This window comes from Rutidosis leptorrhynchoides, chromosome 7 (assembly GCF_046630445.1).
Source record: "Rutidosis leptorrhynchoides isolate AG116_Rl617_1_P2 chromosome 7, CSIRO_AGI_Rlap_v1, whole genome shotgun sequence".
Classification (NCBI taxonomy): Eukaryota; Viridiplantae; Streptophyta; class Magnoliopsida; order Asterales; family Asteraceae; genus Rutidosis; species Rutidosis leptorrhynchoides.
This window is the reverse complement of record NC_092339.1, coordinates 5,978,852-6,050,940: the sequence shown is the minus strand read 5'-3', so window position 1 is coordinate 6,050,940 and position 72,089 is coordinate 5,978,852. Positions and strand designations below refer to the sequence as shown.

General features: G+C 35.5%; 2 protein-coding genes and 1 long non-coding RNA gene across 5 annotated transcripts; all 3 read right to left on the bottom strand.

Annotated features, from left to right (window-relative positions):
- Nucleotides 1-30,512: 30,512 nt before the first annotated feature.
- On the bottom strand, nucleotides 30,513-31,615 carry LOC139857916 (uncharacterized). Its single transcript, XM_071846765.1, has 2 exons — nucleotides 31,415-31,615; nucleotides 30,513-30,986 (listed from the first exon to the last, which is right to left on the bottom strand). The coding sequence occupies exons 1-2, from the start codon at nucleotides 31,613-31,615 to the stop codon at nucleotides 30,513-30,515; spliced, it is 675 nt and encodes a 224-aa protein (XP_071702866.1).
- Nucleotides 31,616-31,987: 372 nt separating this feature from the next.
- LOC139857915 (uncharacterized) lies at nucleotides 31,988-35,132 on the bottom strand. Its single transcript, XM_071846764.1, has 5 exons — nucleotides 34,814-35,132; nucleotides 33,715-34,431; nucleotides 33,471-33,617; nucleotides 32,513-33,037; nucleotides 31,988-32,245 (listed from the first exon to the last, which is right to left on the bottom strand). The coding sequence occupies exons 1-5, from the start codon at nucleotides 34,826-34,828 to the stop codon at nucleotides 31,988-31,990; spliced, it is 1,662 nt and encodes a 553-aa protein (XP_071702865.1). The 5' UTR covers nucleotides 34,829-35,132.
- Nucleotides 35,133-44,672: 9,540 nt separating this feature from the next.
- LOC139858526 (uncharacterized) lies at nucleotides 44,673-47,185 on the bottom strand. 3 transcript variants are annotated; one of them, XR_011762987.1, is made up of 5 exons: nucleotides 46,877-47,185; nucleotides 46,748-46,804; nucleotides 46,457-46,659; nucleotides 46,029-46,317; nucleotides 44,673-45,492 (listed from the first exon to the last, which is right to left on the bottom strand). It is a non-coding gene; the product is annotated as an uncharacterized lncRNA (long non-coding RNA). The 3 variants fall into 3 exon arrangements; XR_011762988.1 differs by having other exon boundaries at nucleotides 46,546-46,659; XR_011762986.1 differs by having other exon boundaries at nucleotides 46,029-46,659.
- Between the last annotated feature and the right edge of the window lie 24,904 nt (nucleotides 47,186-72,089).

Below are 72,089 nucleotides of genomic sequence, written 5' to 3'. Positions count from 1 at the left end.
GGTACTAATTTAGTTGCTGTTGCGATGGATGGCAATAATGGAATTTTGCCATTGGCTTATGGAATTGGTGAAGGCGAGACAAACAGTGTTTGGTCATGGTTTTTTGGTAACCTAAGAGATCATTTATTGAGTTATGGTATGGTTGATCGTATGTCAGAGATTACTTTTATTTCTGATCGTGCTGCTTCAATAGCACACGGCATTGCAAACGTGTTTCCGGAAGCGTTTCACGCTCATTGTGCACGTCATTTATTCATGAACATCAAAACTAAATCCAACAAGATGAAATTCTTCGAATGGCACTTTTGGAAAATGGTTAAGGCGTACCGTGCGTCGGATTTTCATGATCATCTGGATGTATTTCGAAGGAGATTGAAAGCGTCTTATAAAGTTCTATGTGAGGATGGTATCAGTAGATGGTCCAGAAGTCAATCTACTCATATTAGGTATTCATACCTTACAAGCAACAGTGTAGAGTCTATAAACTCTCTATCAAGACATGCTCGTAAACTACCCGTTTGCATGTTGTTCGAATTTTTTCGTTGTTCAATACAGGATTGGTATTTCAAACATCGCAACAAATCAGTTAGTCTTACTTCACCGGTTACTCCATATGTTGAACGTAAGCTAGCTAAGAGGACGGACAAATCAAGAAGATGGCGAGCATTTCCATCGACAAATGATCTAATAGAGGTACATGATGGACGAAAAAATGGGTTGGTTAATCTACAAGATAGAACTTGTTCATGTGGTCAATGGCAATTATCAGGCATACCCTGCGGTCATGTGATTGCATCAGCACGACACTTCGGAGTGGAGGATATTAGTTGTTATGTATCACATTGGTTCAGCACTCAAACATACATAAATACGTATTCCGAACACATTCTTCCTCTCCCCCATCGGTCTGAATGGTCGGATCCGGTTCCCGGGATTTTGCAACTTGTACACCCCCCAGTTCTAAAGAAAAGACAACCTGGACGTCCTAAAGGTAAAAAACGCATTCCTTCAAAAGGTGAAGAAACTTCAAAAAAAGTAAGAACTTGTAGTCGTTGCAAAGAACCAGGTCATTCTCGATCAACATGCCCAGCTGCTTATGACCGAACAGGTGAATCAACTTCTCAACGGGCAAGAAACACAACCTCGAAGGCGAAAGAGACAGTCGAACCATCTCAAGCTTATCAATCTCAGTTTTATCCAACGTACAATTTAGGTAGTAATTAGTTCCTAGAATACGTTTATTTTCAGGAACAAATTAAGGTGTGATGTCTTCCATTGTTGTAATATTTTTTAATTAGTATTTTATGATGTGGTTTCGTGTGTTACTTCATATGTTATAATATTGAATGCACAAGCTAGTGTTACAAGAATAATAAAAATTTTGTGGCGCAAGGTCGCAAGATGAACCTTGCGTATGTTTCAAAAATAGGCGCAAGGACGCAAGAAGAACCTTGCGCCTGCTTAATAAAAAGGCGCAAAGACGCAAGAATCACCTTGTGTCTGCTTCTAAATACGAGGCGCAAGGCCGCAAGAAGTGAAATGTCCCGTTCTTATTGATTAAAAACGTTCCATATTAATTGATTTCGTTGCGAGGTTTTGACCTCTATATGAGACGTTTTTCAAAGACTGCATTCATTTTTAAAACAAACCATAACCTTTATTTCATAAATAAAGGTTTAAAAAGCTTTACGTAGATTATCAAATAATGATAATCTAAAATATCCTGTTTACACACGACCATTACATAATGGTTTACAATACAAATATGTTACATCGAAATCAGTTTCTTGAATGCAGTTTTTACACAATATCATACAAACATGGACTCCAAATCTTGTCCTTATTTTAGTATGCAACAGCGGAAGCTCTTAATGTTCACCTGAGAATAAACATGCTTTAAACGTCAACAAAAATGTTGGTGAGTTATAGGTTTAACCTATATATATCAAATCGTAACAATAGACCACAAGATTTCATATTTCAATACACATCCCATACATAGAGATAAAAATCATTCATATGGTGAACACCTGGTAACCGACAATAACAAGATGCATATATAAGAATATCCCCATCATTCCGGGACACCCTTCGGATATGATATAAATTTTGAAGTACTAAAGCATCCGGTACTTTGGATGGGGTTTGTTAGGCCCAATAGATCTATCTTTAGGATTCGCGTCAATTAGGGTGTCTGTTCCCTAATTCTTAGATTACCAGACTTAATAAAAAGGGGCATATTCGATTTTGATAATTCAACCATAGAATGTAATTTCACGTACTTGTGTCTATTTTGTAAATCATTTATAAAACCTGCATGTATTCTCATCCCAAAAATATTAGATTTTAAAAGTGGGACTATAACTCACTTTCACAGATTTTTACTTCGTCGGGAAGTAAGACTTGGCCACTGTTGATTCACGAACCTATAACAATATATACATATATATTAAAGTATGTTCAAAATATATTTACAACACTTTTAATATATTTTGATGTTTTAAGTTTATTAAGTCAGCTGTCCTCGTTAGTAACCTATAACTAGTTGTCCACAGTTAGATGTACAGAAATAAATCGATAAATATTATCTTGAATCAATCCACGACCCAGTGTATACGTATCTCAGTATTGATCACAACTCAAACTATATATATTTTGGAATCAACCTCAACCCTGTATAGCTAACTCCAACATTCACATATAGAGTGTCTATGGTTGTTCCGAAATATATATAGATGTGTCGACATGATAGGTCGAAACATTGTATACGTGTCTATGGTATCTCAAGATTACATAATATACAATACAAGTTGATTAAGTTATGGTTGGAATAGATTTGTTACCAATTTTCACGTAGCTAAAATGAGAAAAATTATCCAATCTTGTTTTACCCATAACTTCTTCATTTTAAATCCGTTTTGAGTGAATCAAATTGCTATGATTTCATATTGAACTCTATTTTATGAATCTAAACAGAAAAAGTATAGGTTTATAGTCGGAAAAATAAGTTACAAGTCGTTTTTGTAAAGGTAGTCATTTCAGTCGAAAGAACGACGTCTAGATGACCATTTTAGAAAACATACTTCCACTTTGAGTTTAACCATAATTTTTGGATATAGTTTCATGTTCATAATAAAAATCATTTTCTCAGAATAACAACTTTTAAATCAAAGTTTATCATAGTTTTTAATTAACTAACCCAAAACAGCCCGCGGTGTTACTACGACGGCGTAAATCCGGTTTTACGGTGTTTTTCGTGTTTCCAGGTTTTAAATCATTAAGTTAGCATATAATATAGATATAGAACATGTGTTTAGTTGATTTTAAAAGTCAAGTTAGAAGGATTAACTTTTGTTTGCGAACAAGTTTAGAATTAACTAAACTATGTTCTAGTGATTACAAGTTTAAACCTTCGAATAAGATAGCTTTATATGTATGAATCGAATGATGTTATGAACATCATTACTACCTTAATTTCCTTGGATAAACCTACTGGAAAAGAGAAAAATGGATCTAGCTTCAATGGATCCTTGGATGGCTCGAAGTTCTTGAAGCAGAATCATGACACGAAAACAAGTTCAAGTAAGATCATCACTTGAAATAAGATTGTTATAGTTATAGAAATTGAACCAAAGTTTGAATATGATTATTACCTTGTATTAGAATGATAACCTACTGTAAGAAACAAAGATTTCTTGAGGTTGGATGATCACCTTACAAGATTGGAAGTGAGCTAGCAAACTTGAAAGTATTCTTGATTTTATGAAACTAGAACTTTTGGAATTTATGAAGAACACTTAGAACTTGAAGATAGAACTTGAGAGAGATCAATTAGATGAAGAAAATTGAAGAATGAAAGTGTTTGTAGGTGTTTTTGGTCGTTGGTGTATGGATTAGATATAAAGGATATGTAATTTTGTTTTCATGTAAATAAGTCATGAATGATTACTCATATTTTTGTAATTTTATGAGATATTTCATGCTAGTTGCCAAATGATGGTTCCCACATGTGTTAGGTGACTCACATGGGCTGCTAAGAGCTGATCATTGGAGTGTATATACCAATAGTACATACATCTAAAAGCTGTGTATTGTACGAGTACGAATACGGGTGCATACGAGTAGAATTGTTGATGAAACTGAACGAGGATGTAATTGTAAGCATTTTTGTTAAGTAGAAGTATTTTGATAAGTGTATTGAAGTCTTTCAAAAGTGTATAAATACATATTAAAACACTACATGTATATACATTTTAACTGAGTCGTTAAGTCATCGTTAGTCGTTACATGTAAGTGTTGTTTTGAAACCTTTAGGTTAACGATCTTGTTAAATGTTGTTAACTCAATGTTTATAATATCAAATGAGATTTTAAATTATTATATTATCATGATATTATCATGTATGAATATCTCTTAATATGATATATATACATTAAATGTCTTTACAACGATAATCGTTACATATATGTCTCGTTTAAAAATCATTAAGTTAGTAGTCTTGTTTTTACATACGTAGTTCATTGTTAATATACTTTATGATATGTTTTCTTATCATAGTATCATGTTAACTATATATATATATCCATATATATGTCATCATATAGTTTTTACAAGTTTTAACGTTCGTGAATCACCGATCAACTTGGGTGGTCAATTGTCTATATGAAACATATTTCAATTAATCAAGTCTTAACAAGTTTGATTGCTTAACATGTTGGAAACATTTAATCATGTAAATATCAATCTCAATTAATATATATAAACATGGAAAAGTTCGGGTCACTACAGTACCTACCCGTTAAATAAATTTCGTCCCGAAATTTTAAGCTGTTGAAGGTGTTGACGAATCTTCTGGAAATAGATGCGGGTATTTCTTCTTCATCTGATCTTCACGCTCCCAGGTGAACTCGGGTCCTCTACGAGCATTCCATCGAACCTTAACAATTGGTATCTTGTTTTGCTTAAGTCTTTTAACCTCACGATCCATTATTTCGACGGGTTCTTCGATGAATTGAAGTTTTTCGTTGATTTGGATTTCATCTAACGGAATAGTGAGATCTTCTTTAGCAAAACATTTCTTTAAATTCGAGACGTGGAAAGTGTTATGTACAGCCGTGAGTTGTTGAGGTAACTCTAGTCGGTAAGCTACTGGTCCGACACGATCAATAATCTTGAATGGTCCAATATACCTTGGATTTAATTTCCCTCGTTTACCAAATCGAACAACGCCTTTCCAAGGTGCAACTTTAAGCATGACCATCTCTCCAATTTCAAATTCTATATCTTTTCTTTTAATGTCAGCGTAGCTCTTTTGTCGACTTTGGGCGGTTTTCAACCGTTGTTGAATTTGGATGATCTTCTCGGTAGTTTCTTGTATAATCTTCGGACCCGTAATCTGTCTATCCCCCACTTCACTCCAAAAAATCGGAGACCTGCACTTTCTACCATAAAGTGCTTCAAACGGCGCCATCTCAATGCTTGAATGGTAGCTGTTGTTGTAGGAAAATTCTGCTAACGGTAGATGTCGATCCCAACTGTTTCCGAAATCAATAACACATGCTCGTAGCATGTCTTCAAGCGTTTGTATCGTCCTTTCGCTCTGCCCATCAGTTTGTGGATGATAGGCAGTACTCATGTCTAGACGAGTTCCTAATGCTTGCTGTAATGTCTGCCAGAATCTTGAAATAAATCTGCCATCCCTATCAGAGATAATAGAGATTGGTATTCCATGTCTGGAGACGACTTCCTTCAAATACAGTCGTGCTAACTTCTCCATCTTGTCATCTTCTCTTATTGGTAGGAAGTGTGCTGATTTGGTGAGACGATCAACTATTACCCAAATAGTATCAAAACCACTTGCAGTCCTTGGCAATTTAGTGATGAAATCCATGGTAATGTTTTCCCATTTCCATTCCGGGATTTCGGGTTGTTGAAGTAGACCTGATGGTTTCTGATGCTCAGCTTTGACCTTAGAACACGTCAAACATTCTCCTACGTATTTAGCAACATCGGCTTTCATACCCAGCCACCAAAAATGTTTCTTGAGATCCTTGTACATCTTCCCCGTTCCAGGATGTATTGAGTATCTGGTTTTATGAGCTTCTCTAAGTACCATTTCTCTCATATCTCCAAATTTTGGTACCCAAATCCTTTCAGCCCTATACCGGGTTCCGTCTTCCCGAATATTAAGATGCTTCTCCGATCCTTTGGGTATTTCATCCTTTAAATTTTCCTCTTTTAAAACTCCTTGTTGCGCCTCCTTTATTTGAGTAGTAATGTTATTATGAATCATTATATTCATAGATTTTACTCGAATGGGTTCTCTGTCCTTCCTGCTCAAGGCATCGGCTACCACATTTGCCTTCCCCGGGTGGTAACGAATCTCAAAGTCGTAATCATTCAATAATTCAATCCACCTACGCTGCCTCATATTCAGTTGTTTCTGATTAAATATGTGTTGAAGACTTTTGTGGTCGGTATATATAATACTTTTGACCCCATATAAGTAGTGCCTCCAAGTCTTTAATGCAAAAACAACCGCGCCTAATTCCAAATCATGCGTCGTATAATTTTGTTCGTGAATCTTCAATTGTCTAGACGCATAAGCAATCACCTTCGTTCGTTGCATTAATACACAACCGAGACCTTGCTTTGATGCATCACAATAAATCACAAAATCATCATTCCCTTCAGGCAATGACAATATAGGTGCCGTAGTTAGCTTTTTCTTCAATAACTGAAACGCTTTCTCTTGTTCATCATTCCATTCAAATTTCTTCCCTTTATGCGTTAATGCAGTCAAGGGTTTTGCTATTCTGGAAAAGTCTTGGATGAACCTTCTGTAGTAACCAGCTAGTCCTAAAAACTGGCGTATGTGTTTCGGAGTTTTCGGGGTTTCCCACTTTTCAACAGTTTCTATCTTTGCCGGATCCACCTTAATACCTTCTTTGTTCACTATGTGACCGAGGAATTGAACTTCTTCCAACCAAAATGCACACTTTGAAAACTTAGCGTACAATTCTTCCTTCCTCAATACTTCTAACACCTTTCTCAAATGTTCACCGTGTTCTTGGTCATTCTTTGAGTAAATAAGTATGTCATCAATGAAAACAATGACAAACTTGTCAAGGTATGGTCCACACACTCGGTTCATAAGGTCCATGAACACAGCTGGTGCATTAGTTAAACCAAATGGCATGACCATAAACTCGTAATGACCGTAACGTGTTCTGAAAGCAGTCTTTGGAATATCATCTCCTTTCACCCGCATTTGATGATACCCGGAACGTAAGTCAATCTTTGAATAAACAGACGAGCCTTGTAGTTGATCAAATAAGTCGTCGATTCTCGGTAGTGGGTAGCGGTTCTTGATGGTAAGTTTGTTCAACTCTCGGTAGTCGATACACAACCTGAATATACCATCTTTCTTCTTGACAAACAAAACAGGAGCTCCCCACGGTGATGTGATTGGTCGAATGAAACCACGCTCTAAAAGTTCTTGTAATTGCCTTTGCAGTTCTTTCATCTCGCTGGGTGCGAGTCTGTAAGGAGCACGAGCTATTGGTGCAGCTCCTGGAACAAGATCTATTTGAAATTCAACGGATCGATGTGGGGGTAATCCCGGTAATTCTTTCGGAAATACATCGGGAAATTCTTTTGCAATGGGAACATCATTGATGCTCTTTTCTTCAGTTTGTACTTTCTCGACGTGTGCTAGAACAGCATAGCAACCTTTTCTTATTAGTTTTTGTGCCTTCAAATTACTAATAAGATGTAGCTTCGTGTTGCCCTTTTCTCCGTACACCATTAAGGGTTTTCCTTTTTCTCGTATAATGCGAATTGCATTTTTGTAACAAACGATCTCCGCTTTCACTTCTTTCAACCAGTCCATACCGATTATCACATCAAAACTCCCTAACTCTACTGGTATCAAATCAATCTTAAATGTTTCGCTAACCAGTTTAATTTCTCGATTCCGACATATATTATCTGCTGAAATTAATTTACCATTTGCTAATTCGAGTAAAAATTTACTATCCAAAGGCGTCAATGGACAACTTAATTTAGCACAAAAATCTCTACTCATATAGCTTCTATCCGCACCCGAATCAAATAAAACGTAAGCAGATTTATTGTCAATAAGAAACGTACCCGTAACAAGCTCCGGGTCTTCCTGTGCCTCTATCGCATTAATATTGAAAACTCTTCCACGGCCTTGTCCATTCGTGTTCTCCTGGTTCGGGCAATTTCTAATAATGTGGCCTGGTTTTCCACATTTATAACAAACTACATTGGCATAACTTGCTCCGACACTACTTGCTCCGCCATTACTCGTTCCGACACCATTTGTTCCTTTCGTTCTATTAGCCCCTGGTCCGTAGACCTCACACTTCGCCGCGCTATGACCATTTCTTTTACACTTGTTGCAAAATTTGGTGCAGAACCCCGAGTGATTCTTTTCACACCTTTGGCATAGCTGCTTCTGATTGTTGTTGTTGTTGCGGTTATTATTGTTGTTGGGATGATTGTTGTAGTTGCTGTTGTTGTTGTTGTTGTTGTTGTTATTGTTGGGCCGTTTGTTGTAGTTGCGATTGATGTTGCGATTGTTGGGATAATTGTTGCGATTATTGTTGTAATTACTGTTGTTGTTGTATTGGTGATTCTTATCACCGTTTTCCTCCCACTTTCTTTTGACTTGCTTCACATTGGCCTCTTCAGCAGTCTGTTCTTTAATTCTTTCTTCAATCTGGTTCACTAGTTTGTGAGCCATTCTACATGCCTGTTGTATGGAGGCGGGCTCGTGTGAACTTATATCTTCTTGGATTCTTTCCGGTAATCCTTTCACAAACGCGTCGATCTTCTCTTCCTCATCTTCGAATGCTCCCGGACACAATAGGCACAATTCTGTGAATCGTCTTTCGTACGTGGTAATATCAAATCCTTGGGTTCGTAACCCTCTAAGTTCTGTCTTGAGCTTATTGACCTCGGTTCTGGGACGGTACTTCTCGTTCATCAAGTGCTTGAATGCTGACCACGGTAGTGCGTACGCATCATCTTGTCCCACTTGCTCTAGATAGGTATTCCACCATGTTAACGCAGAACCTGTGAAGGTATGTGTAGCGTACTTCACTTTGTCCTCTTCAGTACACTTACTTATGGCAAACACCGATTCAACCTTCTCGGTCCACCGTTTCAATCCGATCGGTCCTTCGGTTCCATCAAATTCCAAAGGTTTGCAGGCAGTGAATTCTTTGTAGGTGCATCCTACACGATTTCCTGTACTGCTAGATCCAAGGTTATTGTTGGTATGTAGCGCAGCCTGTACTGCGGCTATGTTTGAAGCTAGAAAAGTACGGAATTCCTCTTCATTCATATTCACGGTGTGTCGAGTAGTCGGTGCCATTTCCTTCAAAATAGTTAAATGGAACAAGTTAATCATACAGAATATTAAGAGTAGTTAATAGTATTTCGTAGCATAATATGAACTCATTTATAAAAGCTTTTTCTTCATATTAGCGTTCTATAAGTTTAAATTCGGGTAGTACCTACCCGTTAAGTTCATACTTAGTAGCTAATATACAATTCAACTACTACAATTCTATATGAAAAACTGATTGTAATAATATTTCGCGTTCAAACTTTTATACAATATTTTACAAACTTACAATACCGCTTATTTTACATAAAGCATGAAATATAGCACACAATAACTTTGATACAAGATAGTTGTGAAGACAATTCTAGCTAGTACACAAGTCGTTCGGCAAAGGCAATAAAGACACGTAATTCATACGTCCAGAAACAAGTCATGCATTCTGGTTTTACTAGGACTACTTCCCATCCTTGGTCTTGTGCAACATAATCGTTATGGCCGTTGATAAGACAGCGTGTTGTAACGTCATCAAAGGGACGAGGGTTACGTAATGTCCAACAGTCCCGTAATAATCTAAAAACCTCATTTCTTACCCCAATTACCGACTCCGTCACTTGTGGAAACGTTTTGTTTAATAGTTGTAGCCCGATGTTCTTGTTCTCACTTTGGTGAGAAGCGAACATTACTAATCCGTAAGCATAACATGCTTCTTTATGTTGCATGTTAGCCGCTTTTTCTAAATCACGAAGTCCAATATTCGGATATATTGAGTCAAAATAATTTCTTAACCCGTTGCGTAAAATAGCATTTGGGTTCCCCGCAATATATGCGTCAAAGTAAACACATCGTAACTTATGGGTTTCCCAATGTGATATCCCCCATCTTTCAAACGAAAGTCTCTTATAAACCAAGACATTCTTGGAACGTTCTTCGAATGTCTTACAAACTGATCTCGCCTTAAATAGTTGTGCCGAAGAATTCTGGCCGACTCTAGACAAGATTTCATCAATCATGTCTCCGGGTAGGTCTCTTAAAATATTGGGTTGTCTATCCATTTTGTGTTTTTAAACTGTAAAATAGACAAGAGTTAGTTTCATAAAAAAATACTTATTAATACAAGCAATTTTTACATATATCATAAAGCATAAGAACACTATATTACATATATTACACCACACGAATACAACTATCTTATTCCGACTCGCTCGTTTCTTCTTCTTCGGTTTTGGTTCGTTTTGCCAAGTTTCTAGGGATATATGATGTTCCCCTAATACGAGCCGTCGTTGTCCACATTGGTTTAGAAAAACCTGGTGGTTTAGAGGTTCCCGGGTCATTGTTACAACTTAAGGACTTCGGGGGTTGACGATACATATAAAGTTCATCGGGGTTGGAATTAGTTTTCTCTATTTTTATGCCCTTTACCTTATTATTTTCTTTTGCCTTTTTAAATTCAGTTGGGGTAATTTCTATAACATCATCGGAATTCTCGTCGGAATCCGATTAATCGGAGAATTGGTAATCCTCCCAATATTTTGCTTCCTTGGCGGAAACACCATTGACCATAATTAACTTTGGTCGGTTGGTTGAGGATTTTCTTTTACTTAACCATTTTATTATTTCCCCCACCGGTTCTATTTCTTCATCCGGTTCCGATTCTTCTTCCGGTTCCGATTCTTCTTCCGGTTCCGACTCTTCTTCCGGTTCCTCTTCGGGAACTTGTGAATCAGTCCACAAATCATTCCAATTTACATTTGACTCTTCATTATTATTAGGTGAGTCAATGGGACTTGTTCTAGAGGTAGACATCTATCACATAATATCAAACACGTTAAGAGATTAATATATCACATAATATTCATATGTTAAAAATATATAGTTTCCAACAAAAATGTTAAGCAATCATTTTTAAAGAAAACACGGTCGAAGTCCAGACTCACTAATGCATCCTAACAAACTCGATAAGACACACTAATGCAAATTTTCTGGTTCTCTAAGACCAACGCTCTGATACCAACTGAAATGTCCCGTTCTTATTGATTAAAAACGTTCCATATTAATTGATTTCGTTGCGAGGTTTTGACCTCTATATGAGACGTTTTTCAAAGACTGCATTCATTTTTAAAACAAACCATAACCTTTATTTCATAAATAAAGGTTTAAAAAGCTTTACGTAGATTATCAAATAATGATAATCTAAAATATCCTGTTTACACACGACCATTACATAATGGTTTACAATACAAATATGTTACATCGAAATCAGTTTCTTGAATGCAGTTTTTACACAATATCATACAAACATGGACTCCAAATCTTGTCCTTATTTTAGTATGCAACAGCGGAAGCTCTTAATATTCACCTGAGAATAAACATGCTTTAAACGTCAACAAAAATGTTGGTGAGTTATAGGTTTAACCTATATATATCAAATCGTAACAATAGACCACAAGATTTCATATTTCAATACACATCCCATACATAGAGATAAAAATCATTCATATGGTGAACACCTGGTAACCGACAATAACAAGATGCATATATAAGAATATCCCCATCATTCCGGGACACCCTTCGGATATGATATAAATTTCGAAGTACTAAAGCATCCGGTACTTTGGATGGGGTTTGTTAGGCCCAATAGATCTATCTTTAGGATTCGCGTCAATTAGGGTGTCTGTTCCCTAATTCTTAGATTACCAGACTTAATAAAAAGGGGCATATTCGATTTTGATAATTCAACCATAGAATGTAATTTCACGTACTTGTGTCTATTTTGTAAATCATTTATAAAACCTGCATGTATTCTCATCCCAAAAATATTAGATTTTAAAAGTGGGACTATAACTCACTTTTACAGATTTTTACTTCGTCGGGAAGTAAGACTTGGCCACTGTTGATTCACGAACCTATAACAATATATACATATATATTAAAGTATGTTCAAAATATATTTACAACACTTTTAATATATTTTGAAGTTTTAAGTTTATTAAGTCAGCTGTCCTCGTTAGTAACCTATAACTAGTTGTCCACAGTTAGATGTACAGAAATAAATCGATAAATATTATCTTGAATCAATCCACGACCCAGTGTATACGTATCTCAGTATTGATCACAACTCAAACTATATATATTTTGGAATCAACCTCAACCCTGTATAGCTAACTCCAACATTCACATATAGAGTGTCTATGGTTGTTCCGAAATATATATAGATGTGTCGACATGATAGGTCGAAACATTGTATACGTGTCTATGGTATCTCAAGATTACATAATATACAATACAAGTTGATTAAGTTATGGTTGGAATAGATTTGTTACTAATTTTCACGTAGCTAAAATGAGAAAAATTATCCAATCTTGTTTTACCCATAACTTCTTCATTTTAAATCCGTTTTGAGTGAATCAAATTGCTATGATTTCATATTGAACTCTATTTTATGAATCTAAACAGAAAAAGTATAGGTTTATAGTCAGAAAAATAAGTTACAAGTCGTTTTTGTAAAGGTAGTCATTTCAGTCGAAAGAACGACGTCTAGATGACCATTTTAGAAAACATACTTCCACTTTGAGTTTAACCATAATTTTTGGATATAGTTTCATGTTCATAATAAAAATAATTTTCTCAGAATAACAACTTTTAAATCAAAGTTTATCATAGTTTTTAATTAACTAACCCAAAACAGCCCGCGGTGTTACTACGACGGCGTAAATCCGGTTTTACGGTGTTTTTCGTGTTTCCAGGTTTTAAATCATTAAGTTAGCATATCATATAGATATAGAACATGTGTTTAGTTGATTTTAAAAGTCAAGTTATGTGATGACCCGGAAATTTCTGACCAAATTTAAACTTAATCTTTGTATGATTAACATTTCCGACACGATAAGCAAAGTCTGTAAAACTGAATCTCAAAATTTTTTGAATTACTTTTATATATTTAAATACCCTTCGGTTGTTTTCGACGTTTCGCGAACAATTATATGTAAATAGATACATATATACTATAACATGAAAAGGTAACAATGTATTAATTGTTTGATACCGTACATTAAACTTATTGGTTTAAATATCTATTCGAATGTATATGATAAGTTGAAATATTTATTATTAAAATTTATTTATAAATAACTTCCAATGTGTATTTAAAAACTGATTTATGTATATTAAAAAGATATATACATATATATAATAAACGATAGTAACATTCGTTTATTGATTCAATTGATATTTAGTTAAGTTAACTAAGGCGTTTAAGATGAACCAGTTAAACACTAATTTGTTACAGTGTTTTCAAATTGCCACATTACTCAAAATGCTACAGTGTTTTCGAAAATCACTATTTGCTACAGTGAAATTGACTTTGCTACAGTGAATTGCTACAGTAAAATTTGACTTTGCTGCAGTAACTTTGCTACAGTAAAACACTATTATAAAAATGTGTTTTAACAAATAGCGAGACGATGATTTATAGAAGTAAATGACCAAAACACTCGAAAGTTTAAGATACACTTTGAGTGATATAATTAAGGGATAATTTAAGGCTATATTTTGACAAAGGTACGTGTCACGAAATGTAAAATGCAAGTTTTCTAAGCGTACGAAAATGCGTTCAAGAAACCGAAACCGGGACATAAGTCGAGTGATGACGTACGACTTATCGGACCAAAAATATCTAGTCTACTATGCACAAGAATAAAATATAATATATAAATAATTATATTAATTATTTATATATTTATATTTATTTTATATTATGTCGACAAGCTAGGAGCCAAAACAATGTGAGCTGTCCCTGGTCCTCATGCGAGTCGCATGGTCAGAAGGCCATTTCCATGCGAGTCGCATGACTCCAGATTCCAGGCCAGGTACTATAAATTCAGGTGTTTTGCTCGAATGAAAAATCAAATATATATTACTCCGTATAATATTTATTATTATTATTATTATTATTATTATTATTATTATTATTATTATTATTATTATTATTATTATTATTAAGATTATTATTAATCTTATTAATCTTATTATTAGTATTATTATTTTTGCGATACAAAAATAATAATGTACATCAAATATTACGACGGAGTGCTGTCCAAGTAATTTTCAAAATGAGTTTTCGAGCAAGCTAGAGCTAAGGAAATTATGGGTTATTGCCAAGGAGGTTATGGGTAATGTTCGGGGGTATTTTTTTTCTGAATCAAACCTCGTGTTTATCATCTCCGATGCGTCTACGTGCTTTCCTGCAATATTGTATATCAATATTAAACAGTGAGTTCATTGATCCCTTTTTATACATATTTTTGGGCTGAGAATACATGCGCTGTTTTATAAAATGAATACAAAAACTAAAACTGATTTGAGTGAGTTTCATAAGATCCCTTTTACTCTCTACATTTTTGGGCTGAGAATACATGCAAATGTTTTATTAACCGATATACAATATTTATATGTGTGAGTTCATTTGATCCCTTTTTACATATATTTTTGGGCTGAGAATACATGCAAATGCTTTATTAACCGATATACAATATTTATATGCGTGAGTTTCATTACTCCCTTTTTATATATATTTTTGGGACTGAGAATACATGCGCAGTTTTATAAACTGTTTTACTAAATGGATACAAATACTAAAACTGAGTTGTGGCTTTGGAGAATATGATGCACAATTTGCAGGCATCACAGGCAGCACCGGTAGCACCACCAGAACCAGCAGCACAACCAACAACAGTACCAGTACCACCAATAACAACATCCGCACCGTAAACCTTAACCTCATAATCTGTCCCACGAGTATCAACCTCATACGCACCGTAGGCACCGAAGAATACTAATAACCATAAACGATGAAGTATTAATTCATAACTTCATTGGAGAAATATCCTGCGACGATTATGTAATCTTTAATATAGACGAGATTATTCGTTTCTAGTTCCAACCGAAAATCAAATGAGTTTAATAACTCATTAAATCTATATTACATCTGAAGGAAATATACATACATATATTTTCATAAAGATTGTAATTGAAAATCCTTTTGTACAAACTGTTAATGATGAGAATATTTTAACGGGTAGGTAATACCCTAGAAATATATAAATTCCACATTAATATGTTACACTATACATTCTTCAATTCTGATTCAGCAATCATTAACTATACTGCTCAAACCTATAGATATACGTATCTGTTCATCGCAGAATAACCATTTTCATTCAATTTCATATTCTGATTTCGATAGATCAGAATCCAAGTCAAGATTAAACGAAAAACATCACTCTTAGATTCCTACATCTTTCAAAACCATGCTTCGAAACCCATGCTTTGAATTCAGAACAGTACTAGAACATCATATGATTATATTTTGCATTCAAACCCATCGAAATTCTTGGAAACACTTCAACTAATGAACAAACGAGAAGACAAACCAACTACACGATATCTACGAGAAGAAAGATTTGTACTTATAATCATATATCTGGAAAGCTCTCGAAACCTAAGTAAAACTTTAACACGTATCTGTGATAAATCCTTCGGCATTATTATTACTGAAAGTAACCTTGCAATTCCTTTTTAAAAGTATCCAGTATTATCACCCATTCAACTAGTCAACGACGACCTTTCAAACTTATAACTTTGGCATATACGTTTTTGTTACTGGGGAACCTTTTATGTTCCACCATATTAGCAGTAAATGTACCAGCGACTCCGTCACTCTGCTATTTGAAACTCTCCGGAAATCACTATATATACATTGAAACCCTATCATGTACTCATCCACATCTTGTAACAATAGTTGCCATTCCAACTATCGGGAATTTGCAATCAGTATTTTGAAATCTTGCAGCACGTCTACGCCAACAGTTATATGTGTACATATAACGTCTACCTCCTCGAATTACATACTTCGAATGTGAAGTTTTCGAAAAACACCCCAAACTATGAAACTAGTTCTCTGAAATTGGAACAATGCTGATGAAGCAGCAAAAACTGTAAACGACCTTAACAGTCAAAAGTTTGATGATAAAGAATAGTATGGTGGTAAAGCTGAGAAAAAGAGAAGGTTTGAAACTGGAAAACGGATTGAGCAAAGTATGAAGGAGGGCTGTGGATAAATCACAAAGACTAAACCTGCCTTCAAAGAATACAAATGATTCAGTATCTGCTGAAGTCATTAACGAATACCTTGCTACTAACTCAAAATCCGTTACGAACAAATCTTCTTCATCATTCTTCGATATTAGAAATTCTAAGATATCATCGTATCTTTTATTATAAATATCCTCGATATTTCTGAAGATATTTTCATAAGCATTCTTATCTGAAATCATTCATCTCTTCGCGCTATCTGTATTACATCATAAAGGAAACTATTTTAGTTTCTAAATTCTGAAACCTTTGAGTTTAAAATATGAATATTTTTGAAGCAGTGTTGGGAACTGAAGCATGAGTTAGTATAATATAATGACACTTGATCAACGTGATTATATTACAGTAAGTCATGCTGAGTTTCTAATGGAACGTGATAAAGGTTCACAGATCATATCCTCATTATAAACCATATTACATAACTCTTTCGTTCTATTTAACCTCTAAACTATCAAGAAAATATTTTCTTAATGATTCGGTCTTTTTCGAGGTATTCTGGTAATTTGACAAGTCAGATTGTGCTATTACCGTTTTTTTTTTAAAACATTAATTATGTTCATTCCGAAATTCATACCTACGAATTCTGGACCATTATTCGCTTGATTTAAAGTCGGGAAGATAAAACAAAAGCATGAAGCTTCAAAATATCAATGAGAGTATATATAAGTAAATTGGAGAGAGTATTAACTGTGGATGTCAATAATTATGGAAAGACAGAAGCAGAGACATCGAAATATAAGGGAAGATATAAAACCCAACAACTACCCAGAAATTACAAACCGTGTATATCAATGCGTATAGCAATATAAAGACACGGGAGAATGAAAAATACTATAACCCCAAGGTAATGGTAGAAGAAAATAACTTCCTCCGGTGGTAGATAAAAAAGAAGAATGACAGATATGAAAGTTAGGAGTATATCAAGAATCAGAACTGGATGAAGCATTTTTTTTACAATCTTTTGAAAATAGGAAATGAGGAAGAAGATGTAAGAGTGATGAAAATAATGAAACGGAAGAGGTCAATTTATAGCGAAATATCAAACATAGCAATCGAAGCAAATTACGCATTTAATCAAAAGAAATCTTAATTTCCTTAAATTCCGAAGAATCAAATCTTATTTAGATAATGAAGATTTTCTATTCCTTAAATTCCGGAAATCAATCGTTACTACATCAAGAGATAAGACGCATCTCTATTCTCCATTTCACTCTATTATGATAACTTCTCTTATAAGCTCTGAGTAATTGGATTGTTTTATCCATATTACTCAACGGTAATAAAATTCTATTTATCAACTCATATTCGTCATGAAAACATTTTTATTGTTAGCCATGACGACCTCACTCAAATTTCGGGACGAAATTTCTTTAACGGGTAGGTACTGTGATGACCCGGAAATTTCTGACCAAATTTAAACTTAATCTTTGTATGATTAACATTTCCGACACGATAAGCAAAGTCTGTAAAACTGAATCTCAAAATTTTTTGAATTACTTTTATATATTTAAATACCCTTCGGTTGTTTTCGACGTTTCGCGAACAATTATATGTAAATAGATACATATATACTATAACATGAAAAGGTAACAATGTATTAATTGTTTGATACCGTACATTAAACTTATTGGTTTAAATATCTATTCGAATGTATATGATAAGTTGAAATATTTATTATTAAAATTTATTTATAAATAACTTCCAATGTGTATTTAAAAACTGATTTATGTATATTAAAAAGATATATACATATATATAATAAACGATAGTAACATTCGTTTATTGATTCAATTGATATTTAGTTAAGTTAACTAAGGCGTTTAAGATGAACCAGTTAAACACTAATTTGTTACAGTGTTTTCAAATTGCCACATTACTCAAAATGCTACAGTGTTTTCGAAAATCACTATTTGCTACAGTGAAATTGACTTTGCTACAGTGAATTGCTACAGTAAAATTTGACTTTGCTGCAGTAACTTTGCTACAGTAAAACACTATTATAAAAATGTGTTTTAACAAATAGCGAGACGATGATTTATAGAAGTAAATGACCAAAACACTCGAAAGTTTAAGATACACTTTGAGTGATATAATTAAGGGATAATTTAAGGCTATATTTTGACAAAGGTACGTGTCACGAAATGTAAAATGCAAGTTTTCTAAGCGTACGAAAATGCGTTCGAGAAACCGAAACCGGGACATAAGTCGAGTGATGACGTACGACTTATCGGACCAAAAATATCTAGTCTACTATGCACAAGAATAAAATATAATATATAAATAATTATATTAATTATTTATATATTTATATTTATTTTATATTATGTCGACAAGCTAGGAGCCAAAACAATGTGAGCTGTCCCTGGTCCTCATGCGAGTCGCATGGTCAGAAGGCCATTTCCATGCGAGTCGCATGACTCCAGATTCCAGGCCAGGTACTATAAATTCAGGTGTTTTGCTCGAATGAAAAATCAAATATATATTACTCCGTATAATATTTATTATTATTATTATTATTATTATTATTATTATTATTATTATTATTATTATTATTATTATTATTATTAAGATTATTATTAATCTTATTAATCTTATTATTAGTATTATTATTTTTGCGATACAAAAATAATAATGTACATCAAATATTACGACGGAGTGCTGTCCAAGTAATTTTCAAAATGAGTTTTCGAGCAAGCTAGAGCTAAGGAAATTATGGGTTATTGCCAAGGAGGTTATGGGTAATGTTCGGGGGTATTTTTTTTCTGAATCAAACCTCGTGTTTATCATCTCCGATGCGTCTACGTGCTTTCCTGCAATATTGTATATCAATATTAAACAGTGAGTTCATTGATCCCTTTTTATACATATTTTTGGGCTGAGAATACATGCGCTGTTTTATAAAATGAATACAAAAACTAAAACTGATTTGAGTGAGTTTCATAAGATCCCTTTTACTCTCTACATTTTTGGGCTGAGAATACATGCAAATGTTTTATTAACCGATATACAATATTTATATGTGTGAGTTCATTTGATCCCTTTTTACATATATTTTTGGGCTGAGAATACATGCAAATGCTTTATTAACCGATATACAATATTTATATGCGTGAGTTTCATTACTCCCTTTTTATATATATTTTTGGGACTGAGAATACATGCGCAGTTTTATAAACTGTTTTACTAAATGGATACAAATACTAAAACTGATTTTGTGTGAGTTTCATATGATCCCTTTTACTCAATATATTTTTGGGCTGAGAATACATGCGACTGTTTATAAATACTGAAAATACCAGATTTATATGCGTAAGTTTCATTGATCCCTTTTTAATTGCTTTTGCAATATATATTTTTGGGCAGAGAATACATGCACTTTATTTTAAACACAATGGATACAAGTACATACTAAATTCTACACTGAGTTTGAACCGAAAATCCCTTAGCTTTGGTAACTAGTAACTGCCGGTTATAAGAACTGGTGGGCGCGAGTAGTAGTATATGGATCCATAGGGCTTGATATCCCCGTCCGAGCTAGAGCACTAGCCTTTTAACGGACGTATGCTATTTGAGAAGCGTACACGTTGGTTTGCGTGTATTATTAAGATGATTATACAAAGGGTACAAATTATATAAACGTTAAAGTTTAGTTACCAGGGTGCTCAATTTTGTAGAACCGATTGATAAACGTTTCGGATGAAACAACTGAAATCTTGTGATCCACCTTTTATGTAAAACCTATTGATAAACGTTTTGAATAAAACAACTGAACTTTTGTAATCCACATTGATATACGGATTATGTGTAATATTAAAACTATGAACTCACCAACCTTTGTGTTGACACTTGAAGCATGTTTATTCTCAGGATTCTAGAAGTCTTCCGCTGTTTGCTTATATGTGATACAAGATATGTGCTTGGAGTCATACATGCTATATACAAGAAACTTGCATTCACCAAACCATTACCATGTATCTTATTTTGACTGTATTGTCAACAGATGTATTATTGTAAACCATTAAATGGTGATTGTCTATACGTAGAAATCATCAGATGTTAAAAACCTGGAATTTATATATTCATTTATGAAATACCTTTTCAAACGAATACAATGTTACAAAATGTATCACATAGAGGTCAAATACCTCGCAATGAAATCAATGAATGACGTGTTCGTCCATATGGATTTGGAGCGATCGTCACAGTTGGTATCAGAGCGTTGGTCTTAGCGAACCAGAATTTGCATTAGTGTGTCTAACCGGTTATTGTTAGGATATATTAGTGAGTCTGAACTTCGACCATGTCTGCATGATAAAAGTTGTTGCTTATAATTTTTTTTGTTAGAAATTACCTGCTTATCATTCCTTGTGTGGAAAATTACCTGCTTATCATTTGTAGTCTAGACACACCTTATTGCATGGATTGCATGACTAGTGTATAGACAAAATGAATATCTTAGCATATCTGTTACTGTTACCTTTACTTGACAGTTTCCGAAAGTTTCTCCATAATTTACGGATCCTTTGTACTATATAAAGGTATTCTATGTAATTAAAATATCATCCGATATCCGAAAATCATTTCACATCGAAAATTATTTATCTAACCGTGTAAGATGAATTCTGCAAGTAATTCGAGTTCTTCGGATTCCGATATGAATTTCCACGTGAGTTCCGAAAGCAGTGTAACCGGAATGAATCAACCAATCAGTCATCACCAATTCTGGATGAATTGGGGATGGGTTCGTAATCAACTTAATCAATGGAGACAAGAGGAAGGCGATCCTTTCCACCAACCGAATTCACCTCTTGGTGAGGAACCTGAGGCACTTACCGGCGAACCCGTTCGAAACACTATCTTTACCCTAATTTCCAGGATATTTCGCAACGATTATATGATAACTAGAATTTTAAACTTTATTCATCCTCTCGTACCAACCGCCAATCATCCCGGAATAATAGAAGAAGTTAACGAGCTTCGCGCTCGAGTTGTGGCTTTGGAGAATATGATGCACAATTTGCAGGCATCACAGGCAGCACCGGTAGCACCACCAGAACCAGCAGCACAACCAACAACAGTACCAGTACCACCAACAACAACATCCGCACCGTAAACCTTAACCTCATAATCTGTCCCACGAGTATCAACCTCATACGCACCGTAGGCACCGAAGAATACTAATAACCATAAACGATGAAGTATTAATTCATAACTTCATTGGAGAAATATCCTGCGACGATTATGTAATCTTTAATATAGACGAGATTATTCGTTTCTAGTTCCAACCGAAAATCAAATGAGTTTAATAACTCATTAAATCTATATTACATCTGAAGGAAATATACATACATATATTTTCATAAAGATTGTAATTGAAAATCCTTTTGTACAAACTGTTAATGATGAGAATATTTTAACGGGTAGGTAATACCCTAGAAATATATAAATTCCACATTAATATGTTACACTATACATTCTTCAATTCTGATTCAGCAATCATTAACTATACTGCTCAAACCTATAGATATACGTATCTGTTCATCGCAGAATAACCATTTTCATTCAATTTCATATTCTGATTTCGATAGATCAGAATCCAAGTCAAGATTAAACGAAAAACATCACTCTTAGATTCCTACATCTTTCAAAACCATGCTTCGAAACCCATGCTTTGAATTCAGAACAGTACTAGAACATCATATGATTATATTTTGCATTCAAACCCATCGAAATTCTTGGAAACACTTCAACTAATGAACAAACGAGAAGACAAACCAACTACACGATATCTACGAGAAGAAAGATTTGTACTTATAATCATATATCTGGAAAGCTCTCGAAACCTAAGTAAAACTTTAACACGTATCTGTGATAAATCCTTCGGCATTATTATTACTGAAAGTAACCTTGCAATTCCTTTTTAAAAGTATCCAGTATTATCACCCATTCAACTAGTCAACGACGACCTTTCAAACTTATAACTTTGGCATATACGTTTTTGTTACTGGGGAACCTTTTATGTTCCACCATATTAGCAGTAAATGTACCAGCGACTCCGTCACTCTGCTATTTGAAACTCTCCGGAAATCACTATATATACATTGAAACCCTATCATGTACTCATCCACATCTTGTAACAATAGTTGCCATTCCAACTATCGGGAATTTGCAATCAGTATTTTGAAATCTTGCAGCACGTCTACGCCAACAGTTATATGTGTACATATAACGTCTACCTCCTCGAATTACATACTTCGAATGTGAAGTTTTCGAAAAACACCCCAAACTATGAAACTAGTTCTCTGAAATTGGAACAATGCTGATGAAGCAGCAAAAACTGTAAACGACCTTAACAGTCAAAAGTTTGATGATAAAGAATAGTATGGTGGTAAAGCTGAGAAAAAGAGAAGGTTTGAAACTGGAAAACGGATTGAGCAAAGTATGAAGGAGGGCTGTGGATAAATCACAAAGACTAAACCTGCCTTCAAAGAATACAAATGATTCAGTATCTGCTGAAGTCATTAACGAATACCTTGCTACTAACTCAAAATCCGTTACGAACAAATCTTCTTCATCATTCTTCGATATTAGAAATTCTAAGATATCATCGTATCTTTTATTATAAATATCCTCGATATTTCTGAAGATATTTTCATAAGCATTCTTATCTGAAATCATTCATCTCTTCGCGCTATCTGTATTACATCATAAAGGAAACTATTTTAGTTTCTAAATTCTGAAACCTTTGAGTTTAAAATATGAATATTTTTGAAGCGGTGTTGGGAACTGAAGCATGAGTTAGTATAATATAATGACACTTGATCAACGTGATTATATTACAGTAAGTCATGCTGAGTTTCTAATGGAACGTGATAAAGGTTCACAGATCATATCCTCATTATAAACCATATTACATAACTCTTTCGTTCTATTTAACCTCTAAACTATCAAGAAAATATTTTCTTAATGATTCGGTCTTTTTCGAGGTATTCTGGTAATTTGACAAGTCAGATTGTGCTATTACCGTTTTTTTTTAAAACATTAATTATGTTCATTCCGAAATTCATACCTACGAATTCTGGACCATTATTCGCTTGATTTAAAGTCGGGAAGATAAAACAAAAGCATGAAGCTTCAAAATATCAATGAGAGTATATATAAGTAAATTGGAGAGAGTATTAACTGTGGATGTCAATAATTATGGAAAGACAGAAGCAGAGACATCGAAATATAAGGGAAGATATAAAACCCAACAACTACCCAGAAATTACAAACCGTGTATATCAATGCGTATAGCAATATAAAGACACGGGAGAATGAAAAATACTATAACCCCAAGGTAATGGTAGAAGAAAATAACTTCCTCCGGTGGTAGATAAAAAAGAAGAATGACAGATATGAAAGTTAGGAGTATATCAAGAATCAGAACTGGATGAAGCATTTTTTTTACAATCTTTTGAAAATAGGAAATGAGGAAGAAGATGTAAGAGTGATGAAAATAATGAAACGGAAGAGGTCAATTTATAGCGAAATATCAAACATAGCAATCGAAGCAAATTACGCATTTAATCAAAAGAAATCTTAATTTCCTTAAATTCCGAAGAATCAAATCTTATTTAGATAATGAAGATTTTCTATTCCTTAAATTCCGGAAATCAATCGTTACTACATCAAGAGATAAGACGCATCTCTATTCTCCATTTCACTCTATTATGATAACTTCTCTTATAAGCTCTGAGTAATTGGATTGTTTTATCCATATTACTCAACGGTAATAAAATTCTATTTATCAACTCATATTCGTCATGAAAACATTTTTATTGTTAGCCATGACGACCTCACTCAAATTTCGGGACGAAATTTCTTTAACGGGTAGGTACTGTGATGACCCGGAAATTTCTGACCAAATTTAAACTTAATCTTTGTATGATTAACATTTCCGACACGATAAGCAAAGTCTGTAAAACTGAATCTCAAAATTTTTTGAATTACTTTTATATATTTAAATACCCTTCGGTTATTTTCGACGTTTCGCGAACAATTATATGTAAATAGATACATATATACTATAACATGAAAAGGTAACAATGTATTAATTGTTTGATACCGTACATTAAACTTATTGGTTTAAATATCTATTCGAATGTATATGATAAGTTGAAATATTTATTATTAAAATTTATTTATAAATAACTTCCAATGTGTATTTAAAAACTGATTTATGTATATTAAAAAGATATATACATATATATAATAAACGATAGTAACATTCGTTTATTGATTCAATTGATATTTAGTTAAGTTAACTAAGGCGTTTAAGATGAACCAGTTAAACACTAATTTGTTACAGTGTTTTCAAATTGCCACATTACTCAAAATGCTACAGTGTTTTCGAAAATCACTATTTGCTACAGTGAAATTGACTTTGCTACAGTGAATTGCTACAGTAAAATTTGACTTTGCTGCAGTAACTTTGCTACAGTAAAACACTATTATAAAAATGTGTTTTAACAAATAGCGAGACGATGATTTATAGAAGTAAATGACCAAAACACTCGAAAGTTTAAGATACACTTTGAGTGATATAATTAAGGGATAATTTAAGGCTATATTTTGACAAAGGTACGTGTCACGAAATGTAAAATGCAAGTTTTCTAAGCGTACGAAAATGCGTTCGAGAAACCGAAACCGGGACATAAGTCGAGTGATGACGTACGACTTATCGGACCAAAAATATCTAGTCTACTATGCACAAGAATAAAATATAATATATAAATAATTATATTAATTATTTATATATTTATATTTATTTTATATTATGTCGACAAGCTAGGAGCCAAAACAATGTGAGCTGTCCCTGGTCCTCATGCGAGTCGCATGGTCAGAAGGCCATTTCCATGCGAGTCGCATGACTCCAGATTCCAGGCCAGGTACTATAAATTCAGGTGTTTTGCTCGAATGAAAAATCAAATATATATTACTCCGTATAATATTTATTATTATTATTATTATTATTATTATTATTATTATTATTATTATTATTATTATTATTATTATTATTAAGATTATTATTAATCTTATTAATCTTATTATTAGTATTATTATTTTTGCGATACAAAAATAATAATGTACATCAAATATTACGACGGAGTGCTGTCCAAGTAATTTTCAAAATGAGTTTTCGAGCAAGCTAGAGCTAAGGAAATTATGGGTTATTGCCAAGGAGGTTATGGGTAATGTTCGGGGGTATTTTTTTTCTGAATCAAACCTCGTGTTTATCATCTCCGATGCGTCTACGTGCTTTCCTGCAATATTGTATATCAATATTAAACAGTGAGTTCATTGATCCCTTTTTATACATATTTTTGGGCTGAGAATACATGCGCTGTTTTATAAAATGAATACAAAAACTAAAACTGATTTGAGTGAGTTTCATAAGATCCCTTTTACTCTCTACATTTTTGGGCTGAGAATACATGCAAATGTTTTATTAACCGATATACAATATTTATATGTGTGAGTTCATTTGATCCCTTTTTACATATATTTTTGGGCTGAGAATACATGCAAATGCTTTATTAACCGATATACAATATTTATATGCGTGAGTTTCATTACTCCCTTTTTATATATATTTTTGGGACTGAGAATACATGCGCAGTTTTATAAACTGTTTTACTAAATGGATACAAATACTAAAACTGAGTTGTGGCTTTGGAGAATATGATGCACAATTTGCAGGCATCACAGGCAGCACCGGTAGCACCACCAGAACCAGCAGCACAACCAACAACAGTACCAGTACCACCAACAACAACATCCGCACCGTAAACCTTAACCTCATAATCTGTCCCACGAGTATCAACCTAATACGCACCGTAGGCACCGAAGAATACTAATAACCATAAACGATGAAGTATTAATTCATAACTTCATTGGAGAAATATCCTGCGACGATTATGTAATCTTTAATATAGACGAGATTATTCGTTTCTAGTTCCAACCGAAAATCAAATGAGTTTAATAACTCATTAAATCTATATTACATCTGAAGGAAATATACATACATATATTTTCATAAAGATTGTAATTGAAAATCCTTTTGTACAAACTGTTAATGATGAGAATATTTTAACGGGTAGGTAATACCCTAGAAATATATAAATTCCACATTAATATGTTACACTATACATTCTTCAATTCTGATTCAGCAATCATTAACTATACTGCTCAAACCTATAGATATACGTATCTGTTCATCGCAGAATAACCATTTTCATTCAATTTCATATTCTGATTTCGATAGATCAGAATCCAAGTCAAGATTAAACGAAAAACATCACTCTTAGATTCCTACATCTTTCAAAACCATGCTTCGAAACCCATGCTTTGAATTCAGAACAGTACTAGAACATCATATGATTATATTTTGCATTCAAACCCATCGAAATTCTTGGAAACACTTCAACTAATGAACAAACGAGAAGACAAACCAACTACACGATATCTACGAGAAGAAAGATTTGTACTTATAATCATATATCTGGAAAGCTCTCGAAACCTAAGTAAAACTTTAACACGTATCTGTGATAAATCCTTCGGCATTATTATTACTGAAAGTAACCTTGCAATTCCTTTTTAAAAGTATCCAGTATTATCACCCATTCAACTAGTCAACGACGACCTTTCAAACTTATAACTTTGGCATATACGTTTTTGTTACTGGGGAACCTTTTATGTTCCACCATATTAGCAGTAAATGTACCTGAGAATAACTTTGGCATATACGTTTTTGTTATAACTTTGGCATATTAGCAGTTTCTTGAATGCAGTTTTTACACAATATCATACAAACATGGACTCCAAATCTTGTCCTTATTTTAGTATGCAACAGCGGAAGCTCTTAATGTTCACCTGAGAATAAACATGCTTTAAACGTCAACAAAAATGTTGGTGAGTTATAGGTTTAACCTATATATATCAAATCGTAACAATAGACCACAAGATTTCATATTTCAATACACATCCCATACATAGAGATAAAAATCATTCATATGGTGAACACCTGGTAACCGACAATAACAAGATGCATATATAAGAATATCCCCATCATTCCGGGACACCCTTCGGATATGATATAAATTTCGAAGTACTAAAGCATCCGGTACTTTGGATGGGGTTTGTTAGGCCCAATAGATCTATCTTTAGGATTCGCGTCAATTAGGGTGTCTGTTCCCTAATTCTTAGATTACCAGACTTAATAAAAAGGGGCATATTCGATTTTGATAATTCAACCATAGAATGTAATTTCACGTACTTGTGTCTATTTTGTAAATCATTTATAAAACCTGCATGTATTCTCATCCCAAAAATATTAGATTTTAAAAGTGGGACTATAACTCACTTTCACAGATTTTTACTTCGTCGGGAAGTAAGACTTGGCCACTGTTGATTCACGAACCTATAACAATATATACATATATATTAAAGTATGTTCAAAATATATTTACAACACTTTTAATATATTTTGATGTTTTAAGTTTATTAAGTCAGCTGTCCTCGTTAGTAACCTATAACTAGTTGTCCACAGTTAGATGTACAGAAATAAATCGATAAATATTATCTTGAATCAATCCACGACCCAGTGTATACGTATCTCAGTATTGATCACAACTCAAACTATATATATTTTGGAATCAACCTCAACCCTGTATAGCTAACTCCAACATTCACATATAGAGTGTCTATGGTTGTTCCGAAATATATATAGATGTGTCGACATGATAGGTCGAAACATTGTATACGTGTCTATGGTATCTCAAGATTACATAATATACAATACAAGTTGATTAAGTTATGGTTGGAATAGATTTGTTACCAATTTTCACGTAGCTAAAATGAGAAAAATTATCCAATCTTGTTTTACCCATAACTTCTTCATTTTAAATCCGTTTTGAGTGAATCAAATTGCTATGATTTCATATTGAACTCTATTTTATGAATCTAAACAGAAAAAGTATAGGTTTATAGTCGGAAAAATAAGTTACAAGTCATTTTTGTAAAGGTAGTCATTTCAGTCGAAAGAACGACGTCTAGATGACCATTTTAGAAAACATACTTCCACTTTGAGTTTAACCATAATTTTTGGATATAGTTTCATGTTCATAATAAAAATCATTTTCTCAGAATAACAACTTTTAAATCAAAGTTTATCATAGTTTTTAATTAACTAACCCAAAACAGCCCGCGGTGTTACTACGACGGCGTAAATCCGGTTTTACGGTGTTTTTCGTGTTTCCAGGTTTTAAATCATTAAGTTAGCATATCATATAGATATAGAAAATGTGTTTAGTTGATTTTAAAAGTCAAGTTAGAAGGATTAACTTTTGTTTGCGAACAAGTTTAGAATTAACTAAACTATGTTCTAGTGATTACAAGTTTAAACCTTCGAATAAGATAGCTTTATATGTATGAATCGAATGATGTTATGAACATCATTACTACCTTAATTTCCTTGGATAAACCTACTGGAAAAGAGAAAAATGGATCTAGCTTCAATGGATCCTTGGATGGCTCGAAGTTCTTGAAGCAGAATCATGACACGAAAACAAGTTCAAGTAAGATCATCACTTGAAATAAGATTGTTATAGTTATAGAAATTGAACCAAAGTTTGAATATGATTATTACCTTGTATTAGAATGATAACCTACTGTAAGAAACAAAGATTTCTTGAGGTTGGATGATCACCTTACAAGATTGGAAGTGAGCTAGCAAACTTGAAAGTATTCTTGATTTTATGAAACTAGAACTTTTGGAATTTATGAAGAACACTTAGAACTTGAAGATAGAACTTGAGAGAGATCAATTAGATGAAGAAAATTGAAGAATGAAAGTGTTTGTAGGTGTTTTTGGTCGTTGGTGTATGGATTAGATATAAAGGATATGTAATTTTGTTTTCATGTAAATAAGTCATGAATGATTACTCATATTTTTGTAATTTTATGAGATATTTCATGCTAGTTGCCAAATGATGGTTCCCACATGTGTTAGGTGACTCACATGGGCTGCTAAGAGCTGATCATTGGAGTGTATATACCAATAGTACATACATCTAAAAGCTGTGTATTGTACGAGTACGAATACGGGTGCATACGAGTAGAATTGTTGATGAAACTGAACGAGGATGTAATTGTAAGCATTTTTGTTAAGTAGAAGTATTTTGATAAGTGTATTGAAGTCTTTCAAAAGTGTATAAATACATATTAAAACACTACATGTATATACATTTTAACTGAGTCGTTAAGTCATCGTTAGTCGTTACATGTAAGTGTTGTTTTGAAACCTTTAGGTTAACGATCTTGTTAAATGTTGTTAACTCAATGTTTATAATATCAAATGAGATTTTAAATTATTATATTATCATGATATTATCATGTATGAATATCTCTTAATATGATATATATACATTAAATGTCTTTACAACGATAATCGTTACATATATGTCTCGTTTAAAAATCATTAAGTTAGTAGTCTTGTTTTTACATACGTAGTTCATTGTTAATATACTTTATGATATGTTTTCTTATCATAGTATCATGTTAACTATATATATATATATCCATATATATGTCATCATATAGTTTTTACAAGTTTTAACGTTCGTGAATCACCGATCAACTTGGGTGGTCAATTGTCTATATGAAACATATTTCAATTAATCAAGTCTTAACAAGTTTGATTGCTTAACATGTTGGAAACATTTAATCATGTAAATATCAATCTCAATTAATATATATAAACATGGAAAAGTTCGGGTCACTACAAGAAGGACCTTGCGTCTACGGCTATTACGGGACGCAAGGTCGCAAGGTCTGATTACACACCTTTGCGCCTTCAAAAATACAGTTACGGACCTGTTCACAGTTTACAACATTTACAGTTTTATACACAAATTACATAATTAACTACAGTTTTCAAAATAAAACCTCAGTTACCAACTTTTGCTTTCTCTTTTGGTGGGGGTTCCTGGGTATCAAAGCGTGCATGAAAGAAGGTCTTGGCCATTCTCACTCTGTAGTCTTCTGCGGCCTTTTTAGGATCTCCAATGTTTGGGATTTCATCCCACCCAAAGATCACCCTCTCCATATGGATGCAGACCCAAACACCACAGTCCCCATTACTTCCACCTTGCACCGGCACGACTGGTGCTGCCTCGGTCATGAACTCGATGCTCTCCTTGTTTTCCAAGTAGTCAACAATCTGGGAGTCTTGCTTTTGGTTAAAGTAATCAATTGCTCTTAAGTATACAGGCAATTGATCTCCCAGATCTTTGGTGAGCTTGACAATTTCTTGATCAACATGACCGGGCAAACTATCGTACACCAATATCTTCTGTTCCTCCAAGTTCAACACAATCAGAATAAAGTGTTGAGCATCGTAAAAGTGAACGGGGATCAAAATCTGCAAAAAACATACACAATATTAGCTAAACTGTAATAGGCGCAAGGACGCAAGACCATACCTTGCGCCTGCAGAATGGAAGCAAGGACGCAAGACTAAAGGGCGCAAGGACGCAAGGACAACCTTGCGTCAACCAGAAACAACAGGCGCAAGGACGCAGGGACAACCTTGCGTCAAACCTAAAACACCAGGCGCAAAGACGCAAGTCACACCTTGCGCCTGTGCCAGAACACCTAAAAAGACCAGGCGCAAAGACGCAAGACTGAACCTTGCGCCTGTGCCAGAACACCTCAAAACACCAGACGCAAAGACGCAAGGACAACCTTGCGTCCAACCTAAAACACCAGGCGCAAGAACGCAAGACTTAACCTTGCGCCTGTTCCAGAACACTTCAAAACCTAAAATTTGTATTGGGAATTAAAACATACCTTATCACAATAGGCCCAGGATGGATATAGCTCATCACTACCATCCCCTAATCCAATCAAATACATATAATCAGGTGGATTCTCCCCTGTGATTGCTACTTCTCCTCTTTTCTCCGCTTCTTTCCGTTTCTCTTCCTCCCTTTGTGTATCATCATAATAGGACTGAAACGCTGCAAGGCTAGAAAGGAAACCCAATGGCATGACAGTTCATCGAGAACTACACGCAAACGAGTCGGTCGGGATAATAGGAGTGGAATACTGGCTTGCTCGGGGGAGAACCCTCTGACGATATCTCAACATAAGTGTAGCCCATCCATCAATATGCTACAATTGTGATAAAACAAATAAGCATGAAACTTACTTAGTTTTCCAAGAATGGAAACAAATAAGCGAGCAACTTACTAAGTTTTTCAAGTATCCGGAATATCCAAGACCAAGTAACCTGATCCAAAACTCAGGTGTGAGGTATATAAAATTTTCGTTCTGAAAAATGAACATGCACCGCGTTTCTTGCTTACTATCCACCATACTCTTCGGATCTTTTGCAGGCCCAACGTGCTTTCTACCATCTCTTCAAGCATTGGGTGGTGGTGGTAGTAGAGTTCCTTGATCATTCACTAGCCTGTCTACCATCGACCAAATTTCCTCGTCATTAACCCAATCCTTTTGCGACCGTTTACGCTTTTTCACAATCGGAGCAACAACATCTTCTTCAACAATAGGGTGGGGTTCTTCTTCAACAACACCCTGTTCTTCAGTATCGAGATTAACAACCTCCTCAGCCTCAGACACCCTCAGCCTTTTCACTTTGCGAGCAACATCATCTGACAGCTGTGAATTATAGAAAGTCGGGAAAAAGGCGCAAGGGCGCAAGATAACCCTTGCGACACACGCAAGGACGCAAGGTATGACCTTGCGCCATTTATGTAACATAGGCGCAAGGTCGCAAGACCATACCTTGTGCCTGTTTGTCAAAACAAGCGCAAGGACGCAAGACATGACCTTGCGCCTACTTTTAACAAACACAGCCTGTTTATTCTCGATAATTAATGACAAAACTGCAAGTTTAAGGTAAAAAAAATGTAATTAAAGATATACCTTCTCGATTGGTTTTCTGTATCCCGGTGTTGTGAAAGGGGAGCTTAGTACACGCGTTGGTCGTCGATCTCTCATTCCACGTCTAATCCGTTGAGCTGATTTGTCGTTTTCATTGTCTGAGAAGGATCGACCAAGTAACTCCTCATCTTGATTTTGCTCTTGTTCTGATATTCGTTTCTCTTGTTCAGATATACGTCTCTCGTGATCATTTATTTGCGTTCTACACTCTTGCAGCTCCTTCTCTTGCCTATCCATCCGTTTCACCAAAGACATGTATAATTCCTTTGCATCAGTAGATAAGTTTGATTGAGTCTGAGATTGAGACTGAGATTGAGATTGAGATTGAGACTGTTCTCCACCACCATGTTCCTCATTGACAGGTTCATCTTCAACAGGTTCTTCAACTTCCTCATCCACTTCCGTCCCATCAAAGTATTGGCAACTTTTTAACCACCATTGACATCCACTCTCAACATCAGTGGGATGCAGAGTACGAAAAGGTCGTTTATTCTTCGGACAATCATCCTGTACAACAGCAGCAAAAGTTAAATCCAAAGGCGCAAGGACGCAAGACCAACCTTGCGCCTCGTAAATGATGACGCAAGACTACTCTTGCGTTGACCATAAGACGTTAGCTGAAGGCGCAAGGACCCAAGGACAAACCTTGCGTCCCGGAAACAAACACGCAAGCCGTGAACCTTGCGTGTTACGTCATCAGTAACCAAGCGCAAGGTTGGTCTTGCGTCCTTGCGCCTAATTACTGATGACGCAAGACTACTCTTGCGTTGGCGATATGACGTAAGGTGCAGGCGCAAGGTCGCAAGAACGAACCTTGCGCCTTGGTCACGCAAGGACGCAAGATATATCTTGCGCCCATCACAGAACCCATTTTATCCTAAATCCTTAATCTGTATTCTTCCAGCACCAACAAAACTTTTATGTTAAAAACAACACTTACCATAACGTTTAGTAGATGCAGGTAATCAGTGACTGAAAAAGTCTCAGCCGATGAACGTTTCCAAAATAAGGCCCTCGGTACTCCATTTTTGTCTGTCTTATGGGCAAAACTTTTAATTGTTCGTCGATATGTCTCGAGAATCCAAATCTACAAAATTAGTTAAATAAATAAGGACGCATAAAAAATAATATACGATTCAAATGTAGAGGTATTAACCAAATCTACCAAACTTGTTTATTTTTACCTTAAATGACCACATAAAACCGACCAAAGTATAACCCTTTCCCACCTCTAACTGACTTTCCCGAGCTTGAAATCCATCTTTAACTACGGGGTAAGTGGCATCCCAAATACGATTACCCCACGGGTAGTCATTCAATTTAGCAAAGTCTTCGACTAGCCATAGGTATTTTTTGCTCACCACATGAATCCCTTGCTTACCCATAAACGCTCTCTCCACAATCAAAATAATGGCTAGTCGCACGACATCATCATCACTAACCACAAAATCAGCACCATCATATAAAAGCTTTTGGATATCGGTAATTGTAATGTTTGAATTAACTTTACGATTTGGGAAACAACGCCGTCTAATCGGTGGTGTTTCTACATCATAACTTCTGGGAATGTAATGTGCCATGTCCGTGCGACGACTAAACTTAAACCCCGTGATGAGACAAAATTCCCGCCTACTAAATCTAATTTTGAAATTCGGACGGAAACTAAACCATATTTCCTCATCATCAGCAGGGTACTTTTCATCTATTCCTATCGGTCGCTCACTCTTTCTTTGGAGCATTGCATGTACAAGGCCCGGATCATTGCCGGTGTAAGAAAGATCTAGCCAAGGACCAAAACAAGTTCCCCTAAAATTTTTTTGTTGATTCTCAGTCATTGATGCCTTTAGTTGAGGTATAACATTAAGCATATTCTTCATCGTCAACTTCGCCTCAACATATCCCTGAAACAGACAGTTTTTCAGAAGAAAAATACAGGCGCAAGGACGCAAGTCGCACCTTGCGTCTCGTGTATCACACAGGCGCAAGGACGCAAGACGTGCCTTGCGCCAGCTACTAGGGACAAAACGCAAGGACGCAAGACTTTCCTTGCGCCTATACCAGATTCTAGTTTTAAGCCCTAAAACAATCGTGTTCCAGTTTTTATAAAATGTTAGCTTCCAAATACTGTAACTTTAACAAATCTAGCAACACTATAAGTGAGTTTTGCATCACCAAGCTCGTTGAAGCATTTCATCGAACACTTGGTGTGCAACAAAAATTATATATCATTTTCGACATAGAAATGGAGTAATCGAACGGAGATAGTTGAAAGGAAACACTTACCTGTTCTTGTGACATATTGATCACGTTTTTTGTCGGTTTTTTTTCTCTTCCTTTTTCTCAATCGTGGTGGTGATGGTGATGCTAATGGAGGCGGTGATGGTAATGGTGGTGAGATGTACTGATGGCGGTGGTGCTGGCGATGGTGGTGGTGGTGGTGGTGATGTGGTGAGTCTCAGAAGAAAGGTCGCAAGGGTAGACGGGTCGCAAGGGGGTCGCAAGTGCAAGGTTCTTTGTAATCGCCGTCGGTCGCAAAGTGGTCGCAAGAGCTGAGTGTCGGGGTGTGTGTGTGTATGTGGTGTCTGATTTCTATATTTGACCTAATTTTTTAACACAAGGACGCAAGGCGCAAGGACGCAAGTCGCAAGGTCGCAAGGTCTCTTGCGCCTTGCGCGGGCATTTTGTCAAGGTTTTTTTTTTTTGAGTACCAGCTCAGAAAAGATAAAAAAATGGGTATTTTGGTGATTGACCCTAAAAATTTGCAATTAAAAGACTCAGTGTCATATGTAAAGCCCACTTGCCTTGTGATCAATTTGTGAAGTAGGCCCAATTCCATGTCAAAACTACTTTCTTGAAATGACCATTATTATTATTATTTTATTATTATTTTATACTATATACAATATACTACATCACGTAATTTTCCTTTACTCTCATTGGCTAAAACATCTTAATTCCACTGTTATACTATTCCACCTACCCTTAATATTCTGTACTTCATACCTATCTATCTTCCTCAAACATTATCACACATATTACCTCTTCCAGAACCTACCGTATACCATCCCCAACTTCGCTTATTATCTGACCTAATCTGATACGAATCGGAATATACTGTATTCATCGGTAAACAATTCCCTTCTCTATCTTTTTCTTTGATTTATCAACGGATATGCGATTTTTGTTACTGTATTATGTTTGATTGGTATATCTAGCGAGGCAACATAGATACGTGTAGTATTTAATAAGATTATATAAGTCATAATTGTATACACGCTCTTAATATATTGAGTAGTATATGATTTTAATTGTGTTCATGCCATAACATAATTACATCATGTGGGATGATCTCAAAATTTTATGGGGTTAAACTAAGGGGATTTCATGTTAGTTCATAACAAGTTAGGAAATCTGAACGTTGCACCGGTTCTCTATCTTTGTCTTTGATGTATTAGCATATATTTTCTCCTTTGATATCTTTGATTGATTGATTTACTTACCAACTGTTGTTGTCTTCAATTGCTAACTGAATACGTCTAATACAAAGTGTAAAAGGAAAACATATTTAGAGAGTTAAGCTAACAAATAAAATCAGACTTATCACTGATTATATAAGCCTCTGATTTAAGTTGGTTGACACATTGTTTCTTAACTAATCCTAACAAAGATTTCAGAACATAAATTCAGACACCTTGAACTATTACCTAAATATAATTTATATATTATTTCCAATGATTTTAGGTAAAACGAAATATAGTAGTGCAACAACTAATTGATAACATGTCAAATAACGATTCCGTCTAGTACGTAACATATATGGAATTTTTTCTGCACACTTTGTAACAGACGTAATGTATATAACTGTAATTTTTGTTATATTTACTGTTCATAGTGGCATTATGGTAAATACCATAGTGGTACTATGGTAAATACCTCTAACATTGGGGTATTTTTGTAAACCTATTTTTTGATTAATTACTTTTTAAACGACTATTTTTCCTTTATTTTTATTTCGTTTCCTTTTTTTAACGACTCTTTTTGCTTCGTTTATTTTTCTTTCTTATTTGTATACGTTTAGTTAACCAATGGAAGACACCCGTACACTAACAACATCTTCGCCTATTATCCGATCTACTTACCATCCATCCGATCTACTTAGCATCCGACACAAATCAGAAAACACCGTATCCGGCACCGGTAAACAACTTCCTTTCTCTATCTTTTTCTTTGATGTATCAACAAATATATTCTTCGTTCCGATTACTCTATGTCTCTAATTGATTGATTTATTTTTCGATTACTGTATCCTTGATTTTTTAGATGTAAGATATATATGATTAGGTAGATTCTTCTCTATCTTTGTATTGGCTGTATTAACATATATATTCTTCTTTGATATCTATGATTGATTGATTTACTTAACAACTGTTGTGTTCTTCAATTATTATCCGTATATACTTCTGTTCTGTTGCCAAAAATTCGAATATGTCTAATACAAAGTGTAAAATGAAATCATATTCCCTATATAAATTGTCTTTTGACTCAGTTTTAGAGAAGTTGGTTGACATATTGTTTTGCAATAACATAATTTTGATCTGAATTACAGATTTTTTTAACTAATCCCAACAAAGATTTCACAGTATAAATTGATAAACTTTGTCATCACGACCGCTTCCACCACCATCACCACCAGTCGCACCTTCTTCCCAATCATTGACGTATGCATCTACGAAAAGAGGCCAACCGGAGGCCTGAGACGAAGAAACCACACATATGAAGAAAAAAGGCCAACCGGCGGTGATGAAGGAATCTATCAGTAAAAAGAACAAAGAAGGCGACCAAAACGAGGTTTTGGAACAAAAATAAAAAAATAAAATAAAAAAATAACTTACCTGTGTCAGGACCACAAATGAAGAATAATGGATAACAACAAAACTAGAGGTCAAATTACTGATTTTTATATATGCTCTTTCAAATTTTTTGATATCCGAGATATGTTGTTCTTGAATCTTGATCAAGTGTGTGCTTTAAGTTGATTGTGAAAAAATGGAACTTTATTGTTGCGGTCGATTCAGGGGAGAGTTTTGATCAACTCCATGGCATAAAGTTCCAATTTTTATTGATGGCTTGATGAATTTGATTTTTGTATGAATAGTTTAATAGATTTGAGTTTGGTATATGATGATCAAGTAATCAAAATTTTGGGATTTTGGTATATTAGGTTTCATAATGATGATTAGTACTATCGATAGACATATGATAGATGTTCAACCAAAAAATGGTTCAAAGCAGGGAATAAACATGCCCAAATACGCAACAAGTTCTTTCACACACTAATTTAACTTCTAACCATTGGGTTCGAGATATGATCACACAATGGTGCAATAATCGTGGCGTTCGGTTACTGAGTTCTTTTCAGTATTCGGATGAGGACGTTGACAGAAGCGAATCATAATCTTTTCTTAGTGTTACTTAAACAGAAAGAAGTTGCAGACACGTTACGCTCATTGACTAAAAAAGTACCATCTTTTCAAGCATTTTTTGGTGAATATGATGAATCTCCATTGTCCAGTACTTACTCAAGTTAGGGTCACTTGGTGCTTTAGTCATTCTTCTGTCACTCGCGACAAAGCCTTTGTGATGCAGGTGCAGCTGATCGCCACTATGGTCAGGTTTACAGGAGAAGGAATAAGCAGCTGCAGACTGGGTTGTTAGTTGTTCATGGGCTGCAAGGTGGTCATGGGCTCAATGGGTTTGGTGATCCAGTTTAATTGGAAAAACAGGGAGCTAAAAAGTCATAGCTGGAAGAGTTAGAGTCCTAGTTTATTTATGTTGTGTTTATTTAACAAGGATCCTTCCAGCTAGTATAAAAAGGATACCAAGGTTCTTTGTTTTTTCAGTTTTTGATGTATCCACTTTTTTATTCAGTTTAATAAAAGAAGCAGTGAGTTTCATACCATTCTTCTTATTTTCATTTAAGCCATCAGGTCCTGCACTATTTGGTATCAGATTCAGGGATGGCAGAACATAATTTTCGTGGTGGTTTCGGTAGAGGAGGTAACCGCAGATTCGCTGGACGAGGTGGTGACATCGATCCTTATGCCGAAATTGAACGCTTACAGAGAAGAATTGCTGAATTGGAATTCAACCGTGACCATGATTTTGAAGAAAGTGATTCGGATCAGGCCAGTGATACGACTGATATGAATCCTTTCGCGCCAAGAGGTCATCGTTGGGAACACAGAGAAGATCCGTTGCGTGGTCTAGGGATGAAATTGGAGATTCCTGAGTTTACCGGATCTATGCATCCGGATGATTTCCTAGATTGGATTAGCACGGTGGAGCGTATTTTTGATCTCAAAGACATCCCCGACAACCTCAAAGTGAAATTAGTCGCCATAAAGTTGCGCAAGCACGCATCTTTGTGGTGGGAACACGTGAAGAAAGATAGGGCTGCTGCCCGAAAATCTAAAGTACACACGTGGGAAAAGATGAAAAATTTATTACAACGAAAATTCTTGCCTGCAAATTTTCGGCAGGAGTCGTTCGTTGACTATCAAAATTTTCAACAACGTTCACTAAGTATGGAGGAAACTATTCAAGAATTTGAGAAATTGCGTATGAGATGCGGTGCAAAAGAGGAAGAGGAGCAGGTCATCGCTCGATTCTTGAACATTATTAAACCGGAAGTTTCTGATGTTGTTAGTCTACAACAGTATAATTCGTTTTCGGAGGTGTGTCGCCTTGCGTTACAAGTAGAGAAGCAACAAATGAAAGGAAAAAATAAAATTCCTTTTGTTCGCAATCCGAGTGTTACCCCCACCAAAACTGCACAGTAGGTTGATAAAGGCAAGGGTGAAGCACGTTTCTCAACAGCTCCAGGAAGTAGTAATCGAACACCTAAGTGTTATAAATGTGGCGGAACGGGGCACTACTTTCGTGAATGTCCTAATCATAGGGCTGTTACCATACAGGAGGAAGACAATGAACCCGTTTATGACAGCGATAATGGCGCTGACTAAGAGCAGTTCAATAATGATGGTGACATCATCCTCTATGCCGATCAGGGCGAGGCTTTAGTCATCACTCGGGTACTGAATGCTACTGTAAGCATCGTTGATGATAACACGTGGCTTCGTAATAACATTTTTCGCACCAAGGTAACGTCTAAAGGTAAAGTTTGTTCGATGATAATAGATGGTGGAAGTTGCGTGAATGTCGTGTCTATCGAGATGGTGGAGAAACTTGGCCTCAAAACCAAAGATCACCCAGAACCTTACAAGTTGACGTGGCTTAAACGAGGTAATCATGTCAAAGTCAATAAACGTTGTTTGGTTAGTTTTTCAATTGGGGAAAAATATAGCGATGAAGTTTGGTGCGAGGTCATACCCATGGATGCGTGTCACCTACTATTGGGACGACCCTGGCAATACGATAGAAAAACACGTCACGATGGTTTCTGTAATACTTATAGCTTTTCTAAAGATGGTGTCAATATTGTATTAGCACCTCTGGACACACGTAAGAAGGCCGCCGTTGATCCTAACCTATTCCTTAGTCGCACTGACTTCGAACAGGAAGCACGTAAAACTGATCTGTTGTATGCATTGGTAGTTACAGAAGGCAATGGTGAAACCAATAATTTTCCAAAGGAGGTTCAGCCTTTACTCACCGAGTTTAGTGACATATTGCCCAACGAAATTCCCCCAGGATTGCCACTGATGCGTGATATCCAACATTGTATCGACTTCATGCCTGGTTCAACTATTCCGAATAAGCCCGCATACCGATTGAACCCGAAAGAATTTGAAGAGCTACAAAGACAAGTGTCGGAGTTGTTGGAGAAGGGTTTAATTCGTGAGAGTATGAGTCCTTGTGCGGTACCCGCGTTACTAGTACCAAAACAGGGAGGAACATTTCGTATGTGCATCGATAGTCGAGCCGTCAACAAAATCACGATTAAGTATCGTTTTCCCATTCCCCGGTTTGATGATCTTCTCGATCAGTTGCATGGTGCCACGATTTTTTCGAAGATAGATTTAAGGAGCGGTTATCACCAAATTCGAATGCGCCCGGGTGATGAGTGGAAAACCGCGTTTAAAACACGTGATGGGTTGTACGAATGGATGGTCATGCCTTTTGGGTTATCTAATGCGCCAAGCACGTTTATGAGGTTAATGAATCAAGTCTTTAAACCGTTTATTGGCCGTTTTGTGGTAGTTTATTTCGACGATATACTTGTTTATAGTCTCACCACCACACAACACTTGGAGCATTTGCGAGAGGTTTTTAATGTGTTACGCACTCAGAAGTTATATGCTAATGGAAAGAAGTGTCACTTTCTATCCAAGGAAGTCAGATTCTTGGGATACATTGTTTCAGGAGAGGGGATCAGGATGGATGAGAACAAGATCGAAGCAATAACGAGTTGGCCTCTCCCATCGACTATTCATGACATTCGAAGTTTTCATGGTTTAGCATCTTTTTACCGGCGGTTTATTAAAAACTTTAGTACGGTTATTGCGCCCGTAACGGAATGCATGAAAGGCGATCGCTTTTCGTGGACGGAGGAAGCCACCAAAGCCTTCAACGATCTGAAACAATTGGTAACTCGTGCGCCTATACTCGCTTTACCTAATTTTAATGATGTTTTTCAAGTTGAATGTGATGCGTTCGGGGTGGGTATTGGAGGCGTTTTGAGCCAAAATCAACGACCCGTTGCATACTTTAGTGAAAAGTTGAATGAAACCCGCCGGAAGTACTCAACTTACGATCGTGAATTCTATGCTATAGTCCGTACCCTCGAGACATGGCGACATTATTTACTGCCTAATGAGTTTGTCCTTTACTCGGACCATGAATCGTTAAAATATATTCATGGTCAACACAAGTTGAATCCTCGCCATGCCAAATGGGTTGAGAAGTTGCAAGCTTATTCTTTCGTTATTAGACATAAAGCGGGTTCACTTAATCAAGTAGCTGATGCATTGAGCCGTCGACATTCGTTAGTTTCAGTTATGCAAACTCGTGTCCAGGGGTTTGATTCATGGAAAGAGCTGTTACCTACTGATCCTGATTTCAGTAGTATTTGGTCACAATGCAAACAGGGACCGTATGGTTCTTTCTTCTTGCACGATGGCTACTTATTCAAAGGTAAACGGCTATGTATTCCCACGGGTTCTTTACGCGATGCTATTATTGTTGAAAGTCATGCGGGTGGTCTCGCTGGGCATTTTGGGATGAACAAAACGCTCGGTCTTTTAAAGGATACTTTTTATTGGCCTCGGATGGAAAAGGATGTACACCGAATAGTTGCACGGTGTAGAATATGTCATATTTCCAAGACCCATGGTTCAAACGCAGGCTTATATTCTCCGTTACCAGTACCAAATGCTCCATGGGAAGATGTAAGTCTCGATTTTGTCCTTGGTCTACCTCGTACGCAACGCCAAAAGGATTCGGTAATGGTGGTTGTTGATCGGTTTTCAAAAATGGCTCACTTTATTCCATGTGCGAAGACGTATGATGCAAGTCAAGTGGCGCGTCTTTATTTTGCGGAAGTGGTTAAACTACATGGTATCCCAAAAACTATTACTTCGGATCGAGATGTTAAATTTGTGAGTCATTTTTGGCGAACATTGTGGGCAAAGGTCGGTTCGAAATTGCAATTTAGTAGTTCGCATCATTCACAAACCGATGGGCAAACGGAAGTAGTCAATCGAAGTCTTGGTAATTTACTTCGTAGTTTGGTTGGTGATCATCCAAGACAATGGGATCTCGTGTTGCCACAAGCCGAATTTGCGTTTAATCGCTCGATTAATTGTACAACAGGGAAAAGTCCCTTTGAAGTGGTACATGGTCGCAATCTCCTTACACCACTTGATCTCATTCCCAGGCCTGATCTGCCTGATGCTTCTGCCGAAGAGATTGAACAAGCTGATCACATCAAGGAGTTGCATCAGCAAATACGTGATAATATTATTCGACAAAATACAGTGTATAAAACGAGAGCAGATGGAAAACGTAAGAAGGTGGTTTTTAAAGAAGGAGATCTCGTTTGGATTCATTTACGAAAAGAAAGGTTTCCCAGGGGTCGTTTTGGCAAGTTACAACCGCGGGCAGATGGGCCTTTTCGAGTTCTTCAAAAGATTAACGACAACGCATATAAAATCGAGCTTCCAGGTCATTATAATGTTTCTGGTACCTTTAATGTCGCTGATTTATCGCCTTACGAAGGGGACGAATTTGACTCGAGGTCGAGTCCTTCCGAAGGGGGGAGGATGATGCAGGTGCAGCTGATCGCCACTATGGTCAGGTTTACAGGAGAAGGAATAAGCAGCTGCAGACTGGGTTGTTAGTTGTTCATGGGCTGCAAGGTGGTCATGGGCTCAATGGGTTTGGTGATCCAGTTTAATTGGAAAAACAGGGAGCTAAAAAGTCATAGCTGGAAGAGCTAGAGTCCTAGTTTATTTATGTTGTGTTTATTTAATAAGGATCCTTCCAGCTAGTATAAAAAGGATACCAAGGTTCTTTGTTTTTTCAGTTTTTGATGTATCCACTTTTTTATTCAGTTTAATAAAAGAAGCAGTGAGTTTCATACCATTCTTCTTATTTTCATTTAAGCCATCATACCATTCTTCTTATTTTCATTTAAGCCATCAGGTCCTGCACTACTTTGTATGCAACAGGTAAGTGAATGACAAATTGACAATATATGTTAATATGTGTGTTGTGAATAGCTGATGTTCAGAAATGTACTAGGATGATGTTGTATGTCAATAATTATTTGTTAGTTTGTATATATAACTGTTTTCTAATCTCTGGTATTATTTCAGAATTGGTGAACAACTTCGGTACAATTGTTAAGATAAAGAGTTCATGGAAGCTATTTAGTGTTGATGATAACATGACTGGACACCTTGGTGTTGGTTTCTACTTTCTTTATTTGGTTGCTGACAAGGTTAACACCACCAAGCAAAACACGATGAGGGGAGGCTCAATTTCGGAGGTTATAGTGTGCGAGATTCACATAATGAACCAACCTCTTTCAATTGCTTATATTCATCAACATTAGATTGCACGTAATTATTACTGTACATAGGCGGTTGCTAAGTGTTGCAGGTGGCAAGATGGGCGGTTGCTAAGTGTTGCAGGTGGCAAGATGGGCGGGTTGGATAATGGGTAGTGCTAGTCTGGGTCAAAGTACTAACACTCTTCTATCTTACAAATAATTAGAGCCATACCACTAACGATTACAAAGACAATTTGGGGGTAACTGTCAACATGTTCGACCATGTCGTGTTATTTTCTCACCTAATTTATTCGATGCGACCCATTTGTGTTTTAGTTCTAATTTCAATCAAGTCATTCATATAATGGCCCTGAATTGCCACTTCTACCTTTTGTTTTATATTGTACCACAATGTATCATTACTTTTGTTCTCAGCTCAAACTGTTAGTAACAATGACTTCATGCCTTCTTCTGAATTTTGTGTGGAGTAATGTATTTTATTTACTTATAATAAACAGTTGTTTACTTTGTTGAGTACTAGCCTTTAAGAGCCCGTGCGTTGCACGGCGACTCTTAATCAAATAAACTGGAAACGTTTATGCTATATCAATTAACGGTATGATAAAGAGAGTATCATATATATTATCGTGGATGAAATAAATATAATTTGGTTAAGTTTTTTCCCCTTTACACAAAAAACATAGATTAGTGATAGCAAAACACAAAACACACGACCATACCATTATTCACAAATGAAGTCCTATATTAACAAATTTAGTAAACTAATCACATTCATCAGTCCTTTATCTAATCTAAAGATCAATGATTATTAATCAACTCTAACAATCTTAAATTTAGTAAACATGGACTGATAGAACTTCATAAATACTACTGACCTGAAGGACTTTATGAGCCCGTTCAACGCACGACAGTTGTATAAAGTAGTTTTCAATAAAGTTAGTATTGATACTCATCAACTGTATAATACAATTACAATATCAAGAAGGTCAAAAAAGTTATAAAAAAAAATACCCAAGATAGTTTTATAACTTATGAAATATACAAACATCCTTCATATTTCACATAATTGGGATCTTGAGTTGAAAGCTAATTACATTCATAATGGGTAAGATAAAAATAACCATAAACATATAGAAGATTACCTATTGTTGTTGTTGGACGTGGCACTTATCTTTAAAGTCTCAAGACGGGAATGATATACATTGATTCTCCTCTACCTCTTCAAAATATTTGATACCATCTTTCTTATACCTTATTCCACCTTACAATGCTGCCAACAATCATTTATCCTAATCTTTAGCATAAATTTGTTTGTCAAAATGGTTCAACATACAATTTTTTTTGCCAAATTGGCATACATCTGACGTTTCATTTTTCTTCTTGATAATTATCTAGAAAACTGAAATAATATAATGCACATACTGAACATGGTTGCGGCTCAAGCAGTGCTTCTCCATCTCTTCCTTAATACAGTCAAAGAAAAGAAGAAACTCGGGTACAATTCCGGCAGATAAAAAACAAAGTGATTCAAATTTGAATGTCAATTATAAAAGTAAAATAAGTTTTATAAAATTTCAGTTGAAAAACTCACAAGTGACTAAAAGGCTGTTCGATTTATATTATTACATGGGAACTCATCAATAATAGATTTGTCATTCTAAATTTTCTAATTGCGTTTTTCGACTAATAGTTACTGTCACTTTTAAAGGAACAATTGTTCTTACAAAAATTATGTTCCGAATCATAGTTCTAAAAGGAATCAACAAACTATCAAAGTAAAGGATGCAATTTCAAGATACAAAAGAACAAAAATTACTGACATGGGTACCCGTTAAATCATTTGTTTGTGGTCGGGGTTAGTGCGGGTGCTAATGTCCCAATTCCATGTCATCGCCATGATATTCAATAGAAATTGGGTCAATTTTGCAACCTGCAAAATGCACACATAAAAAAGTTACCATATGATTCTTTTTCAATTCATTAAGCTTTTAATGCATCATGACCCATACTAAGGACATCATAACCGTAAAGCAAACTCATATTAATAATCATAATCATAACCACCATCATATTAATTTTAGTAAATCAACAAACTAAATAGATTAAGTTGATGAATAAAGTTCGGTCAAATAGTTATATATAGAAGTTCAAAAGAAACAGTGCATATCCTAATTTAACAATTTCATTTGCATAAAAAACATTTAACATTAAGAGCTAAGTATGAACGATTCCATCAAATATTCGTTTATATAGAAGTCACAATGACGCTTACATGAGGTTGCAGTGAATACCAAATCCCACAAATTTTAAGGCAACCAAACATGGCGTGTAAACCGAAATAAATCAGTGACGATAATATAAAATGATCAATTCGTATAACTGACAATTATCCGAAGACCAAACTGATACATATCAAGCAAACTAAAGGACTTACAATGCAAAAATGGGTAAGATAATTTAACATACCTGTTGATAGTCATTTTCTTTGTAGCTACTGAATTCGAGGGGAACTCTCTTTTTTCTTGCTATAGATCCATTGTTGCATCCCACTTATATACACTTTTATATCAGTGAATGATAAATAACTACATATCACAACTTTATAACATGTAAAAATAAAAATAACCCAAATTCAGATTGACCTCATCTGAACTGTAATACGAATCAAATTCATGGGCGTGTTTGCATTTTCTTTGCTACAATAGCACCATTCTTGCTCAATATCTATACCATTTAAAAACTAAACATGTAAAACCTACACATCAACAACATCATGATCAAAAAACTTATACATAACAATAAGATAGCTAAAGTAATCAACAAACACCTCCTCTATATTTTAAAAAAGCAAACACGACAACATCAACCACTATATCAAATGCAATGTACACTACCATTTATAGTTTTGAGAGTTGACTACTTCTCAAGGATGATGGCTACATGTGGCAACATCAACCACCAACTTGCTAAATATCATGCTAACCTGTTGTTGTTTTAGATCCATGGCGTTGTCAACATATATGCGGGACTTTAAAACTGTTCGACTTAACATTCACTCGTTTGGTCTTTTTGGTAACATTCACTCGATATTTTAGATCTGAAAAGATCAAGAATCAGCCATTATCAAAATTACAAAATTGAACCGATTCAAAATCAGTCAATGTAAACCCTTTAATCAATCATACCTGGAATAAAATAGATAGATGAAACTGATGCGATGATTTTCTGATGATGATGAAACCCTAAAATTAAGATGGATGAGACGCTGTAGGAGAAATCAAATTAACGGACTATATTATACATAAGAGTGATACCGTTATGTGTATTCCGTGAGATAATGTACAGCGATATGAGAAGCGGTTTCGAAGGCCCGATACAACGAATTGGTGCTCCACACTGATGTACGACATCATCTTCTTGTGAGGTTGTATTCCAGTCACCGGATATTTTTCCGTCGAGTTCGAAGAAACCGTCGTTAATATATAAAATTTATACGGTTATGCGGAGGAAAACGTGACGGATTCATTGGCGGTAGTGGCGTCGGCTAATACAGCGACATGAAGGCATGACTAAAGGTGAAAAGTATTTGGGGGTTTCAATTTTGAAGAGAGAGAGGGGACGGTTTCAGATGGAAGAGAGAGACATGGACTGTTTAATTAATTTGCTGTATTTAGGTTTGTAGGCGAATAGAATTGGGACACTTGTCTAGCTGTCAGATTTTAAAGGCTAATTTATGGATTAATTAGCATAATACACGTGGATATTAAGGCTGAAAACACTGTAGAAGTGACACGTCAACGTTAACCTTCACGCTTTGTAAAAGGTAGAGAAGATACTTTTTTACATAGTTTTGACAGATTGATAGGATAACTGGGTTGATCAACAAAATAAATAATACGGAGTAGTAACATTAACTTCATGCTGTGTGCTGATTTGTGTTAGAAATTGTGTATGAATTGACTGCCGGATTCGTTCTTGAATCGTGTGTTCACTTTCTCTATAAAGTATTTCGACCCTACGATTGCCTCGGTTACACGAAATCTTTACAGGGATAAGACAAGAACGCAATCAGTGTTTTTGGCAATGAAATCACTGATCAAATTGTTAGAGAATATGTGTGTGTTTTCTGTTTGTTAAAAATGAAAGCAAAAACATATTCCTATATTTATAGGAAGCGAAAAGGTGCGAGTGAAAGTACGCAACCTTTCAACCAAATGATGTAACCCTTCAACGAAAAGACGCAACCTTTCTGGAAAAGAAATACGCGATTTTGATTTGGTGGCTGTTTTGTGTATACGGCAAAACAAATAAGAGGTTCATTTTGTTCTTGGTGTTAATAATTTAATTTGGATAATACACGACGGTTAAGTTGTACAGTATCATATAGATAAAGAATATGCATGCGCATGTATTGTATGTGTATGGTGGTAAAGTGGCTATGCTGATTGTTTGTTGAAAAACTTACATTGTTGCATGTATGCCATCTGACTGTGAAAGAGCATGGAATATCTGATGTATTATTCAATTGATGGTTTTACACCATTAACTAACAACTCATTGGTGGTTATCCTTGAGTTATGTCCACAAACCACTTGATGAACTATCAAAATAGTACAAATTAGTAAAACAAATATAGTTTAATATGGAAGGAGGAATAGATGTTGCTTAATTGTTTCAAATACCGATATGCTTTGACAATCGGTGGTAGGATGTATCTGACTACATCAAGTGACCAATATAGCATGACGTTTGAAAGATCAAGCAATGTCTAGGATAATTTATTGTGATGTGATTTAAGTATTTTTATACTTGTAAAAGTAGGCCATTGTTTATGGTTTATTTCACAATGTGAATCCTTAAAGCATATTAAGAATGTATTGAGATTACTTTTGATCAAGAAGGTGATACATCTACTAGTTGTTGGATTTTACAATTGGTTTATATTATAAACTTGTTGTCATTACTTCTTGGTTTTAGAAGTAATGACAACAAGTTTATAATATAAATAATCTCAACTTCAACCTTTTGATCCAAGATACCTCATCTATACCAATTGTAAAATCCAACAACTAGTAGATGTATCACCTTCTTGATCAAAAGTAATCTCAATACATTCTTAATATGCTTTAAGGATTCACATTGTGAAATAAACCATAAACAATGGCCTACTTTTACAAGTATAAAAATACTTAAATCACATCACAATAAATTATCCTAGACATTGCTTGATCTTTCAAACGTCATGCTATATTGGTCACTTGATGTAGTCAGATACATCCTACCACCGATTGTCAAAGCATATCGGTATTTGAAACAATTAAGCAACATCTATTCCTCCTTCCATATTAAACTATATTTGTTTTACTAATTTGTACTATTTTGATAGTTCATCAAGTGGTTTGTGGACATAACTCAAGGATAACCACCAATGAGTTGTTAGTTAATGGTGTAAAACCATCAATTGAATAATACATCAGATATTCCATGCTCTTTCACAGTCAGATGGCATACATGCAACAATGTAAGTTTTTCAACAAACAATCAGCATAGCCACTTTACCACCATACACATACAATACATGCGCATGCATATTCTTTATCTATATGATACTGTACAACTTAACCGTCGTGTATTATCCAAATTAAATTATTAACACCAAGAACAAAATGAACCTCTTATTTGTTTTGCCGTATACACAAAACAACCACCAAATCAAAATCGCGTATTTCTTTTCCAGAAATCAACCGTTATTACCCGCCAATATCAACAATTAGCCACCAATTTTGAATAACGGTTACAACATATGATAATAAAAATTGGTGAATTTGTTTTGACAAATAATCATGAGATCTTTGATAAATTAATCATGGACGCTACGACTTTCAGTTATTCAAATACCAACCGGATGATATAAAGGATTCATTCATGATGGTCAAAATAATTTATATCGTGCTTCAAATCATTTAATTCACTGAAAATCCATGTTTGCAAACGTTTGTTATTGCAACAAAAAATTCCATTCAAGTAATGCTGCCAATTCGATAAAACGTTAAAGTAACGTTTCAAAAGGAATTCTTCCTTTCATATGTTACACGATATATACATCTATAGCATATATACATACGATCAATCGGCCTAACCTTGCATTACTTATAACTTTCTTTGAATTATTATAGTAGCATAACAACTTTCACTGATTGATCCATTGTGATTTTACAAAAGGCCACAACCTCCTTGTAAGCATACATGCATTAGTACACGTGTACACCAAACACACAATATTTTTATTTAATATCCATTCCAACAAATAATTATTTAGTACAGTATATAATTAAATCGGAACATGAATCAGTTACATTAGTCATACTAATATTCATGGAACCAGTGAACCAATGAAAGCACACAATCAAAGAAAAAAAGAAAAAAAAAACTTGTTTAAAGTTAAATCAGAAATATGTACCGTACACCATTGATGTGTGAAGGAAATTTTCAAATATAACCACCAATATCAATTTGGCTGATCATCAATAAAGTATATGTGATCCCACACATGCACATCCAGAACCACGAATCATTATATTTGATTTGCGATCGTTAAGCCTTTGCATGTACTTGATCGATATCCAATCTTGAACCAAAATCCCATATCATTTTCATAAAATATTCCGTGATTATTTTCACCAACATATTCTGTCTTTTCCACGGCTCATCCAAGGATTATCCATCCGTAAATACTTTATAGATTTGTTAGAAATTGTGTATGAATTGACTGCCGGATTCGTTCTTGAATCGTGTGTTCACTTTCTCTATAAAGTATTTCGACCCTACGATTGCCTCGGTTACACGAAATCTTTACAGGGATAAGACAAGAACGCAATCAGTGTTTTTGGCAATGAAATCACTGATCAAATTGTTAGAGAATATGTGTGTGTTTTCTGTTTGTTAAAAATGAAAGCAAAAACATATTCCTATATTTATAGGAAGCGAAAAGGTGCGAGTGAAAGTACGCAACCTTTCAACCAAATGATGTAACCCTTCAACGAAAAGACGCAACCTTTCGTTCACATCATTTAGGAAATGACATCACTCTTCATGAAATGATGTAACTATTCATGATTACCTTTCATCAAAAGATGTAATTTCCAAGACCTTATTGAATTAACTCGAACGAGCGTGCACTCCGCACTCTCCAAACTCGTCATTAAGCTTAATTCGATAAGCCTTTGCTTTCTAGTAAATCCCAATTAACTAAAATGATTGTTGATAACACTAAAATCACCAACAATTTGTATTCAAAGTTACTAATTTTATCTGTTAAGTGAAGTGAACTAAAACAGAAGAAGTGAAGTTTGGTGATGTTTGGTGAAGTTTGTTTTCAGGATGCACATGAATCAAAACTTATACACTAGATATTATAGACAGATCATCATTTGTGGCATGTAATATTGTGTGTATTTGAGGTTTTATTTTGTCTATGGGTTGAAAGATACTATTACTAATATATGAAAAGAAGTCGTATTTTCGGATGTTAGTGTTATGATTGTTCAAAACCCGCAACGCAGTGCGGGCCACCAAACTAGTTATTACTATATATCGTAAAAGATTGTATACCATAATCCGTATTATTAGTTACTCCACATAATTACATAAAATTTCAACATATTACAGAGGGTATACAAAAAATTCTATTTACAATACATATATATGTTTCATAAAGTTTAACACAAATAAATATTTCCAACTCCCATAACTAATAACTAATTATTATTAATTAAAAATTTTGGTAAATCCTCCCAATAAGAACTCAACAGCACTTGAAGTTGGTATACTTTTAAACCTATTAATAGTGGTTGCAAGTTGCTTTCTAGCTATGGGACTAAATTCATTTATTTATTTAGGTATTTATTTTCAAAAAAAAAAAAACTAATAATATCAACATATCAAAAGATCAAAAGTACAACCGATACAAATGAATTCAAAAACGAGTCCTAGTCAACTCAACAAACAACACGAGACTAAACATTGTAATGGATACAATTGAAACTGACTATACTAAACCATTCTCGCGAGAACGCAAATACACCAGTAAGAAAGTTAGACCTCGAACTCGCGAAAATCAGACAAACAAAAATACAAAGAGAAGATCGAGACTGAGATTCTTGATTGACTTTTTGGCATACACATCAAACCTAACCCCATTGTCATATTTTTTTTCTTTTTGTACGGACTTCTTTTTTATACCGTTTTTTCTTTTACAATTAACAGCAAATTAATCACGCCCTTGTTATTAGGTTAGACTTTCCATCAAGACTTTGCATTCGTGAGTCTTGTGAAAGTTAAATTTTTAGTGTTCGTTGACAAGTGTTGTTAGCCATCTAACCATTAATTTGATAGTCATATGTACGCACTGACGGAGCTTGAACAATTCGTAGAGGGAGCCGAACATAACATGTTTTATTGAGAAGTCAAATGATGTCAGTGTAAATAAAGATTTTTAGTTTGTCAGAAAGCCCCAAAGTACTCTTGGCTCAGCGGTATTAATGGAGCTCATCAATCTTGATGTTGTGACTTGAGTCCTGTCATGGACAACTAACTTTTTCATACAGAATTTCAAAAAAAATTTCTAAAAAATATCCTTCCCGGACTATAAAAAATAGAACTATATATATTCACACTCGTCCATTGTGATTAGAAAGAAAAATGTTTATTTACATCTGTACGTTACCACCGTAAAGAATAATAACACTAGTAATAGAATAAAATCTAACTAATATTTTATCACAACTGGATATCAGGGAGAAAGTTCTATTATCATACACAACTACACAAGACTATATATTCTTATCATGACTAGTGTTATTAATAGATTTTTATTAAAATATAACGTATTGTTGAACAAGTAATAAGTATATCCCATATCCTTGTTTAACAAGTCAGGTCCAAAACTATTCTTAATCTGGTCATTATACTTTTAAAAACAGATAAATCTTCAAAAAAATCTTATACTTTTTGATATATTAATTTGTTTAAAATGAAGAATATTAGCATTATTTAATTAACTTGAATACATCGTGAGTGATTTTATCTTAATTTTTTATTTTTATTTCCTCCCTCCAATCATTGACTAAAATACTCGCGCATAAAAAACTATGATCGGTAAAGAAAAAGAATATCTAATGAGGTCATAGTTTTAACTTTTATGATTTTTCTCACTTCAAACAATTTGGAGAGTGAATACTTTATTTTTAATGTACGCAACCTAATCGAAAGTTGAAGTACTCTTTCATGAAAAAAAATACTCTTTCCTGAACAACCTAAAAAAGATGTTGTTGCTAATGAGAATTAAATCGAGATGTTTTATGAAGATATTACGATGCAAACTAATAAGAGCATCTTGTGATGGTTGGGAATGTTATATTTCTTCCATCTCATTAGTGTATGACACATAGTTATAGATTAAGTATATAGATTCTACCCCGCTAATCTCTTAATAATTGCTTTGCTAAACATCTGATCGTCCATATATTTTTCAAGAGGTTAATATGCATGTTCAATACGCTTTAAAGAGGTTTAAGGATCTTAGAACTTAGCTCTCCGGTCCGGCTACCGTAAATAACCCTGGCCGATATGATGATGTCGGCGGGGTGGCTAGGTGATTAAGTCCACCTTCGATGACGGTCGTCGATCGAAGGCCCGAATAAGGTTGTAGGAAACTGTCGAGAGTGACTAACCTGTTAACCTTTGATGAATGATGATAATGATTATGTATTGTGAGCCACGTAAATGTGATCGTCGTGGAATAATAATTAGGGTTAGTATATATAGGAAAACCCTATTTCTAGAACCGTCCAAGATTGTGATAATCCTTTCCATAACAAACTCCCTCGAATCTCGGTTGTAATCATGGAAAAGATATTAGGCTTGATGGCCAAGTAACCGCCATGCCGAGAACAAAGGCATTCAACACGCTTCCGCATACCGCATATAAATTACATGCGTACGCACGCTAGTGATTACCCGCATACGTATAGAATGCGCATGCGGGTTGCGGTATCATTATGTCCCCCCAGTTTGATGTTATGTGACGCGAGCCACATGATATCAAACTATTAAGCGAAAAATTAGAAAGAAAAAAGAAAAACAAGAAAACGGCCAGCATTAAATTTTCCGCGTGCGTCTCGAGGTCAATAAATGCCTGTCACTGTCGCAGAAACCCATTCGGCTGACAAGACATAAAGTGACAGTGAGCAGGCGCATGTGGGCCACGCGCTCAACATTGGGTACAACAAACTGAAGCTCACGCGCGTGCAGAAAACATCGACCGTCGGTTGCGTTACACGTGTATGGCCACGATGAAACCGTTTCACCCCACTACACCCCTTCCTCACTATAAATATACCCAATTCATCCCCATTTCTATTTTTCTGCCTCAAGCTTCTCGGATACGCTGCAAAATCAATTCCGATCAAATCCCATATATTCCGGCCAACTACAAAAGGTTAGTTACTCTTCGATCACTCTTAGAAAATGACTAAGGCAAATGAGACTTATGTAGATAGCGTAGTATCGATAATAGAGCAAAAACATATAGATTCTTTAGTTAAACAATACCCGCCGTTAGCACAGTATAATCCGGTGTCACCCCTTTCTAACCAACGTGCTCATAAACCACCGGATAAGAAGGTAGCGATATACGAGCATGCGTTTAAACATGTGAATTTTAGGGTCCCACCCTCAGACTTCTTCCTAGGCGTACTAGATCATTTCCACGTAGGGTTAGGGCAATTACCCCCATACGCCATAGGGAAAATAGTGCTATTTGAGATGTGGTGCGCCGCGCTAAACAAGGTACCACTAGTGAAGGTGTTCTGCCATCTATACCGCCTACCTACCCACCATAAGTCCTGGTTTACCTTCTTTGCCCGGCAAAACTTCACAAAAACCCCCAAATTGAATGCGGGTCATTGGAAAGAAACTTTCTTCTTTGTTGACCAAACAGTTGTTGGAGCCATCTTTCCGCAAACGCTAATTTGGTGCGAAAGCGTGGCAAAGGACGTAAACAAGACCCCCGTCCTGGATGATGAGGAAACGAAACTGTTAGCGGAGTGCGCTAACGCACAGCTTGTGCACCGGTCATATGGGAATGTTATGCTGCGGTTAGGAAAGATATCTGTGCACTGGCCATGGAAGAACATGCGCCCCGCCATAATCTCGCCGAATGGCAAGGGTAGGAATAGTATAAATGCATGTGAATATATAACCGTTGGTGCATACATATATGTTCTAACTTTGCGCTTATCTTTGCAGAGATGAAGATGAAAAAAGTGCTCACTGCCGAGGAGATTGCGGGTATCTCTTTCCGCAAACAAAAGGTTAACGAGCCGCTGGAGCAAGAGAGGACCGGCGAAAACGAGGTGTCCGCACCTGCGACCTCAGCGAACAAGCGTAAAACAACCGAAACCCCTCAAACTACTCAAAAGAAGAAGAAGCTCACTCCAAAATAAAGGGAGGAATGCGGAATGACAACTTTGTCCCCGTGGAGCAAGCGTCTGCGGATCTGCCTCCCCCCATTACTGGTAAGCGTCTCTTGCTTTGTTTATGTTAGTACCGCACAAGTGGTTTTCTGTGTGCTTATGAATCACTATTTCGCAGAGCATATTGAGGAGACGCATCAGACGCCGCCGCAGGCAAATCCGGACCTTGAAGCTACCGCCACCTCCAGAGACAAGGCGATACATCTTGACTCCGATTCAACACCAACCCCACCACACAGTAGCTTCCGATTGGCGAATCTGGTGCAGCTCACCCAGTCCTCCGCCGAAAATGCTGCAGAGCAGTCCGCTTTTCTGAAACAGATTTTCCCGTCTGAGTTCCGTGATCAACTGGCCGCGCTAACCTTCCATGAAGCGTACAACACCTTTGTTCAAAAAGGCCTTGTGTTCTTTGGAATGTTTGCGGATCAAGTACGTCATGCCACCAATTTGTACCAAGTGGCCGTGCGGAAAGAAACAGAGCCGGGATTGCTGCAGGCAGGTGTTGAATAGGTGAAGAAAGACAGGGATGCCGCAGAAGAGGCGCGAAAAGCGGTGGAGGTGACTGCGGCGGAAACAAAAACCGCATTGATTGAGGAGAGGAAGAAAAACCGCGAGCTAGTGGGGGCGGTGGATCAGGATAAAGGGGAGACCGAACGTGTGCGGTTAGAACTTGAAAATGTACGCAGGGAGAAGGATGACGCGGTGACCTGCCGCGAGCTGGCAGAGGCGGACTTTTTGAAGCTTCGCACCTCCCTTCCCACCATTGCGCAAAAGGTGATGGACTCAGGACCCGTAACTGAAAAGTTCAATGCCTACGTTGATGCGGTGAAGGAGCATGACCGCAATAAGGTGATGCTTGAGGTGATCAAAGGCTGTGACCTCACGCCACCGTACCCTGACATTAAACGGAAATATTTGAAAGAGGGTACAGCTGAAGCGCTCCTAGAAGCTGAGCAGGCCATCCAGTCGATCCCAATCCCCTTAATAAACGATTTCGCTGCGGATCCGAACATGCCGCTTGATGGCTTCCTCAAGGAAGAATTTTAATTTGAACACTTAACCATTTGCGCCGTAAGTCCTATGCTTAGGCAGGCAATTGTAATTATTATTTTTGAGCCCTAAGTCCCGTGTTGGGCAGGCGTATGATTGTAATGGTACATTTGTTAAACGTCTATATTATATTTGTATCTTTTGCATGCGTCTTTGTTATATTGTTTGTATATCGTGAATCAAAACAAAATTTATACCGCATGCCTATGCGCGTAAGTTAACCAAAACTCACGCGCATACGCGGGTACTGCGTAAAATAAACCAATACTTCAACGATTTCACCCTTAGTGGTTTAGACTCAAAAGCTACTGCGTTCTTGCTTTGTCATGTGCTAGAGGTGCACTTTTGCTGTATGGTAAGCAACGCAACTAAAAACAAACCAATGCTTTTATACTTTAGAGTTCCTCAAGCAAACCAATGTGAGAGTAAATACGCACAAGCAAACCAATGCTTGTATTTTTAAGTCGACTTGGCAGCCATCTAGTCTGCGTGGCACTTGGTTAGGGAAAACCAATTCCCTTCACCTGCCGTTAGTGTCTAGCCTTGTAACCAAACAGGCTTCTGCCGCACGGGGGCTAGAGGACACCCCTTAAGTAGGCAGGAACCGCAAACAAAAAAGAAAGATATATACAAAAAGATATGCGCGAGTAAATATTTTGATTGGCATTAAGCATGATTACAACCGCGACACATCCAAACGGACGGAAATTACATAGGAAAAAATAATGTGCTAAAATATTTGGAGTGATCAGGTCCAACCAGCTACATGTAACATTTTTTCAACAACGTCGCGTGCCAAATGCGTTTCACAGGTTTTCCATCTAATGTCGCGAGATGGTATGCCCTGGTGTTGCTTGCTCCCACTACCTTGTATGGACCTTTCCAATGGGGGCCCAACTTCACAGTATCCTCCGCATGACTTGCGTCATTTTGATGCCAAACTAGATCCCCGCACTTATAAGAGCGCGAACGCACACGCTGATTATAGTACTTTGCAATTTTCTGTTTATTATTAGCTTCGCTAACCGCCGCAGACAGTCTGCATTCTTCTAGCAAATTAAGATTCTCCCATAAAGCTTCTGAGTTGTTTTGTTCATCGAAATTTTGTACACGAAACGTTGATACCCCGATCTCTACGGGTACAACAGCTTCTGATCCATAGACCAAACTGAATGGAGTCTCACAAGTGCTTGCTTTGGGTGTTGTTCTATGCACCTATAATACCTTTGGTAATTCGTTCACCCAACCAATGTGACCGTGGCCTAATCTAGCCTTAATTCCAGCTACTGTATCCCGGTTAGTGACTTCGCACTGGCCATTCGCTTGCGGATGCGCCACAGATGTGAAAGTTTTCTTAATATTAAGCTCCGCGCACCAACTGTGAAAAGGATCCCCCGCAAACTGCGTTCCATTATCGCTAAAAATTTTGTTCGGTATGCCAAATCGATAGATAATGTCTTCCCATACAAAATTTCGCACTATTTTCCCTGAAATTGTTGCCAGCAGTCTTGCTTCTACCCACTTTGTGAAATAATCAATTGCAACAATCAAAAACTTGATGTTTCCTGCGTATGCAGAGTATGCGTAAGATACTGATGTAAGTAGCATATGGTAGAAAATAAATGATTATATTACCTCGGCCTTTTGAAAATGGTCCGACTATGTCAATAGCCCACTTGCAGAATGGCCATGGTGAGGAGACTGGAATCATTGGATGCGCAGGTGCTCTCCTGATAGGTGCATGAATTTGGCAGGACTCGCAGTGTTTAACTATGCATGCGGTATCTGCGTACATGGTAGGCCAATAGTAACCCAACCGCATAATCTTTGACACGATAGATCTATGCCCTGAATGAAGAGCGCATGCACCCTCGTGTACTTCGCGTATAACCTCCTCTGCTTCGTTTGGACCAATGCACCTTAAATGTGGTCCTAAATAATTCTTTCGATACAGGATGCCACCCTCGAGGGCATACATTGGTGCCTTGGTGCGAACTTTCTTTGCTTCAACAGAGTCTGCGGGTGTTGTGCCATCTCGCAGGAAAGCAATGATGGGTGTCATCCACGTTGAGCTGGATTCCTCAACAGGTGCCACTAGGGGCATCATAACAATGGATTTCGCGTGTAGTTCTTCTATGAGAACTCTTTTCCCCAGATGATCAAAGGCCAATGCAGCCAATTTGATAAGCACGTCCGCCTTTTTGTTTTGCCCTCGCATTACATGGGAAATTTGAAAAGCCTCGAACTAGTCAGCTAGATTATGAACAAGCGACAGGTATTGCTGCATGGCTATGTCATGTGCTTCGAAATCACCACTAACTTGGCTGCATACCAATTTTGAATCCACATAAGCGTGCAACACTTTAACATTTAATTTATACGCAATCCGCATACCTGCTAACAAGGCTTCGTATTCTGCTTCGTTGTTTGTAACAGCAAAATTAAACCGCAACGCATATGTATGCTCCTCGCCATTCGGGCCAATTAAAATTATGCCTGCACCCGCGCCAGCGGCATTGCAAGCACCATCGGTGTAGAACTCCCATGGTGTTAAAATTGGTGCGGGTATATCCTGATGTTCGGCCGATGCCTCAACGTCCGCGGGTATCTCCGTTAAGTAATCCGCAAGTATCTGGCCTTTAACCGCACTTCACGAAGAAAAATTTATTTCGTGCTCTCCTAATTCAACTGCCCATTTAGCCATTCGGCCAGAAATCTCAGGCTTATATAGCACCTGAAAGAAAAATGGTTGCGTTAGTCAATGCGGTATTCCAGGACATTGCCGCAAAGTAAGTAGTTACCAACCCGTTTGATCGGCTGATCAGTTAGAACTACAACTGGGTGCGCCTGAAAGTACCGACGTAAACGTCGCGCAGTGTGAACTAGCGCATACACTAGCTTCTCAATTGGTGAATAGTTTACTTCACTTGCTGTAAGCGTCTTGCTTACGAAGTAGACCGGCACTTGCGTCTGAGAAAACCTCAGCATTATTTGACCACGAAATAAATAATTCACATGTATAAATAAAATAGAATGCCTTACCTTTCCACGATCTGCCATAAGGACCGAGCTGACAGCTTCTTTGGACACCGCAAGGTACAGCGTAAGCGTTTCGCCTGCTATTGGCGCAGTGAGTGTTGGTAATTCAGCAAGCAACTTCTTCATATCTTGAAAAGCTGATTCCGCTTCCTGAGTCCATACAAAGTCTTTTTTCTTTAAACAATTCTTCAAAGTATTGAAGAACAGTAACTGTCGTTCCGCGGCTTTTGACAAGAACCGCGTGATTGCCGCTAGCTTCCCAGTTAGACTCTGCACATCCTTCTTTGTCTTTGGAGATGGTAAACTGTCAATGGCTTCAATCTTTTTGGGATTCGCCTTGATTCCACGCGCCGTCACAACATGACCTAGAAACTTGCCTTCCTCTTCCCCAAAACTACATTTGAGCGGGTTAAGCTTCATGTTGATCCTGCGTAAAGATGCAAACGTTTCTAGGATATCCGCAAGCATTTTTTCTTCGGTGTTACTTTTAATTACCAAATCGTCAACATACGCTTCAAGGTTTCTCCCAATTTGGTGCTTGAAGGCTGCGTCAATTACGCACTGATAGGTAGGTCCTGCGTTCTTTAATCCGAAAGGCATCTTAGTATAACAATAAATACCCTGCGGCGTATGAAAAGCAGTTTTATCCTCATCTTCTGCAGCCATGAGGATTTGGTGATAACCCTTATACGCATCCAGGAAACACTTATATCGAAAACCTGATAACGATTCCACATTCCAGTCAATCTCTGGGAGGGGGTAGTTATCTTTAGGACACGCCTTGTTAATGTCCTTAAAATCAACGTACATCCGCCAGCTACCATCAGCCTTTTTCACCAACACGGGGTTAGTAACCCATGTCTGGTACCACACTTCCCGCAAAATGTTTGCTCTGACTAGGTTATCAACTTCTGCACATAACCAATCACTGCACCCAAGGGCCATGTGCCGCTTCTTCTGCCTAAAGGGTGTGAGTGACAGATTAACGTTCAACCTATGTTCCGCAATATCCCGCGGGACCCCCGTCATGTCTGATTCCTGCCATGCAAACAATTCTGCATTAGCGGACAATATACCGTGCAACTTAGCCTTAGTTTTGGCTGATAAGCCTGCGCCAATTTTAATTCGCTTGTCCGAATACAAGCGATTAGCTATGACTGCGCTGCTTTTAAGCTGTTCTCCTACACTGGGAGTGCTTACAGGCACAACTAAACCACATAACTCGGTTACTTGATGTGACGCAATCGTGGTAATTCCACCCATGGTAGGAAACTTAATCAAGCCATGCACTACCGAGGGTATAATGTTAAAACGTCGCATGAAATTTCTCCCCAGAAGCGCATTGTAACGTGAAGTCGAACGGACCACATAAAAGTCAATTAACTCGCTTCTAACCAACTGTGGATCCTTGTCATCCGCAAGCTCTATTTCAAGCTCTATACGGCCTAGCGGCCACGAGCTTTCCCCAGAGAATCCTGATAGTGTAATATCGGGTTGGCGTAACTGTGCTTTGACTTCTGCGGGAAGAAAACGATAGCAATGCTCATACATAATGTCGACACCACTGCCGGTATCAACATGCATGCGTTTAATCTGTATTCCGTGATCAGGAATACGGCACTTGATGATGACAAGATCGTTGGCTGTGTCGATCGACATTACGGGAGGGAATGAAATTGGAATGAGCTCCCAATCCTGGTAGTCGTTGTATTTTATTCGCTGACCAACTTTGTCTGCGTCAACCATATTGATGGTTACATCGGCGCTTTTAGATTTATCTGTTTTTTGCCATGCGAACGTTTTGGCTTTTGAACTCTCTTCCACGGCCTTTCCCTTATCTTTCTTTGGCGGCTTGAGATGATCTAATTTTCCTGCTCGTAGCACTTCCAGCACTCGCTCCATTAAATTTTTACACCGATTGGTGTCATGGCCATGATCGTCATGGAACTCGCAGTATTTTGTTTCATCCCGCTTGCCAAATCCTGTCAGCGGAGTTGGAACCGCAAAGGTTGCGCATACTGGTTCGGTTGCCAAAATCTCTTTTGGTGTTTTAGACAAGCTTTTGAGCAGCGCATAATTCTGATTATTAATACCACGCTGATTATTGTTTCGAAAACCACCGCTTTCTCGCCCTTTATCATTTCTTATAAGACCACCACTAGGGTATCTTCCGCGAGAGCTGTTACCGCGATTTTGATCGCGCGAACGATCATCATCGTTGTAGTGACCCGAACTTTTCCATGATTATTCCATGATTATATATTAAATGAAAACTATATTTACATGATTAAGTATTTCCAACATGTTAAGCAATCAAACTTGTTAAGACTTGATTATTTGAAATGAGTTTCATGTAGACAATTGACCACCCAAATTGACCGGCGATTCACGAACGTTAAAACTTGTAAAAACTATATGTTGATATATATATATATATATATATATGGACATATATGTAACGATTATCATTGTAACGACATTTTAAAGTATATATATCATATCAAGATATACTCGTAGTCATTCAGTATTCGTACCCGTATTATACACAGCTGCTAGACGTACTTACTATGAGTATATACCAATAGGAACTAGCATGGGATTCCACTCTTGATTATGTCATGCATGACTAATCAAATTTAACTTCTACCATGAACTAGTCAACTAACTAGAGCTCCTTTTAACCCCACTCACCACTCATCATTCACCACTCACCAATCAATCCATTTCACTTCCAATTCTCTTTCTAATTCTCTCTAAACACACACACACACACACACACACTCTCTTAGGAACGAAATTTCTAGTAAACTAATCATCATCTTCATCAAAAATTACTTCAAGAATCAAGCTCTAATCATCATAGGAAGAACACTTCAAGAACACTTCGAAAATCCTTTCAAGTTTGCTAGTTTACTTTTAATCTTGCAAATCCATTCCAAGTAATCATCTAAGATCAAGAAACCTTTGTTAATAACAGTAGGTTATCTTTCTTATTCAAGGTAATACTCAAATCCAAACTTTGATTCGATTTCTATAACTATAAACTATCTTGATTCGAGTAATAATCTTACTTGAAATTGTTTTCGTGTCATGATTCTGCTTCAAGAACTTCCAAGCCATCAAAGATCCATTCAAGCTCAAGATTATTTTTGTCATTTTCAGTAGGTTTACCTACTATACTTGAGGTAGTAATGATGTTCGTAACATCATTCGATTCATATATAAATAACTATCTTATTCGAAGATTTGAAAACGTAATCACTAGAACATAGTTTAGTTAATTCTAAACTTGTTCGCAAACAAGGTTAATCCTTCTAACTTGACTTTTAAAATCAACTAAACACATGTTCTATATCTATATGATATGCTAACTTAATGATTTAAAATCGGAAAACACGAAAAACACCGTAAAACCGGACATACGCCGTCGTAGTAACACCGCGGGTTAAATGATTTTTCTTATGAACATGAAACTATATCCAAAAATCATGGTTAAACTCAAAGTGGAAGTATGTTTTTCAAAATGGTCATCAAGACGTCGTTCTTTCGACTGAAATGACTACCTCTTACAAAAACGACTTGTAACTTATATTTTCGACTATAAATCTATACATTTTCTGTTTAGATTCATAAAATAGAGTTCAATATGAAACCATATCAATTTGATTCACTTAAAACGGATTTAAAACGAAGAAGTTATGGGTAAAACAAGATTGGATATTTTTTGATTGTTGTAGCTACGAGAAATATTGTAACAATTATATACAAATCATATCCTAGCTAACTTATATTGTATTATACATGTATTCTAATATATTATGTAATCTTAGGATACCATAGACACGTATGCAAATGTTTTGACATATCATATCGACCCATGTATATATATTATTTGGAACAACCATAGACACTCTATATGCAGTAATGTTGGAGTTAGCTATACAGGGTTGAGGTTGATTCTAAATATATATATATGCTTTGAGTTGTGATCTAGCCTGAGACGTGTATACACTGGGTCGTGGATTGATCCAAGATAATATATATCGATTTATTTCTGTACATCTAACTATGGACAACTAGTTGTAGGTTATTAACGAGGACAGCTGACTTAATAAGCTTAAAACATTAAAACGTATAAAAAAATGTTGTAAATATATTTTGAACATACTTTGATATATATGTAAATATTTGTTATAGGTTCGTGAATCGACCAGTAGCCAAGTCTTACTTCCCGACGAAGTAAAAATCTGTGAAAGTGAGTTATAGTCCCAATTTTAAAATCTAATATTTTGGGATGAGAATATGATAAGGCTAAAAAGGAACATATATTTCATAGCAATATCCCTCCTAAATAATAGATTTTTATATGTAATTGTATTATATTTTCATTGTAATTGTTTAAATAAATAAATGTGAAGACGAAGCACGAAGATTAAAGAATTGAAGAAAAAGTGCCACTAAAGCCTGAAAAGTGCCACTAAAGCCATAGTACACTTAAAAGTGCCACTAAAAAGTGAGTAAAAGACTCGCACGGATTTTGAAATATAAGGAGAACAATTTTTGTGCAAATTACAAATCGCGAAACGTAAAGTGCACGATATAAAATAGTACGAAAGGACGTTTGAAAATCCGGAACCGGGACATGAGTCAACTATCAACGCCCGACGCAACGGACCAAAAATTACAAGTCAGTTATGCACAAGAATATAATATAACATATAAATAATTATATTAATTATTTATATTTTATATTTATATATATAAAACGTCGGCAAAGAAGATCCAAAAGGGTGTGAGCTGTATTCCATTTCCCCGCGACTCGCGGAGTTCTCAAGCACAAAGTACCGCGACTCGCGAAGCACAGAAATTTCAGAATGCCTATAAAAGGTCGCGAATTCTGCCGAGTAAAAGAACATAATAATAATAATACTCCCTAGTATAATATAAATAAATATAATATATATATATATATATATATATATATATATATATATATATATATATATATATATAATATAGATTAGTGTTATATTAGATTAGTTCGGGTTATGTAAAGGTTATTTTACGGGTTTTTGAAGTCGAAATTCTGTCCGTGTAACACTACGCGATAAATACTCAATGTAAGTTATGTTCTCCTTGTTAAATTAATGTCTCGTACTTAAGTTATTATTATGCTTATTTGAGCCAAAGTAATCATGATGTTGGACTAAATATTAAAGACGGGGTAAATGGGCTTTGTACCATAATTGGGGTTTGGACAAAAGAACGACACTTGTGGAAATTAGACTATGGGCTATTAATGGGCTTTATATTAAATTAACGATACCTCGTTAATTTAATATAAAGGTTATGATTTGACGTATCTATATATAACCACATACGCTTAATCGGACACGATGGGCGGGATATTTATAAGTACGAATTATTGTTCATTTGACCGGACACGGGGATGGATTAATAGTCAATGGACTCATTAAAATAGGGGTGGATTACATTCAAGGGTAATTGGTGTAATTGTTAACAAAGTATTTAAACCTTGGTTTACACACAGTCGATAACCTGGTGTATTCATTAAGCAAAGTATTAAGACCTTGTTACAGTTCGAATTCCCAGTTAGTTGGAATATTTGTTAGTTGGAATATTTGACTTCGGGTATAAGGTTAAATTTGCCGAGCAGTTTATAATTATGACCGATGAACTATTATGGACAAAAACCAGATAGGTTTTAAATACATCCAGGACAAAGGACAATTAACCCAGGATAATAAATAAAATCAAAACGTCAAACATCATGATTACGGAAGTTTAAATAAGCATAATATATTTTATTTCATATTTCCTCGTACTTTTATTTATTGTCATTTTAATTATTGTTATTTAATTTATTGTTATTTAAATATCGTCATTTACTATACGCTTCGCTTAAAATATAAATCGACAAACCGGTCATTAAACGGTAAACCCCCTTTTATATATTATTATATATAATTATATATATTTTGTACAAATATAGTTGTTTAAAAATATAGTGTGCAATAAGCCCGCTCCCTGTGGAACGAACCGGACTTACTAAAAACTATACTACTCTACGATTAGGTACACTGCCTATAGTGTTGTAGCTAGGTTTAGGTATATCCCATTTGTAAATAAATAATTAAAACTTGTGTAATTTGTAACGTATTTCGTAGTAAAATATAGTACTATTTCGTACACCCCGCTGCACACATCAAGTTTTTGGCGCCGCTGCCGGGGACCCGGCGAAACGCTATATTTTTAATATATATTTGTATAAATATATTTTTAGAAAAACAATATAAAATTTAAAAAAAAAAAAAAAAACGTTTTACATCCACCGCGACTTGCGGAGTTTTAAGGCAAGTGGAACCGCGACTCGCGGAGCCGCCCTGTCTGACGCGCCTGAAACCCTAAACCAGCATTTATTACGGTATATTATTATTTATTATTATTAATAAACCCTAAATTAGTTAATTAATTTATTAATTAGTTTTAGTTTTATTATTATTTTGTTTATTTAGTTTAATTAGTTTTATTAAATTATAAAATTAATAGTTTTATTAAATAAATAATATAAAAATACTATTTTTATAAAAATTGTACTTTTTACGGATTTTAGTATAATTTTATATTTTGTCCCTTTTTATTTGTTTTTAGCGTAATATTTGTATGTTTTTCGCTCGTATTTAGTTTTAATCCATAGTTTTTGCCATAGTTATTTTTACTTCTAGATTTTTAGGCTTTGCCGTAAAATCCCTTAAGTGCTATTTCTTTAGACTAAGATTTAGGTGCTTTAGAATTTTGCGACGATTTTAAAATTTTAGTGCCTTTTAAGTCACGACGCGCTATTTTCTTATTTTTATTTTTCGACGTTTTTCGACACGCATTCTTTTTCTTTCTTATTTCTCGACGCTTTAGTTTTTAGGACTTAGAAATTTTCTCTATTTCTTATCTAATATCTCAAACGGAAAGAAAAATTATTTAAGTGGTTAAATTAATGGACGTTGACAATTTTCTGCTTCGTAGTAATAGTTGGATTTGTTAGTGGCTGAGTTGTGAGCTTCCGATTTAAAGGGTTCTGGCTCCCTGCTGCATCTTTTGGCTATTCGAAACGTGGGCAAAAGCAGAAAAGTCTATTAATTGGACAACTTATATAAGTTTTTCTATTTTTATAACTAATAAAATATTTAGTAAATGCACCATATTGTAGCTAAAATTTGGCCATCGCAATAAAATGAAAATTTTTGAAAACAAGGCTATGGAAACTCTTTTTGATATCCAAAATCAATTAAAATAATACTCTCAAACGGGTGTTGATGACAATTCGTTCGGTCAATCTTGGATCACGAATGACGAAACAATAACTGGTTGTGAAATCTGTGGAGATTATCACTCAACATGGGAATGTTATTATTACGTTCCTATGGAAAATTACGCACTCACGGAACCTGAATGGAATAATTATGAAGAATACAATTCAAATTGGGATTATTCCCAAGAATATTTCCAAACTCAACAACCATTAGACGAGGAAAATTACGTGTCTGAAAATTTATTAGACAATATGAAAATCAAACTCGAAGAACTCAATGCTCAAAATAAACAAATGAGAGAGTTTGTAAACCGGCAAGCTGAAACTCTATCAGACTACACACCTGTTGATCTGAGGAGTATTGTGCAAGAAAATCTCATATCATCGAATTTTGATGAATTCGAGAGCTCCGAAATCACCAACTATCCCGATGATACTTTTTATTCAGTTTTACCAATTTCACAACATATCGACACATTAGCCTCTACTGACGAATTCAACGATCCATCAATGGATGAAGAAGAAGAAGTAAGGGTGACAAATTGGTACTCTTGGAAAAACGATAACGTTGAAAATTTTACCTCCGAGACCAAAGTGGTGGGACCGATAAGTACCGTTAATGAAGAAGAATCTACTTCGATCCCGAAATTCACCATTCCACAAACTTCTAACCCAATATTCTCAATAGATGAGCCATCTATCGAAGATGAACTACGTGCTGTAATAGATAATGACACCTCAGATTTCACCCAATTGGGTAATAGAAGTGAAACCTTTAATGTGACGATCGCTCCAAATCCATATGGATAACACGTCATTCATCGATTTCATTGCGAGGTATTTGACCTCTATATGATATGTTTTGTAAACATTGCATTCTTTTGAAAAGGCACACCATAAATGAATATTTAAATCAAAGGTTTTCGACATTTGATGATTTCTACATATAGACAATCATCGTAAATAATAGTTTACAATAGTACTTCCATTGACAATGCAGTCAAAATAAGATACACGGTGATGATTTGGTGAATGCAACGTTTCCTTGATAAACATGTCATGTAAGACTCCATGCACATAGCTTGTCTAACATATAAGCAAACAGCGGAAGACTCCTAGGGAACCTGAGAATAAACATGCTAACAAGTGTCAACACAAAGGTTGGTGAGTTCATAGTTTTAATGTTTTGCATAATCTGTACATAAAGATGGATCACAAGATTTCAGTTGTTTCATCCAGAAACGTTTATCAAAATATTCTACAAGATTGAGCACCCTGGTAACTAAACTTTAACGTTATAATAAGTACCCCTGTTTTAACATACATGCAACCAACATGTACAATACACGCAAACCAACGTGTACTAAACTCAAATAGCATACGTCTGTTTTATAGTTCAGGCTAGGGTTTCTATACCTGGAACAGACGGGGATGTCAAGCCCTATGGATCCATATATAACTACTCGCGCCCACCAGTACTTATAACCGGCAGTTACTAGTTACCAAAGCTAAGGGATTTTCGGTTCAAACTCGGTGTAGAATTTAGTATGTACTTGTATCCATTGCGTTTAAAATAAATTGCATGTATTCTCAGCCCAAAAATATTTAAAGTATTTAAAAAGGGAGCAAATGAAACTCACCTTAGCAGCACATAAGGTCATTCACCAAAATGAAACTCGGATTACCAAATAACCGTAGATCTCAAACAATATTGAGATTTAATATTGTAGGAAATTACGTAGACGCAACAGAGATGATAAACACTAGGTTTGATTCACAAATATACCCTCGAATATTACCCATAACCTCTTTGACAATAACCCATAATTTCCTTAGCTCTAGCTTGCTCGAAAACCCGTTTTGAAATCATTTGGACATCCCTCCGTCGTGATATTATATATATATTATTATTTTTGTATCGTAAAAATAATAATACTAATACTATTAATAATAAGATTAATAATAATAATCTTAATATTAATAATAATAATAATAATAATAATAATAATTATTATTATTATTATTATAATTATAATAATTATAAATAATAAATTAAATAAATAACATAAGTAATACGGAGTAATATAAAGTGTGAGAAAACTGAACCAGAATCGTGCAATTTATAGAACTTTTTCTGAAAAAGCACCCCATGTGATCGCATGGGATTTGTGCTTCAAGGCCATGCGATCGCATGGCCCTCTGATCCAGCTCACAAACTTTTGTTTTCTTGTTTGTCGACATATTATTTAAATATATATAATATATTTAATTTATATAATTAATTATATATTATATTAAATTCATGTGCATAGTTGACCTGTAATTTTTGTTCCGATGACTCGTACGTTGTTACTCAACTTATGTCCCGGTTTCGGTTTCTCAAATGCATTTTCGTACACTTAGAAAACTTGCATTTTACGTTTCGTGACACGTACCTTTGTCAAAATATAGCCTTAAATTATCCATAAACTATATCACTCAAAGTATATCTTAATCTTTCGAGTGTTTTGGTCATTTACTTCTATAAATCATTGTCTCATTATTTATTAATATAATAGTATTTATCAAATGTTTCATAACCAAGTTAATATCTATTCTCAATATTTTTAAACACGTTTTAAAATATACGTCGCAAGTTATTCATACAATTAATATTCCAACTTATCATATATATTTAAATAAATATTTAAACCAATAAGTTTAATGTACGGTATTAAACAATTAATACATTGTTACGTTTTCGAGTTATAGTATATATATATATATATATATATATATATATATATATATATATATATATGTATCTATATACATATAATTGTTCGCGAATTGTCAAGAACAACCGAAAGGTATTTGAATATATGAAAGTAGTTCAAAAATTTTGAGATTCAGTTTACAGACTTTGCTTATCGTGTCGAAAATGTTAATCATACAAAGATTAAGTTTAAATTTGGTCAGAAATTTCCGGGTCATCACAGTACCTACCCGTTAAAGAAATTTCGTCCCGAAATTTGAGTGAGGTCGTCATGACTAACAATAAAAATGTTTTCATGCCGTATATGAGTCGATAAATAGAGTTTTATCACTGTTTAAATAATATGGAGAAAACAATCCAATTACTCGAAGCGTATGAGAGAAGTTATCATAATAGAGTGAAATAGAGATTCGTCTTATCTTTTGACGTAGTAACGATTGGTTTCCGAAATTTAAGGAATAGAAAATCTTCATAATAAGATTTGATTCTTCGAAATTTAAGGAAATTATGATTTCCTTTGATTAAATGCGTAATCTGCCTCGATTGTTATGTCTGGTATTTCGCTATAAATTAACTACTTCCGTTTCATTATTTTCACCACTCCTACATCTTCTTCCTCATTTCATACTTCAAAAGATTGTGAAATGCTTCATCCAGTTCTGATTCTTGATATACTTTTAACTTTCATATCTGTCATTCTTCTTTTTCATCTACCACCAAAGGAAGTTATTTTCTTCTACTATTACCTTGGGGTTATAGTGTTTTTCATTCTCTCGTGTCTTTATATTGCTATACGCATTGATATACACGGTTTGTAATTTCGGGGTTGTTATCGGGCTTTATATTCTCCATTATATTTCGGAGCTTCATGCTTTCGTTTTCTCTTCCCGACCTTAAGTCAAGCGGATAATGGTCCAGAATTCGTAGGTATGAAGTTTCAGATGAACATAACTAATGTTTTAAGAAAGAAATGGTAATAGCACAATCTGACTTGTCAAATTACCAGAATACCTCAAAAAAGACCGAATCATTAAGAAAATATTTTCTTGATATTTTTAGAGATTATATAGAATGAAAGAGTTATGTAACATGGTTCATGATGAGAGTATGATATGTGAACCTTTATCACGTTCCATTAGAAACTCAGCATGACTTACTGTAATATAATCACGTTGATCAAGTGTCATTATATTATATTAACTCATGCTTCAATTCCCAACATTACTTCAAAACATTTATATTTTAAACTTGAAAATTTCAGAATTTAGAAACTAAAATAGTTTCTTTTATGGTGTAACACAGATATCGTAAAGAGAAAATTGATTTTCGATAAGAATGATTATGAAATTATCTCCAGAAATATGGAGGATATTTATAATGAAAGATACGATGATATCTTAGAATTTCTAATATCAGAGGGTGATGAAGAATATTGTACGCAAGGGTTTAGATTCAGAAGCAAGGTATTCGTTAATGGCTTCAACAGATACTGAATCATTTGGATTCTTTGAAGACAGGTTTCGTCCTTGTGATTTATCCACAGCCTCTTTCATACTTTGCTCAATCCGTTTTCCAGTTCCAAACTTTCTCTTTTTCTCAGCTTTACCACCATACTATTCTTTATCATCAAACTTTTGACTGTTAAGGTCGTTTACAGTTTTTGCTGCTTCATCAACATTTTTCCAAAATTCGGAGAACTAGTTTCGTAGTTTGGGGTGTTTTTCGGAAACTTCACATTCGAAGTATGTAAGTCCAAGAGGTAGACGTTATATGTACACATATAACTGTTGGCGTAGACGTGCTACAAGATTTCAAAATACTGATTGCTAATTCCTGATAGTTGGTATGGCAATTGCCGTTACAAGATGTGGATGAGTACATGATACGGTTTCAATGAGTATAAGGATTTTTCGGAAGGTCAAAGATCATTGAAGTTGTTGGTAAATTTACTGCTAATGTGGTGGAACATGAAAGGTTCCCCAGTAACAAAAACGTATATGCCAAAGTTACAAGTCTGAAAGGTCGTCGTTGACTGGTTGAACGGTTGATAATACTGGATACTTTTGGAAAGGAATTGCAAGGTTATTTTCAGTAATAACAATGCTAAAGGATCTTTCACATTTTTGAAGTCAAAGTATAGCTTTAAAAGATGTAGAGATCTAAGAATGATGTCACCCGTTAAATCTTGACTTGGATTCTGATCCGTCAATATCAGAATATGTAATTGAATTTGTATGGAAACGATTGTATATCGCTGTGAGCATAGTTAATAATTTTTGAATCAAAGTTGAAGAATGTACAGTGTAACATATTAATTGTGAACTTAAATATTTTTCGGGAATTACCTACCCGTTAAAGATTTCACAAGTAATATTTTGTATAAAAGAATTTTTATTACCGTCTTTATGAAAATATATGTATGTATATTTTCTTCAGATGTAATACAGATTTGATGAGTTAATATCATATTAAGCTCATTTGATTTTTGACTTGAATTAGAAATGAATAAAACATTAAAGATTTATTAATCTTTACGGAGTATTTCACTAATGTAATCAATACTCAGTTTTATTGATATTTTCTCAGTGAATCATGTTGGTGCTCATGGAACTCTTGCTAACTTCGCAAGGTACGAATGATGTTTTCTAGAAAGTTTCGAATACATCGAAGATGAAAGTATAAAATCAACCATATAATTGAATAATATACTTAGTTTATTATGAAATGGAATTCAATGAGTTGGAAACAGAGATTGTAGTTAACGATGGTTAAGTCATTAATGAAGTATGTACATCATAGCATATTAGTAATATGAATTAACC

What these genes read in the sequence shown, in the direction of transcription:
- LOC139857915 (XM_071846764.1), bottom strand. An exon ending in GTTTTATGTGGTCATTTAAG is followed by an intron (nt 33,618 to 33,714) that starts GTAAAAATAAAC and finishes CTAATTTTGTAG; the next exon opens with ATTTGGATTCTCGAGACATA. An exon ending in TGCATCTACTAAACGTTATG is followed by an intron (nt 33,038 to 33,470) that starts GTAAGTGTTGTT and finishes GCTGTTGTACAG; the next exon opens with GATGATTGTCCGAAGAATAA.
- LOC139857916 (XM_071846765.1), bottom strand. Translation starts at nt 31,615, where the DNA reads ATGCCATTGGGTTTCCTTTCTAGCCTTGCAGCGTTTCAGTCCTATTAT. An exon ending in CCTGGGCCTATTGTGATAAG is followed by an intron (nt 30,987 to 31,414) that starts GTATGTTTTAAT and finishes TGTTTTTTGCAG; the next exon opens with ATTTTGATCCCCGTTCACTT.